The sequence below is a fragment of the Engystomops pustulosus genome, unplaced genomic scaffold (assembly GCF_040894005.1).
Source record: "Engystomops pustulosus unplaced genomic scaffold, aEngPut4.maternal MAT_SCAFFOLD_115, whole genome shotgun sequence".
Lineage (NCBI taxonomy): Eukaryota > Metazoa > Chordata > Amphibia > Anura > Leptodactylidae > Engystomops > Engystomops pustulosus.
This window is the reverse complement of record NW_027284996.1, coordinates 66289-138377: the sequence shown is the minus strand read 5'-3', so window position 1 is coordinate 138377 and position 72089 is coordinate 66289. Positions and strand designations below refer to the sequence as shown.

General features: G+C 51.8%; 1 protein-coding gene and 1 pseudogene across 1 annotated transcript; one reads left to right on the top strand and one right to left on the bottom strand.

The window, feature by feature from the left end:
• Positions 1-41211: 41211 nt before the first annotated feature.
• Positions 41212-71414, top strand: LOC140107098 (galectin-1-like). The gene is made up of 4 exons (XM_072131649.1): positions 41212-41356; positions 42757-42836; positions 70755-70926; positions 71006-71414. The coding sequence occupies exons 1-4, from the start codon at positions 41348-41350 to the stop codon at positions 71147-71149; spliced, it is 405 nt and encodes a 134-aa protein (XP_071987750.1). The 5' UTR covers positions 41212-41347; the 3' UTR covers positions 71150-71414.
• On the bottom strand, positions 44184-44901 carry LOC140107100 (uncharacterized; annotated as a pseudogene).
• Positions 71415-72089: the final 675 nt, after the last annotated feature.

The following is a 72089-nucleotide window of genomic DNA, read 5'->3' as shown; positions in this document are numbered from 1 at the left end:
TCCAGCAGCAGGAGGAGAGGTCCCGCCAGCAGCAGGAAGAGTCCCAGGCTAATCGGCAGCTGCAGCAAGCCATGCTCCAGCAGCAGGAGGAGAGGTCCCGCCAGCAGCATGCCATGCTCCAGCAGCAGGAGGAGAGGTCCCGCCAGCAGCAAGCCATGCTCCAGCAGCAGGAGGAGAGGTCCCGCCAGCAGCATGCCATGCTCCAGCAGCAGGAGGAGAGGTCCCGCCAGCAGCAAGCCATGCTCCAGCAGCAGGAGGAGAGGTCCCGCCAGCAGCAAGCCATGCTCCAGCAGCAGGAGGAGAGGTCCCGCCAGCAGCAGGAAGAGTCCCAGGCTAATCGGCAGCTGCAGCAAGCCATGCTCCAGCAGCAGGAGGAGAGGTCCCGCCAGCAGCAAGCCATGCTCCAGCAGCAGGAGGAGAGGTCCCGCCAGCAGCAGGAAGAGTCCCAGGCTAATCGGCAGCTGCAGCAAGCCATGCTCCAGCAGCAGGAGGAGAGGTCCCGCCAGCAGCAAGCCATGCTCCAGCAGCAGGAGGAGAGGTTCCGCCAGCAGCAAGCCATGTTCCAGCAACAGGAGGAGAGGTCCCGCCAGCAGCAAGCCATGCTCCAGCAACAGGAGGAGAGGTCCCGCCAGCAGCAAGCCATGCTCCAGCAGCAGGAGGAGAGGTCCCGCCAGCTGCAAGCCATGCTCCAGCAACAGGAGGAGAGGTCCCGCCAGCAGCAAGCCATGCTCCAGCAACAGGAGGAGAGGTTCCGCCAGCAGCAAGCCATGCTCCAGCAGCAGGAGGAGAGGTCCCGCCAGCAGCATGCCATGCTCCAGCAGCAGGAGGAGAGGTCCCGCCAGCAGCAAGCCATGCTCCAGCAGCAGGAGGAGAGGTCCCGCCAGCAGCAAGCCATGCTCCAGCAGCAGGAGGAGAGGTCCCGCCAGCAGCAAGCCATGCTCCAGCAGCAGGAGGAGAGGTCCCGCCAGCAGCAGGAAGAGTCCCAGGCTAATCGGCAGCTGCAGCAAGCCATGCTCCAGCAGCAGGAGGAGAGGTCCCGCCAGCAGCAAGCCATGTTCCAGCAGCAGGAGGAGAGGTCCCGCCAGCAGCAGGAAGAGTCCCAGGCTAATCGGCAGCTGCAGCAAGCCATGCTCCAGCAGCAGGAGGAGAGGTTCCGCCAGCAGCAAGCCATGTTCCAGCAACAGGAGGAGAGGTCCCGCCAGCAGCAAGCCATGCTCCAGCAACAGGAGGAGAGGTCCCGCCAGCAGCAAGCCATGCTCCAGCAGCAGGAGGAGAGGTCCCGCCAGCAGCAAGCCATGCTCCAGCAGCAGGAGGAGAGGTTCCGCCAGCAGCAAGCCATGCTCCAGCAGCAGGAGGAGAGGTCCCGCCAGCAGCAAGCCATGCTCCAGCAGCAGGAGGAGAGGTTCCGCCAGCAGCAAGCCATGCTCCAGCAGCAGGAGGAGAGGTCCCGCCAGCAGCAAGCCATGCTCCAGCAGCAGGAGGAGAGGTCCCGCCAGCAGCATGCCATGCTCCAGCAGCAGGAGGAGAGGTCCCGCCAGCAGCATGCCATGCTCCAGCAGCAGGAGGAGAGGTCCCGCCAGCAGCATGCCATGCTCCAGCAGCAGGAGGAGAGGTCCCGCCAGCAGCAAGCCATGCTCCAGCAGCAGGAGGAGAGGTCCCGCCAGCAGCATGCCATGCTCCAGCAGCAGGAGGAGAGGTCCCGCCAGCAGCAAGCCATGCTCCAGCAGCAGGAGGAGAGGTCCCGCCAGCAGCAAGCCATGCTCCAGCAGCAGGAGGAGAGGTCCCGCCAGCAGCAAGCCATGCTCCAGCAGCAGGAGGAGAGGTCCCGCCAGCAGCATGCCATGCTCCAGCAGCAGGAGGAGAGGTCCCGCCAGCAGCATGCCATGCTCCAGCAGCAGGAGGAGAGGTCCCGCCAGCAGCAAGCCATGCTCCAGCAGCAGGAGGAGAGGTCCCGCCAGCAGCAAGCCATGCTCCAGCAGCAGGAGGAGAGGTTCCGCCAGCAGCAAGCCATGCTCCAGCAGCAGGAGGAGAGGTCCCGCCAGCAGCATGCCATGCTCCAGCAGCAGGAGGAGAGGTCCCGCCAGCAGCAAGCCATGCTCCAGCAGCAGGAGGAGAGGTCCCGCCAGCAGCAAGCCATGCTCCAGCAGCAGGAGGAGAGATCCCGCCAGCAGCAAGCCATGCTCCAGCAGCAGGAGGAGAGGTCCCGCCAGCAGCATGCCATGCTCCAGCAGCAGGAGGAGAGGTCCCGCCAGCAGCATGCCATGCTCCAGCAGCAGGAGGAGAGGTCCCGCCAGCAGCAAGCCATGCTCCAGCAGCAGGAGGAGAGGTCCCGCCAGCAGCAAGCCATGCTCCAGCAGCAGGAGGAGAGGTTCCGCCAGCAGCAAGCCATGCTCCAGCAGCAGGAGGAGAGGTCCCGCCAGCAGCAAGCCATGCTCCAGCAGCAGGAGGAGAGGTTCCGCCAGCAGCAAGCCATGCTCCAGCAGCAGGAGGAGAGGTCCCGCCAGCAGCAAGCCATGCTCCAGCAGCAGGAGGAGAGGTCCCGCCAGCAGCAAGCCATGCTCCAGCAGCAGGAGGAGAGGTCCCGCCAGCAGCAAGCCATGCTCCAGCAACAGGAGGAGAGGTCCCGCCAGCAGCATGCCATGCTCCAGCAGCAGGAGGAGAGGTCCCGCCAGTAGCAAGCCATGCTCCAGCAGCAGGAGGAGAGGTTCCGCCAGCAGCAAGCCATGCTCCAGCAGCAGGAGGAGAGGTTCCGCCAGCAGCAAGCCATGCTCCAGCAGCAGGAGGAGAGGTTCCGCCAGCAGCAAGCCATGCTCCAGCAGCAGGAGGAGAGGTCCCGCCAGCAGCATGCCATGCTCCAGCAGCAGGAGGAGAGGTCCCGCCAGCAGCATGCCATGCTCCAGCAGCAGGAGGAGAGGTCCTGCCAGCAGCAGGCCATGCTCCAGCAGCAGGAGGAGAGGTTCCGCCAGCAGCAAGCCATGCTCCAGCAGCAGGAGGAGAGGTCCCGCCAGCAGCATGCCATGCTCCAGCAGCAGGAGGAGAGGTCCCGCCAGCAGCAAGCCATGCTCCAGCAGCAGGAGGAGAGGTCCCGCCAGCAGCAAGCCATGCTCCAGCAGCAGGAGGAGAGGTCCCGCCAGCAGCAAGCCATGCTCCAGCAGCAGGAGGAGAGGTCCCGCCAGCAGCAAGCCATGCTCCAGCAGCAGGAGGAGAGGTCCCGCCAGCAGCAAGCCATGCTCCAGCAGCAGGAGGAGAGGTCCCGCCAGCAGCATGCCATGCTCCAGCAGCAGGAGGAGAGGTCCCGCCAGCAGCATGCCATGCTCCAGCAGCAGGAGGAGAGGTCCCGCCAGCAGCATGCCATGCTCCAGCAGCAGGAGGAGAAGTCCCGCCAGCAGCAAGCCATGCTCCAGCAGCAGGAGGAGAGGTCCCGCCAGCAGCATGCCATGCTCCAGCAGCAGGAGGAGAGGTTCCGCCAGCAGCAAGCCATGCTCCAGCAGCAGGAGGAGAGGTCCCGCCAGCAGCAAGCCATGCTCCAGCAGCAGGAGGAGAGGTCCCGCCAGCAGCAAGCCATGCTCCAGCAGCAGGAGGAGAGGTCCCGCCAGCAGCATGCCATGCTCCAGCAGCAGGAGGAGAGGTCCCGCCAGCAGCATGCCATGCTCCAGCAGCAGGAAGAGAGGTCCCGCCAGCAGCAAGCCATGCTCCAGCAGCAGGAGGAGAGGTCCCGCCAGCAGCAAGCCATGCTCCAGCAGCAGGAGGAGAGGTTCCGCCAGCAGCAAGCCATGCTCCAGCAGCAGGAGGAGAGGTCCCGCCAGCAGCAGGAAGACTCCCGAGCCATGTTCCAGCTAATGATGGAAAAGTTTTCTGGCGTTATGGCAGCACCGCAAGCGACGACTACTGAGGGGTCCCATACTGGTTTGCAAGGGTACCCGGTTGTCCAGCATTCCGCACGGGCTGCAGTGCAGAAGGCCTTACAAAAGATGACGGCGACCGACGACGTGGAGGCGTATCTCACTGTGTTCGAGCGAGTAGCTGAGCGAGAGGAGTTACCGGCTGAGCAGTGGGCAGATGTCCTGGCACCGTTCCTGACCGGCGAGTCGCAGAAGGCTTACTACGACCTGAGTGAAACAGAGGCCCGTGAGTACCCCCAGCTAAAGGCAGAGATTCTGGCTCGTCTTGGGGTCACCATACAAGTTCGTTCCAGCCGGGTCCACCAGTGGGCATACTCAGAAAACTACCCCCGCGCTCCCAAATGCATGACCTGATCCATCTCGTCCGGAAGTGGCTACAACCAGAGGACTGCACCCCAGCACAGATGGTAGAGAGAGTGGTTCTTGACAAGTTCACCCGTTCTCTGCCCTCTCGGCTCCAGCGGTGGGTTGGACAGGCCGGTCCCACAAAAGCTGAGGAACTCGTGTTCCTAGTAGAGAGATATTGGGCTACGGAGGATCTTCTACTTACCTCTCCCACACGAAGCAATGCCAGTGACAGGGTTGCCAAACCATCTGGTAATACTGCTACTGCGGAAAAGGGGAGACATGTCAGGTTGGGAGGGGGTTCATTGGGGGGCGTGGATACCCAGAAACCCATTGAGGCTCGTGACAGAGGTCATAGCCGTATCCAGTGCTGGCGATGCCATGAAATGGGCCATATTGCTGCCAACTGTCCACTGTCAGTGGAGCCAATGGACTGCAACCAGACCCGGTGAGTGTCACTGTTTGCCCGGCCGGTTCTGGCAGCCGAGTCGGTCACGGATGCAGAACCCCAAGTGTGCATGGTCACAATCGGTGGTCACACGGTGGAAGCCTTGCTAGACTCAGGGAGTCTGGTCACCCTGGTGCGGGGAACTTTGGTTGAACCTGGACTATACAGTGGGCGGAGAGTGGGAGTGTTGTGTATACATGGGGACACTCGCGAATTTCCCACTGCTGTCATCAACCTACATGCCCCTTGTGGTACTATTACCCATGAAGTGGGGGTGGTGGGGACCCTGTTTCATGAGGCTATTATCGGCAGAGACTTACCGGTGTTTTGGGACCTCTGGAGAAGAAGACCCACCTCAGGTGCTATTACAGATAATGGACATCAGATAGGTCCGGCCTTGGCCCCTGAACCCTTTGAGGCCAACGTACCCACACCAGCAGTAGGGGTGACCCCAGGTGATGAATTCTCTCCCCTAGAGGTCCTAGCTGGTGAGGTCGAGGGTCACGAGGAGGTGCCCGACATGCCGGACCAGGAGATTTCCTGTGTAAATTTTGGGGCTGCACAGCTACAGGACCCTACCTTATTTAAAGCACGGGAGAATGTTAAAGTCATAAATGTACTCCAAATACCAGGGGCTGACAAAATATACCCCCGAATGGTGATTGTTGGGGAACTGTTGTACAGGGTCGACCAGATACGGGGTGAGGAGGTTGAGCAACTTGTAGTACCCCAATCTCACCGTAGGCTGGTGCTAGATTTGGCACATAAACATGTGCTGGGAGGGCACTTAGGTGCTAAGAAGACCCGAGAGAGGATCCTGCAGACATTTTTCTGGCCCGGGGTGTGGGAGGAGGTAAACCGGTATTGTAGCTCCTGCCCTGAGTGCCAACTTACTGCCCTGGTGTCCCACTTCAGGAGTCCTCTGGTCCCGTTACCAATCATAGAGGTGCCGTTCGAACGGATTGCAATGGATTTGGTTGGCCCCATAGTCAAGTCCACAAGGGGGCACCAGTACATCCTGGTTATCCTGGACTACGCTACGCGGTATCCAGAGGCAATCCCGTTAAGGAACACCTCCTCCAAAAACATTGCTAGGGAGCTGTTCCAGGTATTCTCCCGAACAGGCCTCCCCAAGGAAATCTTGACTGACCAGGGTACCCCATTCATGTCTAGATTAATGAAGGAGATGTGTAAATTACTGCAGGTTAAACAGCTCCGCACCTCTGTGTATCATCCTCAGACAGATGGCCTGGTCGAGAGGTTTAACAAGACCTTGAAGGGGATGCTAAAGAGGGTGGTCAGTAAGGATTGGAAGGACTGGGATTGTTTGTTGCCCTATTTGATGTTTGCCATACGTGAAGTTCCCCAGTCCTCCACAGGTTTCTCACCCTTTGAGCTATTATATGGCCGTTCCCCACGTGGGCTTTTGGATGTAGCTAAGGAGACCTCGGAACAGGAAAGGACCCCCCCCCCCCACTGTAGTGTGATTGAACACGTCTCCCTTATGCAGGACCGCATAGCGGCAGTAATGCCCCTTGGACAGGAGCACATGACAAGGGCACAAGAGGCCCAGTCTAGGGTCTACAATAGGTCAGCCAGACTCAGGACCTTTAACCCAGGTGACAGAATGTTGGTTCTGGTGCCCACCGTTGAGAGTAAGTTCTTGGCGAAATGGCAAGGTCCATATGAGGTCATGGAGAAAGTGGGGGAGGTTAACTACAAGGTATATCAGCCGGGGAGGAGGAAACCCGAACAGATATACCACGTGAACCTCCTAAAGCCATGGAGGGAAAGAGAGTCCCTGATAGCCGTGGGAGTAGAAAAAGCATCTGTCCCCAAGAAGGTGACACCGGAGGTAGGTGTACCCGATGCCAAGGTGCCTGAATACAGATCTCGGAGTCCCGCTCCAGGGCCCAGATTCAGGAAGCGAAGGAGTTTGTGCTCCGAAACGTTGATGTGTTCTCTAAGTTACCGGGACGTACTTCAGTCATCAAGCATGACATCATAACCGAACCCCACATCCGGGTACACCAAAAACCCTACCAGGTCACTGAAGCGCGCCGGAAGGCCATATCCGAAGAAGTCAGGCAGATGTTAGACCTGGGGGTTATCGAGGAGTCTAGAAGTGACTGGTCGAGTCCTATTGTGTTGATTCCCAAGCCTGATGGTTCCCTACGATTCTGCAATGACTTTAGGAAGTTGAACAAGGTGTCTAAATTTGATTCTTACCCTATGCCCAGAGTTGACGAGTTGATAGAACGACTTGGACAGGCTAGGTTCTTCTCCACCCTTGACCTGACGAAAGGGTATTGGCAGGTACCCCTTACTGACAGGGCTAAAGAGAAGACCGCTTTTGTTACTCCTGATGGGCTATTTCAGTATGTGGTACTCCCCTTTGGGCTACATGGGGCTCCCGCCACATTCCAGAGGTTAATGGATCTCGTGCTAAAACCTCACCGGAGATATGCCCCGGCCTACCTGGATGACATCATAGTCTATAGTAACGATTGGGAGAGTCATCTAGCCAAGGTACAAGCAGTGGTAGACTCCCTGAGGGCAGCAGGGTTGACAGCGAACCCCCAAAAATGTGCACTGGGTCTGGAAGAGGCCCGTTACCTGGGGTACCGTATTGGGCGAGGGGTCATCAAACCCCAAGTAAATAAAGTGGAGGCGATCCAGCAGTGGCCACGACCTGTGAGCAAGAAGCAAGTGAGGGCTTTCCTAGGCATAGTGGGCTATTATCGCCGATTTATTCCTGATTTTGCGACAATAGCGGCACCCCTGACTGACCTGACCAAGGGTAGCAGGTCCGTAATAAGTGGAGTGAAGAGGCTGAGGGGGCGTTTCAGCGACTTAAGACGGTTTTGTGCGAGGGACCGGTACTGATCACCCCTAACTTCACCAAGACCTTTATTGTACAGACTGACGCTTCTGACGTGGGCTTAGGGGCTGTCCTGTCCCAAGTAGTGGAGGGTGAGGAACATCCCGTGACATTCCTGAGCCGCAAGCTCACACCCCCTGAGAAGAACTATAGTATAGTTGAGAGGGAGTGCTTGGCGATAAAATGGGCTCTGGAATCCCTGAGGTATTACTTGATAGGGCGACAGTTTACACTAGTGACCGATCACTCTCCCCTCACCTGGATGAGTCAGGCCAAAGAGAGGAACGCCAGGGTCACAAGGTGGTTCCTAATGTTACAAAATTTCAAGTTCACGGTAGAACATCGAGCAGGAAAGCTGCATGGGAATGCCGATGCCCTGTCTCGTACCCACTGTCTGATGGCCAAAAGTGTTCGCCCCCACAGGGTCAAACAGAGGGGGAGGGTATGTGAGACACTGAAGGGGTTAACTGTGGATGGGCGGTATGTTTCCCCTGGCTTTTCCTACTATGCAAGGCCTTAGTGCTGAAGTTGTGTTGTCCAGCACCTTGAGCTGAGCAGAGCTGAGAGTGTTGTCTCTCTGAGTGGAGGCTGGAGAGCACACAGCCCCGACCCCTGACCCCTGACCTCTGTGCCTGTAGCAGCAAAGTCTTTTGTGTTAGTGGTGAGTTAGAGAAACTAACTGTATAGTTAGCGCCCAGACGGGTAGGATATTGTTTGTTTTGACACCTGAATGTAAAGGCTGTTTTATTTTGTTCCTGCTGCTGCAATAAACGCAGGCAAGACCTGTTTTGGACTGTACCTTGGTGTCACTGTCTTGAACTGCATCACAAAAAACCCACTACCACGGTCTCTACTGGGCCAAATCTCCCACAGTGTATAATGCACTGTGCGGGGAGTCACTGAGATCCTGCGCCCGATATCCTGCATGTGTCGCTTCCCCGCTCAGGTCCCTGGAGTTCACCTTCTTCTTCCTGGTGCATGTAAGGGCATTGTCCCTGTATAATGCGCTGTGCGGGGAGTCACTAAGATCCTGCACCTGATATCCTGCATGTATCACTTCCCCGCTCAGGTCCCCGGAGTTCACCTTCTTCTTCCTGGTGCATGTAAGTGCATTGTCCGTGTATAATGCGCTGTGCAGGGAGTCACTAAGATCCTGCGCCCGATATCCTGCATGTGTCGCTTCACCGCTCAGGTCCCTGGAGTTCACCTTCTTCTTCCTGGTGCATGTAAGTGCATTGTCCGTGTATAATGCACTGTGCGGGGAGTCACTAAGATCCTGCGCCCGATATCCTGCATGTGCCGCTTCCCCGCTCAGGTCCCCGGAGTTCACCTTCTTCTCCCTGATGTATGTAAGTGCATTTGTTGAAACAGTTTGAATATCAAATCCTGTACTCAGTCCGAATCTGTCGGATCGTCCGACAGCCCGGCCCCGGTTTCTGTCGTGTGAAAGCAGCTCAATTGCGCCACTATCCTATCACATGCGACACAGTTCCTAGTTAAATACCTGTCACAGCGGCGCAAATCCTGAAAATTTTCTAAAATCTGACAAAAGTGCGATCCGCGGAACCTTAAGAAATAAGCCCCATAGTGTTGTAATGGCGTCTATCCTTGTGCCAAATTTTATACTGTCAGCTGTTTGGCATGACGCACGCGGTCTCCTAATAGCGAAATAGGTGGAATCCGATATACGAGACTCCTGCGGTAACCCCAGCCTACCGCCCTGAGTAGCCCCATCGTACCACCCTGAGAAGCCCCATCGTACCGCCCTGAGTAGCCCACCGCCCTGAGTAGCCCCATCGTACCACCCTGAGAAGCCCCATCGTACCGCCCTGAGAAGCCCCATCGTACCGCCCTGAGAAGCCCCATCGTACTGCCCTGAGAAGCCCCATCGTACCGCCCTGAGAAGCCCCATCGTACCACCCTGAGAAGCCCCATCGTACTGCCCTGAGTAGCCCCATCGTACCGCCCTGAGAAGCCCCATCGTACCGCCCTGAGTAGCCCCATCGTACCGCCCTGAGTAGCCCCATCGTACCGCCCTGAGTAACCCCATCGTACCGCCCTGAGTAACCCCATCGTACCGCCCTGAGTAACCCCAACCTACCGCCCTGAGTAACCCCAACCTACCGCCCTGAGTAACCCCAACCTACCGCCCTGAGTAACCCCAGCCTACCGCCCTGAGTAACCCCAGCCTACCGCCCTGAGTAACCCCAAGCTACCGCCCTGAGTAACCCCAGCCTACCGCCCTCAATAACCCCAGCCTACCGCCCTCAATAACCCCAACCTAACACCCCAGCCTACCGCCCTCAGTAACCCCGGCCTACCGCCCTCAGTAACTTCAACCTACCACCCTCAGTAACCCCAACCTACCACCCTCAGAGACCCCAACCTACCACCCTCAGTAATCCCAGCCTACCGCCCTCAGTAATCCCAGCCTACCGCCCTCAGTAATCCCAGCCTACCGCCCTCAGTAATCCCAGCAAACCACCCTCAATAGCCCCAGCCTACCACCCACTGTTTTTCCTACCTACCACCCTCAGCAACCCCAACCTGCCACCCTCAGTAACCCCAATTTACCACCCTCAGTGACCCCACCCTACCACCCTCAGTAACCCCAACCTGCCACCCTCAGAAAACCCAGCCTACCAAACCAGTCTACTACCAGCAATATCTCCAGCCTACCACCCTCAGTGACCCCATCCTACCACCCTCAGTAACCCCAACCTACCACCCTCAATAACCCCAACCTACCACTCTCAGTAACCCCAGCCTACCGCCATCAGTAACCCCAGCCTACCGCCCTCAGTAACTCCAGCCTACCGCCCTCAGTAACTCCAGCCTACCGCCCTCAGTAATCCCACCCTACCGCCCTCAGTAATCCCGGCAAACCACCCTCAATAACCCCAGCCTACCACCCACTGCTTTTCCTACCTGCCACCCTCAGCAACCCCAACCTGCCACCCTCAGTAACCCCAATTTACCACCCTCAGTAACCCCACCCTACCACCCTCAGTAACCCCAACCTGCCACCCTCAGAAAACCCAGCCTACCAAACCAGTCTACTACCAGCAATATCTCCAGCCTACCACCCTCAGTAACCCCATCCTACCACCCTCAGTAACCCCAACCTACCACCCTCAATAACCCCAACCTACCACTCACAGTAACCCTAGCCTACCGCCCTCAGTAACCCCAGCCTACCGCCCTCAGTAACTCCAGCCTACCGCCCTCAGTAACCCACACCTACCACCCTCAGTAAACCCACCCTCAGTAACCCCAACCTACCACCCTCAGTAACCCCAGCCTAACACTCTTAATAACCCCAAGCTACCACCTTCGGTAACCCTAGCCTACAACCCCAGCATACCACCCTCATTAACCCCAACCTACCACCCTCATTAACCCCAACCTACCACCCTCATTAAACCCAATCTACCACCCTCAGTAACCTCAGACTACCGCCCTTAGTAAGCCCAACCTACCGCGCTCAGTAACCCCAGCCTACCGTGCTCAGTAACCCCAGCCTACCGCCCTCAGTAACCCCAGCCTACCGCCCTCAGTAACCCCAGCCTACCGCCCTCAGTAACCCCAACCTACCACCCTCAGTAACCCCAACCTACCACCCTCAGTAACCCCAGCCTACCATCCCTACAACCCTAGCCTACAACCCCAGCATACCACCCTTAGTAACCCCAGCCTACCACCCTCAAAAACCCCAGCCTACTGCCCTCAGAAACCCCAGCCTACTGCCCTCAGAAACCCCAGCCTACTGCCCTCAGAAACCCCAGCCTACCACCCACTGTAATTCCTATCTGCCACCCTCAGTAACCCCAACCTACCACCCTCAGTAACCCCAGCCTACCACCGCAGCATAACACCCTCAATAACCCCAGCCTAACACTCTTAATAACCCCAAGCTACAACCTTCGGTAACCCTAGTCTACAACCCAGCATACCACCCTCAGTAATAACAGCCTACCACCCTCGATAACCCCAGCCTACCACCCTTAGTAACCCCAGCCTACAACACTCAGTAACCCCAGCCTACAACACCCTCAGAAACCCCAGCCTACAACACCCTCAGTAACCCCAACCTACCGCCCTCAGTAACCCCAGCCTACCGCCCTCGGTAACCCCAGCCTATCGCCCTCGGTAACCCCAGCCTACCGCCCTCGGTAACCCCAGCCTACCGCCCTGAGTAACCCCAGCCTACCGCCCTCAATAACCCCAACCTAACACCCCAGCCTACCGCCCTCAGTAACCCCGGCCTACCGCCCTCAGTAACTTCAACCTACCACCCTCAGTAACCCCAACCTACCACCCTCAGAAACCCCAATCTACCACCCTCAGTAATCCCAGCCTACCGCCATCAGTAATCCCAGCCTACCGCCCTCAGTAATCCCAGCCTACCGCCCTCAGTAATCCCAGCAAACCACCCTCAATAACCCCAGCCTACCACCCGCTGTTTTTCCTACCTGCCACCCTCAGCAACCCCAACCTGCCACCCTCAGTAACCCCAATTTACCACCCTCAGTAACCCCACCCAACCACCCTCAGTAACCCAAACCTGCCACCCTCAGAAAACCCAGCCTACCAAACCAGTCTACTACCAGCAATATCTACAGCCTACCACCCTCAGTGACCCCATCCTACCACCCTCAGTAAACCCAACCTACCACCCTCAATAACCCCAACCTACCACTCTCAGTAACCCCAGCCTACCGCCCTCAGTAACCCCAGCCTACCGCCCTCAGTAACTCCAGCCTACCGCCCTCAGTAACCCACACCTACCACCCTCAGTAACCCCACCCTCAGTAACCCCAACCTACCACCCTCAGTAACCCCAGCCTAACACTCTAAATAACCCCAAGCTACCACCTTCGGTAACCCTAGCCTACAACCCCAGCATACCACCCTCATTAACCCCAACCTACCACCCTCATTAACCCTAACCTACCACCCTCATTAAACCCAACCTACCACCCTCAGTAACCTCAGACTACCGCCCTTAGTAAGCCCAACCTACCGCGCTCAGTAACCCCAGCCTACCGCCCTCAGTAACCCCAGCCTACCGCCCTCAGTAACCCCAGCCTACCGCCCTCAGTAACCCCAACCTACCACCCTCAGTAACCCCAACCTACCACCCTCAGTAACCCCAGCCTACCATCTCTACAACCCTAGCCTACAACCCCAGCATACCACCCTTAGTAACCCCAGCCTACCACCCTCAGAAACCCCAGCCTACTGCCCTCAGAAACCCCAGCCTACTGCCCTCAGAAACCCCAGCCTACCACCCACTGTAATTCCTACCTGCCACCCTCAGTAACCCCAACCTACCACCCTCAGTAACCCCAGCCTACCACCGCAGCATAACACCCTCAATAACCCCAGCCTAACACTCTTAATAACCCCAAGCTACAACCTTCGGTAACCCTAGTCTACAACCCCAGCATACCACCCTCAGTAATAACAGCCTACCACCCTCGATAACCCCAGTCTACCACCCTTAGTAACCCCAGCCTACAACACTCAGTAACCCCAGCCTACAACACCCTCAGAAACCCCAGCCTACAACACCCTCAGTAACCCCAACCTACCGCCCTCAGTAACCCCAGCCTACCGCCCTTGGTAACCCCAGCCTACCGCCCTCGGTAACCCCAGCCTACCGCCCTCGGTAACCCCAGCCTACCGCCCTCAGTAACCCCAACCTACCACCCTCATTAACCCCAACCTACCACCCTCAGTAACCCCAACCTACCGCCCTCAGTAACCCCAGCCTACTACTCTCAGTAACCCCAGCCTACTACCCTCAATAAACCTAGCCTACTACCCTCAGTAAACCCAGCCTACCGCCCTCAGTAACCCCAGCCTACCGCCCTCAGTAACCCCAGCCTACCGCCCTCAGTAACCCCAACCTACCACCCTCAGTAACCCCAACCTACCACCCTCAGTAACCCCAGCCTACCATCCCTACAACCCTAGCCTACAACCCCAGCATACCACCCTTAGTAACCCCAGCCTACCACCCTCAGAAACCCCAGCCTACTGCCCTCAGAAACCCCAGCCTACTGCCCTCAGAAACCCCAGCCTACCACCCACTGTAATTCCTACCTGCCACCCTCAGTAACCCCAACCTACCACCCTCAGTAACCCCAGCCTACCACCGCAGCATAACACCCTCAATAACCCCAGCCTAACACTCTTAATAACCCCAAGCTACAACCTTCGGTAACCCTAGTCTACAACCCCAGCATACCACCCTCAGTAATAACAGCCTACCACCCTCGATAACCCCAGCCTACCACCCTTAGTAACCCCAGCCTACAACACTCAGTAACCCCAGCCTACAACACCCTCAGATCCCCAGCCTACAACACCCTCAGTAACCCCAACCTACCGCCCTCAGTAACCCCAGCCTACCGCCCTTGGTAACCCCAGCCTACCGCCCTCGGTAACCCCAGCCTACCACCCTCAGTAACCCCAGCATACCACCCTCAGTAACCCCAGCCTACTACCCTCAGTAACCCCAGCCTACTACCCTCAGTAACCCCAGCCTACTACCCTCAGTAACCCCAGCCTACTACCCTCAGTAAACCCAGCCTACTACCCTCAGTAAACCCAGCCTACTACCCTCAGTAAACCCAGCCTACTACCCTCAGTAACCCCAGCCTACTACCCTCAGTAACCCTAGCCTACCACCCCAGCATAACACCCTCAATAACCCCAGCCTAACACCCTCAATAACCCCAACCTTCCACCTTCAGTAACCCTAGCCTACAACCCCAGCATACCAACCTTAGCAATAGCATCCTACCACTCTTCGATAACCCTAACCCATACCACCCTCAATAACCTAAGCCTACCACCCTCAGTAACCCTAGCCTACAACCCTCAGTAATCCAATCCTACAATCCTCAGTAACCCCAACCTATCACCCTCAGTAACCCCAACCTACCACCCTAACCTTAACCCTCAGTAACCCCCCAGCCTACCGCCCTCAGTAACCCCAACCTATCACCCTCAGTAACCCCAACCTACCACCCTCATTAACCCCAACCTACCACCCTCAGTAACCCCAACCTACCGCCCTCAGTAACCCCAGCCTACCACCCCAGCATAACACCCTCAATAAGCTCAGCCTACCTCCCTCAAGAAGCCCAGCCTACCACCCTCAGTAACCCCAGCCTACTACCCTCAGTAACCCCAGCCTACTACCCTCAGTAACCCCAGCCTACTACCCTCAGTAACCCCAGCCTACTACCCTCAGTAACCCCAGCCTACTACCCTCACTAAACCCAGCCTACTACCCTCAGTAAACCCAGCCTACTACCCTCAGTAAACCCAGCCTACTACCCTCAGTAACCCCAGCCTACTACCCTCAGTAACCCCAGCCTACAACCCCAGCATAACACCCTCAATAACCCCAGCCTAACACCCTCAATAACCCCAACCTTCCACCTTCAGTAACCCTAGCCTACAACCCCAGCATACCAACCTTAGCAATAGCATCCTACCACCCTTCGATAACCCTAACCCATACCACCCTCAATAACCTAAGCCTACCACCCTCAGTAACCCTAGCCTACAACCCTCAGTAATCCAATCCTCCTATCCTCAGTAACCCCAACCTATCACCCTCAGTAACCCCAACCTACCACCCTAACCTTAACCCTCAGTAACCCCCCAGCCTACCGCCCTCAGTAACCCCAACCTATCACCCTCAGTAACCCCAACCTACCACCCTCAGTAACCCCAACCTTACCAAAACAGTCTACTATAAGCAATATCTCCAGCCTACCACCCTCAGTAACCCCAGCCTACCACCCTCAGTAATCCAATCCTACCATCCTCAGTAACCCCAACCTATCACCCTCAGTAACCCCAACCTACCACCCTAACCTTAACCCTCAGTAACCCCCCAGCCTACCGCCCTCAGTAACCCCAGCCTACCGCCCTCAGTAACCCCAACCTACCATCCTCAGAATCCCCAACCTACCACCCCCAGTAACCTCAGCCTACCACCCTCAGTATCCCCAACCTACCACGCTCAGTAACCCCAGCCTAGCACCCTCAGTAACCCCAGCCTACCACCCCCAGTAACCCCAACCTACCACCCTTAGTAACCCCAGCCTACCGCCCTCAGTAACCCCAACCTACCGCCCTCAGTAACCCCAATGTACCGCCGTCAGAAACCCCAACGTACCGCCCTCGGTAACCCCAGCCTACCGCCCTCAGTAACCCCAGCCTACCACCCTCAGTAACCCCTGCCTACCGCCCTCAGTAACCCCAGCCTACCACCGCAGCATAACACCCTCAATAAGCTCAGCCTACCACCCTCAATAAGCCCAGCCTACCACCCTCAGTAACCCCAGCCTACCACCCTCAGTAACCCCAGCCTACTACCCTCAGTAACCCCAGCCTACTACCCTCAGTAACCCCAGCCTACTACCCTCAATAAACCCAGCCTACTACCCTCAGTAAACCCAGCCTACTACCCTCAGTAAACCCAGCCTACTACCCTCAGTAACCCCAGCCTACTACCCTCAGTAACCCCAGCCTACCACCCCAGCATAACACCCTCAATAACCCCAGCCTAACACCCTCAATAACCCCAACCTTCCACCTTCAGTAACCCTAGCCTACAACCCCAGCATACCAACCTTAGCAATAGCATCCTACCACCCTTCGATAACCCTACCCATACCACCCTCAATAACCTAAGCCTACCACCCTCAGTAACCCTAGCCTACAACCCTCAGTAATCCAATCCTACCATCCTCAGTAAACCCAACCTATCACCCTCAGTAACCCCAACCTACCATCCTAACCTTAACCCTCAGTAACCCCCCAGCCTACCGCCCTCAGTAACCCCAACCTATCACCCTCAGTAACCCCAACCTACCACCCTCAGTAACCCCAACCTTACCAAAACAGTCTACTATAAGCAGTATCTCCAGCCTACCACCCTCAGTAACCCCAGCCTACCACCCTCAGTAATCCAATCCTACCATCCTCAGTAACCCCAACCTATCACCCTCAGTAACCCCAACCTACCACCCTAACCTTAACCCTCAGTAACCCCCCAGCCTACCGCCCTCAGTAACCCCAGCCTACCGCCCTCAGTAACCCCAACCTACCATCCTCAGAATCCCCAACCTACCACCCCCAGTAACCCCAGCCTACCACCCTCAGTATCCCCAACTTACCACGCTCAGTAACCCCAGCCTAGCACCCTCAGTAACCCCAGCCTGCCACCCCCAGTAACCCCAACCTACCACCCTTAGTAACCCCAGCCTACCGCCCTCAGTAACCCCAACCTACCGCCCTCAGTAACCCCAACGTACCGCCGTCAGTAACCCCAATGTACCGCCGTCAGTAACCCCAACGTACCGCCCTCAGCAACCCCAGCCTACCGCCCTCAGTAACCCCAGCCTACCGCCCTCAAAAACCCCAGCCTACCGCCCTCATTAACCCCAGCCTACCGCCCTCATTAACCTCAACCTACCACCCTCATTAACCCCAACCTACCACCCTCAGTAACCTCAGACTACCGCCCTTAGTAAGCCCAACCTACCACCCTCAGTAATCCCAACCTACCACCCTCAGTAACCCCAGCCTACCGCCCTCAGTAACCCCAACCTACCGCCCTCAGTAACCCCAGCCTAGCGCCCTCAGTAACCCCAGCCTACCACCCCAGCATAACACCCTCAATAAGCTCAGCCTACCACCCTCAGTAACCCCAGCCTACCACCCTCAGTAACCCCAGGTTACCACCCTAAGTAACCCCAGCCGACTACCCTCAGTAACCCCAACCTACTACCCTCAGTAACCCCAACCTACCACCCTCAGTAACCCCAGCCTACTACCCTCAGTAACCCCAGCCTACCAACTCAGCATAACACCCTCAGTAACCCCAGCCTAAAACCCTCAATAACCCCAACCCTCCACCTTCAGTAACCCTAGCCTACAACCCGAGCATACCAACTTTAGCAATAGCATCCGATAACCCTAACCCATACCACCCTCAATAACCTCAGCCTACCACCCACTGTAATTCCTACCTACCACCATCAGTAACCCCAACCTGCCACCCTCAGTAACCCTAGCCTACAACCCTCATAAAACCCAGCCTACCAAAACAGTCTACTATAAGCAATATCTCCAGCCTACCACCCTCAGTAACCCCAGCCTACAACCCACAGTAATCCAATCCTACCATCCTCAGTAACCCCAACCTATCACCCTCAGTAACCCCAACCTACAAACCTAACCTAACCCTAACCCTCAGTAACCCTAACCCTCAGTAACCCCCCAGCCTAAAACCCTCAGTAACCCCAGCCTACCGCCCTCAGTAACCCCAACCTACCATCCTTAGAATCCCCAGCCTATCACCCTCAGTATCCCCAACCTACCACGCTCAGTAACCCCAGCCTAGCACCCTCAGTAACCCCAGCCTACCACCCCCAGTAACAGCAACCTACCAGCCTTAGTAACCCCAGCCTACCGCCCTCAGTAACCCCAGCCTACCGCCCTCAGTAACCCCAACGTACCGCCCTCAGTAACCCCAACGTACCGCCCTCAGTAACCCCAACGTACCACCCTCAGTAACCCCAACGTACCACCCTCAGTAACCCCAACGTACCACCCTCAGTAACCCCAACCTACCACCCTCAGTAACCCCAACGTTCCACCCTCTGTAACCCCAACGTACCACCCTCTGAAACCCCAGCCTACCACCCTCTGAAACCCCAACCTACCGTCCTCAGTAACCCCAACCTACCACCCTCAGTAACCCCAGCCTACCACCCTCAGTAACCCCAGCCTACCACCCTCAGTAACCCCAACCTACCACCCTCAGTAACCCCAACCTACCCTCCTCAGTAACCCCAACCTACCACCCTCAGTAACCCCAGCCTACCACCCTCAGTAACCCTAGCCTACAACCCCAGCATACCAACCTTAGTAATAACATCCTACCACCCTTTGATAACCCTAACCCATACCACCCTCAGTAACCCCAACCTACCACCCTCAGTAACCCCAACGTTCCACCCTCTGTAACCCCAACGTACCACCCTCTGAAACCCCAGCCTACCACCCTCTGAAACCCCAACCTACCGTCCTCAGTAACCCCAGCCTACCACCCTCAGTAACCCCAACCTACCACCCTCAGTAACCCCAACCTACCCTCCTCAGTAACCCTAACCCTACTACCCTCAGTAACCCCAGCCTACCACCCTCAGTAACCCCAGCCTACCGCCTCAGTAACCCCAGCCTACCGCCCCCAGTAACACCAGCCTACCACCCTCAGGAACCCTAGCCTACAACCCCAGCATACCAACCTTAGTAATAACATCCTACCACCCTTTGATAACCCTAACCCATACCACCCTCAATAACCTCAGCCTACCACCCACTGTAATTCCTACCTACCACCATCAGTAACCCCAACCTGCCACCCTCAGTAACCCTAGCCTACAACCCTCAGAAAACCCAGCCTACCAAAACAGTCTACTATAAGCAATATCTCCAGCCTACCACCCTCAGTAACCCCAGCATACCACCCTCAGTAACCCCAGCCTACCACCCTCAGTAATCCAATCCTATCATCCTCAGTAACCCCAACCTATCACCCTCAGTAACCCCAACCTACCACCCTAACGCTAACTCTAACCCTTAGTAACCCTAACCCTCAGTAACCCCCCAGCCTACCACCCTCAGTAACCCCAGCCTACCATCCCTACAACCCTAGCCTACAACCCCAGCATACCACCCTTAGTAACCCCAGCCTACCACCCTCAGAAACCCCAGCCTACTGCCCTCAGAAACCCCAGCCTACTGCCCTCAGAAACCCCAGCCTACCACCCACTGTAATTCCTACCTGCCACCCTCAGTAACCCCAACCTACCACCCTCAGTAACCCCAGCCTACCACCGCAGCATAACACCCTCAATAACCCCAGCCTAACACTCTTAATAACCCCAAGCTACAATTTTCGGTAACCCTAGTCTACAACCCCAGCATACCACCCTCAGTAATAACAGCCTACCACCCTCGATAACCCCAGTCTACCACCCTTAGTAACCCCAGCCTACAACACTCAGTAACCCCAGCCTACAACACCCTCAGAAACCCCAGCCTACAACACCCTCAGTAACCCCAACCTACCGCCCTCAGTAACCCCAGCCTACCGCCCTTGGTAACCCCAGCCTACCGCCCTCGGTAACCCCAGCCTACCGCCCTCGGTAACCCCAGCCTACCGCCCTCAGTAACCCCAACCTACCACCCTCATTAACCCCAACCTACCACCCTCAGTAACCCCAACCTACCGCCCTCAGTAACCCCAGCCTACTACTCTCAGTAACCCCAGCCTACTACCCTCAATAAACCTAGCCTACTACCCTCAGTAAACCCAGCCTACCGCCCTCAGTAACCCCAGCCTACCGCCCTCAGTAACCCCAGCCTACCGCCCTCAGTAACCCCAACCTACCACCCTCAGTAACCCCAACCTACCACCCTCAGTAACCCCAGCCTACCATCCCTACAACCCTAGCCTACAACCCCAGCATACCACCCTTAGTAACCCCAGCCTACCACCCTCAGAAACCCCAGCCTACTGCCCTCAGAAACCCCAGCCTACTGCCCTCAGAAACCCCAGCCTACCACCCACTGTAATTCCTACCTGCCACCCTCAGTAACCCCAACCTACCACCCTCAGTAACCCCAGCCTACCACCGCAGCATAACACCCTCAATAACCCCAGCCTAACACTCTTAATAACCCCAAGCTACAACCTTCGGTAACCCTAGTCTACAACCCCAGCATACCACCCTCAGTAATAACAGCCTACCACCCTCGATAACCCCAGCCTACCACCCTTAGTAACCCCAGCCTACAACACTCAGTAACCCCAGCCTACAACACCCTCAGATCCCCAGCCTACAACACCCTCAGTAACCCCAACCTACCGCCCTCAGTAACCCCAGCCTACCGCCCTTGGTAACCCCAGCCTACCGCCCTCGGTAACCCCAGCCTACCACCCTCAGTAACCCCAGCATACCACCCTCAGTAACCCCAGCCTACTACCCTCAGTAACCCCAGCCTACTACCCTCAGTAACCCCAGCCTACTACCCTCAGTAAACCCAGCCTACTACCCTCAGTAAACCCAGCCTACTACCCTCAGTAAACCCAGCCTACTACCCTCAGTAACCCCAGCCTACTACCCTCAGTAACCCTAGCCTACCACCCCAGCATAACACCCTCAATAACCCCAGCCTAACACCCTCAATAACCCCAACCTTCCACCTTCAGTAACCCTAGCCTACAACCCCAGCATACCAACCTTAGCAATAGCATCCTACCACTCTTCGATAACCCTAACCCATACCACCCTCAATAACCTAAGCCTACCACCCTCAGTAACCCTAGCCTACAACCCTCAGTAATCCAATCCTACAATCCTCAGTAACCCCAACCTATCACCCTCAGTAACCCCAACCTACCACCCTAACCTTAACCCTCAGTAACCCCCCAGCCTACCGCCCTCAGTAACCCCAACCTATCACCCTCAGTAACCCCAACCTACCACCCTCATTAACCCCAACCTACCACCCTCAGTAACCCCAACCTACCGCCCTCAGTAACCCCAGCCTACCACCCCAGCATAACACCCTCAATAAGCTCAGCCTACCTCCCTCAAGAAGCCCAGCCTACCACCCTCAGTAACCCCAGCCTACTACCCTCAGTAACCCCAGCCTACTACCCTCAGTAACCCCAGCCTACTACCCTCAGTAACCCCAGCCTACTACCCTCAGTAACCCCAGCCTACTACCCTCACTAAACCCAGCCTACTACCCTCAGTAAACCCAGCCTACTACCCTCAGTAAACCCAGCCTACTACCCTCAGTAACCCCAGCCTACTACCCTCAGTAACCCCAGCCTACAACCCCAGCATAACACCCTCAATAACCCCAGCCTAACACCCTCAATAACCCCAACCTTCCACCTTCAGTAACCCTAGCCTACAACCCCAGCATACCAACCTTAGCAATAGCATCCTACCACCCTTCGATAACCCTAACCCATACCACCCTCAATAACCTAAGCCTACCACCCTCAGTAACCCTAGCCTACAACCCTCAGTAATCCAATCCTCCTATCCTCAGTAACCCCAACCTATCACCCTCAGTAACCCCAACCTACCACCCTAACCTTAACCCTCAGTAACCCCCCAGCCTACCGCCCTCAGTAACCCCAACCTATCACCCTCAGTAACCCCAACCTACCACCCTCAGTAACCCCAACCTTACCAAAACAGTCTACTATAAGCAATATCTCCAGCCTACCACCCTCAGTAACCCCAGCCTACCACCCTCAGTAATCCAATCCTACCATCCTCAGTAACCCCAACCTATCACCCTCAGTAACCCCAACCTACCACCCTAACCTTAACCCTCAGTAACCCCCCAGCCTACCGCCCTCAGTAACCCCAGCCTACCGCCCTCAGTAACCCCAACCTACCATCCTCAGAATCACCAACCTACCACCCCCAGTAACCTCAGCCTACCACCCTCAGTATCCCCAACCTACCACGCTCAGTAACCCCAGCCTAGCACCCTCAGTAACCCCAGCCTACCACCCCCAGTAACCCCAACCTACCACCCTTAGTAACCCCAGCCTACCGCCCTCAGTAACCCCAACCTACCGCCCTCAGTAACCCCAATGTACCGCCGTCAGAAACCCCAACGTACCGCCCTCGGTAACCCCAGCCTACCGCCCTCAGTAACCCCAGCCTACCACCCTCAGTAACCCCTGCCTACCGCCCTCAGTAACCCCAGCCTACCACCGCAGCATAACACCCTCAATAAGCTCAGCCTACCACCCTCAATAAGCCCAGCCTACCACCCTCAGTAACCCCAGCCTACCACCCTCAGTAACCCCAGCCTACTACCCTCAGTAACCCCAGCCTACTACCCTCAGTAACCCCAGCCTACTACCCTCAGTAACCCCAGCCTACTACCCTCAATAAACCCAGCCTACTACCCTCAGTAAACCCAGCCTACTACCCTCAGTAAACCCAGCCTACTACCCTCAGTAACCCCAGCCTACTACCCTCAGTAACCCCAGCCTACCACCCCAGCATAACACCCTCAATAACCCCAGCCTAACACCCTCAATAACCCCAACCTTCCACCTTCAGTAACCCTAGCCTACAACCCCAGCATACCAACCTTAGCAATAGCATCCTACCACCCTTCGATAACCCTACCCATACCACCCTCAATAACCTAAGCCTACCACCCTCAGTAACCCTAGCCTACAACCCTCAGTAATCCAATCCTACCATCCTCAGTAAACCCAACTATCACCCTCAGTAACCCCAACCTACCATCCTAACCTTAACCCTCAGTAACCCCCCAGCCTACCGCCCTCAGTAACCCCAACCTATCACCCTCAGTAACCCCAACCTACCACCCTCAGTAACCCCAACCTTACCAAAACAGTCTACTATAAGCAGTATCTCCAGCCTACCACCCTCAGTAACCCCAGCCTACCACCCTCAGTAATCCAATCCTACCATCCTCAGTAACCCCAACCTATCACCCTCAGTAACCCCAACCTACCACCCTAACCTTAACCCTCAGTAACCCCCCAGCCTACCGCCCTCAGTAACCCCAGCCTACCGCCCTCAGTAACCCCAACCTACCATCCTCAGAATCCCCAACCTACCACCCCCAGTAACCCCAGCCTACCACCCTCAGTATCCCCAACTTACCACGCTCAGTAACCCCAGCCTAGCACCCTCAGTAACCCCAGCCTGCCACCCCCAGTAACCCCAACCTACCACCCTTAGTAACCCCAGCCTACCGCCCTCAGTAACCCCAACCTACCGCCCTCAGTAACCCCAACGTACCGCCGTCAGTAACCCCAATGTACCGCCGTCAGTAACCCCAACGTACCGCCCTCAGTAACCCCAGCCTACCGCCCTCAGTAACCCCAGCCTACCGCCCTCAAAAACCCCAGCCTACCGCCCTCATTAACCCCAGCCTACCGCCCTCATTAACCTCAACCTACCACCCTCATTAACCCCAACCTACCACCCTCAGTAACCTCAGACTACCGCCCTTAGTAAGCCCAACCTACCACCCTCAGTAATCCCAACCTACCACCCTCAGTAACCCCAGCCTACCGCCCTCAGTAACCCCAACCTACCGCCCTCAGTAACCCCAGCCTAGCACCCTCAGTAACCCCAGCCTACCACCCCAGCATAACACCCTCAATAAGCCCAGCCTACCACCCTCAGTAACCCCAGCCTACCACCCTCAGTAACCCCAGGTTACCACCCTCAGTAACCCCAGCCTACTACCCTCAGTAACCCCAACCTACTACCCTCAGTAACCCCAACCTACCACCCTCAGTAACCCCAGCCTACTACCCTCAGTAACCCCAGCCTACCAACTCAGCATAACACCCTCAGTAACCCCAGCCTAACACCCTCAATAACCCCAACCCTCCACCTTCAGTAACCCTAGCCTACAACCCGAGCATACCAACTTTAGCAATAGCATCCGATAACCCTAACCCATACCACCCTCAATAACCTCAGCCTACCACCCACTGTAATTCCTACCTACCACCATCAGTAACCCCAACCTGCCACCCTCAGTAACCCTAGCCTACAACCCTCATAAAACCCAGCCTACCAAAACAGTGTACTATAAGCAATATCTCCAGCCTACCACCCTCAGTAACCCCAGCCTACCACCCACAGTAATCCAATCCTACCATCCTCAGTAACCCCAACCTATCACCCTCAGTAACCCCAACCTACAACCCTAACCTAACCCTAACCCTCAGTAACCCTAACCCTCAGTAACCCCCCAGCCTAAAACCCTCAGTAACCCCAGCCTACCGCCCTCAGTAACCCCAACCTACCATCCTTAGAATCCCCAGCCTATCACCCTCAGTATCCCCAACCTACCACGCTCAGTAACCCCAGCCTAGCACCCTCAGTAACCCCAGCCTACCACCCCCAGTAACAGCAACCTACCAGCCTTAGTAACCCCAGCCTACCGCCCTCAGTAACCCCAGCCTACCGCCCTCAGTAACCCCAACGTACCGCCCTCAGTAACCCCAACGTACCGCCCTCAGTAACCCCAACGTACCACCCTCAGTAACCCCAACGTACCACCCTCAGTAACCCCAACGTACCACCCTCAGTAACCCCAACCTACCACCCTCAGTAACCCCAAAGTTCCACCCTCTGTAACCCCAACGTACCACCCTCTGAAACCCCAGCCTACCACCCTCTGAAACCCCAACCTACCGTCCTCAGTAACCCCAACCTACCACCCTCAGTAACCCCAGCCTACCACCCTCAGTAACCCCAGCCTACCACCCTCAGTAACCCCAACCTACCACCCTCAGTAACCCCAACCTACCCTCCTCAGTAACCCCAACCTACCACCCTCAGTAACCCCAGCCTACCACCCTCAGTAACCCTAGCCTACAACCCCAGCATACCAACCTTAGTAATAACATCCTACCACCCTTTGATAACCCTAACCCATACCACCCTCAGTAACCCCAACCTACCACCCTCAGTAACCCCAACGTTCCACCCTCTGTAACCCCAACGTACCACCCTCTGAAACCCCAGCCTACCACCCTCTGAAACCCCAACCTACCGTCCTCAGTAACCCCAGCCTACCACCCTCAGTAACCCCAACCTACCACCCTCAGTAACCCCAACCTACCCTCCTCAGTAACCCTAACCCTACTACCCTCAGTAACCCCAGCCTACCACCCTCAGTAACCCCAGCCTACCGCCTCAGTAACCCCAGCCTACCGCCCCCAGTAACCCCAGCCTACCACCCTCAGGAACCCTAGCCTACAACCCCAGCATACCAACCTTAGTAATAACATCCTACCACCCTTTGATAACCCTAACCCATACCACCCTCAATAACCTCAGCCTACCACCCACTGTAATTCCTACCTACCACCATCAGTAACCCCAACCTGCCACCCTCAGTAACCCTAGCCTACAACCCTCAGAAAACCCAGCCTACCAAAACAGTCTACTATAAGCAATATCTCCAGCCTACCACCCTCAGTAACCCCAGCATACCACCCTCAGTAACCCCAGCCTACCACCCTCAGTAATCCAATCCTATCATCCTCAGTAACCCCAACCTATCACCCTCAGTAACCCCAACCTACCACCCTAACGCTAACTCTAACCCTTAGTAACCCTAACCCTCAGTAACCCCCCAGCCTACCACCCTCAGTAACCCCAGCCTACCGCCCTCAGTATCCCCAACCTACCACGCTCAGTAACCCCAGCCTAGCACCCTCAGTAACCCCAACCTACCATCCTCAGAAACCCCAGCCTACCATCCTCAGTAACCCCAGCCTACCGTCCTCAGTAACCCCAGCCTACCGTCCTCTGTAACCCCAGCCTACCGTCCTCAGTAACCCCATCCTACCACCAACAGTAACCCCATCCTACCACCCTCAGTAACCCCATCCTACCACCCTCAGAAACCCCAGCCTACCACCCTCAGTAACCCCAGCCTACCACCCTCAGTAACCCTAGCCTACCACCCTCAGTAACCCCAGCCTACCACCCTCAGTAATTCCAGCCTACCACCCTCAGTAATTCCAGCCTACCACCCTCAGTAACCCCAACCTACCACCCTAGGTAACCCCAACCTACCACCCTAGGTAACCCCAACCTACCACCCTCAGTAACCCCATCCTACCACCCTCAGTAACCCCATCCTACCACGCTCAGTAACCCCCTCCTACCACGCTCAGTAACCCCAGCCTACCACCCTCAGTAACCCCAGCCTACCACCCTCAGTAACCCCAGCATACCACCCTGAGTAACTCCAACCTACTACCCTCAGTTACCCCAACCTACCACCCTGAGTAACTGCAGCTTACCACCTCTGTAACCCCAACCTACCACCCTCAGAAACCCTAACCTACTACCCTCAGTAACCCCAGACTACCACCCTCAATAACCCCAACCTACCACCCTCAGTAACCCCAGCCTACCACCCTCAGTAACCCCAGCCTACCACCCTCAGTAACCCCAGCCCACCTCTCTCAGTAACCCACACATACCACCCTCAGGTACCCCAACCTACCACCCTCAGTAACCCCAGCCTACCACACTCAGTAACCCCAGCCCACCGCCTTCACTAACCCCAACCTACCTCCCTCAGTAACTCCAGCCTTCTAACCTCAGTAACCCCACCTTACCACCCTCAGGCTGGGGTTACTGAGGGTGGTAGGTTGGCGTTACTGAGGGTGGGGTTACTGAGGGTGGTAGGGTGGGGTTACTGAGGGTGGTAGCTTGGGGTTACTGAGGGTGGCAGGTTGGGGTTATTGAAGCCTAACACACTCAGTAACCCGAGCCTACCGCCCTCACTAACCCCAACCTACCTCCCTCAGTAACTCCAGCCTACGGCCCTCTTTAATCCCAGACTACCACCCCAGCATACCACCCTCAGTAACCTCAGCCTACCGCCCTCAGTAACCTCAGCCTACCACCCTCAGTAACTCCAGCCTACCACCCTCAGTAACCCCAGCCTACTACCCTCAGTAACCCCAGCCTACCACTCTCAGTAACCACAACCTACCACCCTCAGTAACCCCAGCCTACTACCCTCAGTAACCCCAGCCTACTACCCTCAGTAACCCCAACCTACCACACTCAATAACTCCAGCCTACCACCCTCAGTAACCCTAGCATACCTCCCTCAGTAACCCACACCTACCACCCTCAGTATCCCCAGCCTACTACCCTCTGTAACCCCAGACTACCATCCTCAATAACCCCAACCTACCACCCTCAGTAACCCCAGCCTAACACACTTATTAACCCCATCCTCCCACCCTCAGTAACCCCAGCTTACCGCCCTCAGTAACCCCAACCTACCTCCCTCAGTAGACTGGGGTTACTGAGGGTGGGTTACTGAGGGTGGTAGGGTGGGGTTACTGAGGGTGGTAGGTTGGGGTTACTGAGGGTGGCAGGTTGGGTTTATTGAAGCCTAACACACTCATTAACCCCAGCCTTCCACACTCAGTAACCCCAGCCTACCGCCCTCACTAACCCCAACCTACCTCCCTCTTTAACTCCAGCCTACGACCCTCTTTAATCCCAGACTACCACCCCAGCATACCACCCTCAGTAACTCCAGCCTACCACCCTAGCCCCAGACTCCCTAACCCCAGCCTACCGCCCTCAGTAACCTCGGCCTACCACCCTAGCCTACCACCCTCAGTAACTCCAGCCTACCACCCTCAGTAACCCCAGCCTACCACCCTCAGTAACCCCAGCCTACTACCCTCAGTAACCACAACCTAGCACCCTCAGTAACCACAACCTACCACCCTCAGTAACTCCAGCCTACCACCCTCAGTAACCCCAGCCTACCACCCTCAGTAACCCCAGCCTACCACTCTCAGTAACCCCAGCCTACCACTCTCAGTAACCCCAGCCAACCACTCTCAGTAACCCCAACCTACCACTCTCAGTAACCCCAGCCAATCACCCCAGTATACCACGTTCAGTCAATCCTGTTTACCACCCTAAATAACCCCAGCCTACCACCCTCCGTCTCCCCAGCCTAGTACCTTAACCCTAGCCTACCACCCCAACCTAACTCTTTCAGTAACCCCAGCCTACCACCCTCATTAACCCCAGCTTACCACCCTCAATAAACCCAGCCTATCACCCTCAGTAATCCCAGCCTACCACCCCAGCCTACCACCCTCAGTAACCCCAGCCTACTACCCTCAATAATCCCAGCCTACCACTCTCAGTAACCCCATCCTACAACCTTCAGTTAACCCAGACTACCACCCCAGTCTACTACCCTCAATAACCCCCTCTTACCACCTTTAGTCACCGCAGCCTACTACTCTATCCATAGCCTACCACCCCAGCCTCACACTTTCAGGAACCTCAGTCTACCACTCTCTGTAAACCCAGCCTACCATCCTCAGTATCCCAAGCCTACCCCCCTCAGTAGCCCCAGCCTACCACCCTCAGCAACAGTAGCCTACCACCCTTAGTAACCCCAGCCTAACACACTTATTAACCCTGGCCTACCACCCTCAGTACCTCCAGCCTACTACCCTCAGTAACCCCAGCCTAACACTTTCAGTAACCCCAGTCTACCACCCTCAGTAACCCCAACCTACAACCCCAGCCTAATACCCTCAGTTACCCTCGCCTACCACCCTCAGTAACCCCAGACTACCACCCCAGCCTTCCACCCACAGTAACCCTCGCCTGCCACCCCCAGTTACCCCAGTCTACTACCCTCAATAACCCAGCCTACCACCCTCAGTCACCTCAGCCTACTACCCTAACCCTAGCCTACCACCCCAGCCTTTCAGTAAGCCCAGCCTACCACCCTCAGAAACTCCAGCCTACCACCCCAGCCTACCACTTTCAGTAACCCTAGCCTACCACTTTCAGTAACCCCAGCCTACCATCCTCAGTAACCCCAGCCTACCATCCTCAGTAACCCCAGCCTACCATCCTCAGTAACCCCAGCCTGCTATCTTCAATAATCCCAGCCTACCACCCTCAGTAACCCCAGCCTACCACTCTTAGTAACTCCAACCTACCACCCTCAGTAATCCCAGCCTACCACCTTCAATATATTCAGCCTCCCACCCTCAGTAACCCCAGCCTACCACCCTCAGTAACCCCAGCCTGCTATCTTCAATAATCCCAGCCTACCACCCTCAGTAACCCCAGCCTACCACTCTTTGTAACTCCAACCTACCACCCTCAGTAACCCCAGCCTACCACCCTCAGTATACTCAGCCTACCACCTTCAGTAACCCCATCATACCATCTTCAGTAATCCCAGCCTACCACACTCAATAATCCCAAACTAACATACTCAGTAACCCCAGCCTACCACCCCCAGTAACTCCAAACTACCATCCCAGCCTACAACCCTCAGTAACCCTAGCCTACCACCCTCAGTAACCCTAGCCTACCACCCTCTGTAACCCTAGCCTACCATCCTCAGTAACCCCAGCCTACAACCCTCAGTAACCCAAACCTGCCACCCTCAGTAACCCCAGCCTACTACCGTCAATAACCCCAACCTACCACACTCAGTAACCCCAGCCTACCACTCTTTGTAACTCCAACCTACCACCCTCAGTAATCCCAGTCTACCACCTTCAATATATTCAGCCTCCCACCCTCAGTAACCCCAGCCTACCACCCTCAGTATACTCAGCCTACCACCTTCAGTAACCCCATCATACCATCTTCAGTAATCCCAGCCTACCACACTCAATAATCCCAAACTAACATACTCAGTAACCCCAGCCTACCACCCCCAGTAACTCCAAACTACCATCCCAGCCTACAACCCTCAGTAACCCTAGCCTACCACCCTCAGTAACCCTAGCCTACCACCCTCAGTAACCCTAGCCTACCATCCTCAGTAACCCCAGCCTACAACCCTCAGTAACCCAAACCTGCCACCCTCAGTAACCCCAGCCTACTACCGTCAATAACCCCAACCTACCACACTCAGTAACCCCAGCCTACCACCCTCATTAACCCTAGCCTACCACCCTCATTAACCCTAGCCTACCACCCTCAGTAAACCTAGCCTACCACCCTCAGTAACCCAAACCTACCACCCTCAGTAACCTAAACCTACCACCCTCAGTAACCCAAACCTACCACCTCAGTAACCCAAACCTACCACCCTCAGTAACCCAAACCTACCACCCTCTGTAACCCCAGCCTACTACCCTCAATAACCCAACCTACCACTCTCAGTAACTCCAACCTACCACTCTCAGTAACTCCAACCTACCACCCTCAGTAACCCTAGCCTACCACCCTCAGTAACCCCAGCCTACCATCCTTAGTAACCCTAGCCTACCACCCTCAGTAACCCCAGCCTACCACCCTCAGTAACCCCAGCCTACCACCGTCAGTAACCCCAGCCTACCACTTTCAGTAACCCCATCATACCATCTTCAGTAATCCCAGCCTACCACACTCAATAATCCCAAACTACCATCCTCAGTAACCCCAGCCTACCACCCTCAGTAACTCCAAACTACCATCCCAGCCTACAACCCTCAGTAACCCCAGCCTACCACCCTCAGTAACCCAAACCTACCACCCTCTGTAACCCCAGCCTACTACCCTCAATAACCCCAACCTACCTCACTCAGTAACCCCAGCATACCCCACTCAGTAACCCTAGTCAACCCCCCTTAGTAACCCGAGCCTACCCCCCTCAGTAACCCGAGCCTACCACCCTCAGTAACCCAAACCTACCACCCTCAGTAACTCCAGCCTACAACCCTCAATAACCCCAGCCTACCACTCTGTTACTCCAACCTACCACCCTCAGTAATCCCAGCCTACCACCCTCATTAACCCTAGCCTATCACCCTTATTAACCCTAGCCTATCACCCTCAGTAACCTTAGCCCACCACCCTTAGTAACCCCAGCCTACCACCCTCAGTAACCCCAGCCTGCCACCCTCAGTAACCCCAGCCTACCACCCTCAGTAACCCCAGCCTACCACCCTCAGTAACCCCAGCCTACCACCCTCAGTAACCCCAGCCTACTACCCTCAGTAACCCCAGCCTACTACCCTCAATAACCCCAGCCTACCACTCCCAGTAACTCCAACCTACCACCCTCAGTCATCCCAGCCTACCACCCTCAATATACTCAGCCTACCACCCTCAGTAATCCCAGCCTACCACCCTCAGTAATCCCAGCCTACCACCCTCAGTAATCCCAAACTACCATCCGCAGAAATCCCAACATACCACCCTCAGAAACCCCAGCCTACCACCCTCAGTAACACCAGCCTACCAACCCAGCCTGTGTTCCTAATCGCTTCTATCATTTGCTGCAGTATTGCGTTACATGATCTGTATGCTTCCATTGTGTTCTGTCACTGTGTTTCTGCTACTCCCCTGAAGGAGAAAGTCCCAGTCCTTAGTGTCTGCAGTTGGGAACTGGAGGAGAAGAAGACACTGACAGTCACCTGAGCAACCAGAAGAAGAAGCTGAGACTTTGCCATAGACCCTGGGCACCAGCTTTCTGAGAAGGAGAGGGACAGCTAGCCAGGGCATGTCCTCAGCATTAACCCTTCTTCTGCCAGGGAGGGTTTGTAGGAGTCAGAACTGTGATTTACTTCTATTATTTTGTACCTGAATTTCTACAGTAAAGAAGGAAACTATTCCCTGCAGCCCCTGAGTCTCTGGACTTTTTTACCATTGGGGTGCACCGCGCCTTACCATCCCTTACGGAGAGCAAAACCACGAGGTGACACTTCAACAGTGCCTGGTGTACCCAACCTACCATAGGGGCCACCCCTAACTCACTGCACTCTTCCCCTATTCCCAAATCCTGCTTCCTCTCCTCTGTTCAGTCTCCTCCCACATGCACCCTGCTTCTTCTCTTCTCCTAGGTTGAGTCTCCTCCCACATTCACCCTGCTTCTTCTACTCTCCTCTGTTCAGTCTCCTCCCACATGCACCCTGATTCTTCTCCTCTGTTCAGTCTCCTCCCACATGTGCCCTGCTTCTTCTCTTCTCCTAGGTTCAGTCTCCTACCACATGCATCCTGCTTCTTCTCTTCTTCTCTGTTCAGTCTCCTCCCACATGCACCCTCAATTCTTCTCTTCTCCTCTGTTCAGTCTCCTCCCACATGCACCATGCTTCTTCTCCTCTGTTCAGTCTCCTCCCACATGTGCCCTGCTTCTTCTGTTCTCCTCTGTTCAGTCTCCTCCCACATTCACCCTGCTTCTTCTCTTCTCCTCTGTTCAGTCTCCTCCCACATGCACCCTGATTCTTCTCTTCTCCTCTGTTCAGTCTCCTCCCACATGCACCATGCTTCTTCTCCTCTGTTCAGTCTCCTCTCACATGTGCCCTGCTTCTTCTGTTCTCCTCTGTTCAGTCTCCTCCCACATTTCACCCTGCTTCTTTTCTTCTCCTCTGTTCAGTCTCCTCCCACATGCACCCTGCTTCTTCTCTTCTCCTCTGTTCAGTCTCCCCCCACATGTGCCCTGCTTCTTCTCTTCTCCTCTGTTCAGTCTCCTCCCACGTGCACCCTGCTTCTTCTCCTCTGTTCAGTCTCATCCTACATGCGCCTTGCTTCTTCTGTTCTCCTCTGTTCAGTCTCCTACCACATGTGCCCTTGTTCTACTCTTCTCCTCTGTTCAGTCTCCCCCCACATGTGCCCTGCTTCTTCTCTTCTCCTCTGTTCAGTCTCCTCCCACGTGCACCCTGCTTCTTCTCCTCTGTTCAGTCTCATCCTACATGCGCCTTGCTTCTTCTGTTCTCCTCTGTTCAGTCTCCTACCACATGTGCCCTTGTTCTACTCTTCTCCTCTGTTCAGTCTCCCCCCACATGTGCCCTGCTTCTTCTCTTCTCCTCTGTTCAGTCTCCTCCCACATTCACCCTGCTTCTTCTCTTATCCTCTGTTCAGGCTCCCCCCACAAGCACCCTGATTCTTCACTTCTCCTCTGTTCAGTCTCCTCCCACATTCACCCTGCTTCTTCTCTTCTCCTCTGTTCAGTCTCCTCCCACATGCACCCTGATTCTTCTCTTCTCCTCTGTTCAGTCTCCTCCCACATGCACCCTGATTCTTCTCTTCTCCTCTCTTCAGTCTCCTCCCACATGCACCCTGATTCTTCTCTTCTCCTCTGTTCAGCCTCCTCCCACATGCACGCTGCTTGTTCTCTTCTCCTCTTTTCACTCTCCTCCCACATTTACCCTGCTTCTTCTAATCTCCTCTTTTTAGTCTCCTCCCACATGTACTCTGCTACTTCTCTTCTCATCGGTTAAGTCTCCTCCCTTATGCACCCTGATTCTTCTCTTCTTCTCTGTTCAGCGTCCTCCCACATGCACCCTGCTTCTTCTCTTCTCCTCTGTTCAGTCTCCTCCCACATGCACCATGCTTCTTCTCTTCTCCTCTGTTCAGTCTCCTCCCACATGCACCATGCTTCTTCTCTTCTCCTCTGTTCAGTCTCCACCCACATGCACCATGCTTCTTCTCTTCTCCTCTGTTCAGTCTCCTCCCACATGCACCCTGATTCTTCTCTTCTCCTCTGTTCTGTCTCCTTCCACATACACGCTGCTTCTTCTAATCTCCTCTGTTCAGTCTCCTCCCACATGCACCCTGCTACTTCTCTTCTCCTCTGTTCAGTCTCCTCCCACATACACCCTGCTTCTTCTCTTCTTCTCTGTTCAGCTTCCTCCCACATGCACCCTGCTTCTTCTCTTCTCCTCTGTTCAGTCTCTTCCCGCATGCACCCTGCTTCTTCTCTGTTCAGTCTCCTCCCGCATGCACCCTGCTTCCTCTCTTCTCTGTTCAGTCTCCTCCCACATTCACCCTGCTTCTTCTATTCTCCTCTGTTCAGTCTCCTCCCGCATGCACCCTGATTCTTCTCTTTTCCTCTGTTCAATCTCCTCCCACATGCAACCTGCTTCTTCTCTTCTGTTCAGTCTCCTCCCGCATGCACCCTGATTCTTCTCTTCTTCTCTGTTCAGTCTCCTCCCGCATTCACCCTGCTTCTTTTATTCTCCTCTGTTCAGTCTCCTCCCACATGCACCCTGCTTCTTCTCTTCTGTTCAGTCTCCTCCCACTTGCACCCTGCTTCTTCTCTTCTGTTCAGTCTCCACCCACATGCACCATGCTTCTTCTCTTCTCCTCTGTTCAGTCTCCTCCCACATGCACCCTGATTCTTCTCTTCTCCTCTGTTCTGTCTCCTTCCACATACACGCTGCTTCTTCTAATCTCCTCTGTTCAGTCTCCTCCCACATGCACCCTGCTACTTCTCTTCTCCTCTGTTCAGTCTCCTCCCACATACACCCTGCTTCTTCTCTTCTTCTCTGTTCAGCTTCCTCCCACATGCACCCTGCTTCTTCTCTTCTCCTCTGTTCAGTCTCTTCCCGCATGCACCCTGCTTCTTCTCTGTTCAGTCTCCTCCCGCATGCACCCTGCTTCCTCTCTTCTCTGTTCAGTCTCCTCCCACATTCACCCTGCTTCTTCTATTCTCCTCTGTTCAGTCTCCTCCCGCATGCACCCTGATTCTTCTCTTTTCCTCTGTTCAATCTCCTCCCACATGCAACCTGCTTCTTCTCTTCTGTTCAGTCTCCTCCCGCATGCACCCTGATTCTTCTCTTCTTCTCTGTTCAGTCTCCTCCCGCATTCACCCTGCTTCTTTTATTCTCCTCTGTTCAGTCTCCTCCCACATGCACCCTGCTTCTTCTCTTCTGTTCAGTCTCCTCCCACTTGCACCCTGCTTCTTCTCTTCTGTTCAGTCTCCTCCCACATGCACCCTGCTTCTTCTCTTCTGTTCAGTCTCCTCCCACATGCACCCTGCTTCTTCTCCTCTGTTCAGTCTCCTCCCACATGCACCCTGCTTCTTCTCTTCTGTTCAGTCTCCTCACGCATGCACCCTGATTCTTCTCTTTTCCTCTGTTCAGTCTCCTCCTACATGCACCCTGCTTCTTCTCTTCTCCTCTATTCAGTCTCCTCCCACATGCACCCTGCTTCTTCTCTTCTCTGTTCAGTCTCCTCCCACATGCACCCCGCTTCTTCTCTTCTCTGTTCAGTCTCCTCCCACATGCATCCTGATTCTTCTCTTCTACTCTCTTCAGTCTCCTCCTGCATGCACCCTGATTCTTCCCGTCTTCTCTGTTCAGTGTCCTCCCACATGCACCCTGATTCTTATCTTCTCCTCTGTTCAGTCTCCTCCCGCTTGCACCCTGCTTCTTCTCATCTCCTCTGTTCAGTCTCCTCCCACATGCACCCTGCTTCTTATCTTCTGTTCAGTCTCCTCCCGCATGCACTTTGCTTCTTCTCTTCTCCTTTATTCAGTCTCCTCCCACATGCACCCTGCTTCTTCTCTTCTCTGTTCAGCCTCCTCTCACATGCATCCTTCTTCTTCTCTTCTCCTCTGTTCAGTCTCCTCCTGCATGCACCCTGATTCTTCCCGTCTTCTCTGTTCAGTCTCCTCCCACATGCACCCTGCTTCTTCTCTTCTCCTCTGTTCAGTTTTCTCCTGCATGCACCCTGATTCTTCTCTTCTTCTCTGTTCAGTGTCCTCCCACATGCACCCTGCTTCTTCTTTTCTCTGTTCAGTCTCCTCCCACATGCACCCTGCTTCTTCCCGTCTTCTCTGTTCAGTGTCCTCCCACATGCACCCTGATTCTTCTCTTCTCTGTTCAGTCTTCTCCCACATGCACCCTGCTTCTTCCCGTCTTCTCTGTTCAGTCTCCTCCCACATGCACCCTGCTTCTTCCCGTCTTCTCTGTTCAGTGTCCTCCCACATGCACCCTGATTCTTCTATTCTCCTCTGTTCAGTGTCCTCCCACATGCACCCTGTTTCTTCTCTTCTCTTCTCCTAGGTTCAGTCTCCTCCCACATGCACCCTGCTTCCTCCCCTCTGTTCAGTCTCCTCCCACATGCACCCTGCTTCTTCTCTTCTCCTCTGTTCAGTCTCCTCCCACATGCACCCTGCTACTTCTCTTCTCTTCTGTTCAGTCTCCTCCCACTTGCACCCTGCTTCTTCTCTTCTTCTCTGTTCAGCATTCTCCGACATGCACCCTGCTTCTTCTCTTCTCCTCTGTTCAGTCTCTTCCCACATGCACCCTGCTTCTTCTTTGTTCAGTCTCTTCCCGCATGCACCCTGCTTCTTCTCTGTTCAGTCTCCAACCACATGCACCCAGCTTCTTCTCTCTGTTCAGTCTCCTCCCGCATGCACCCTACTACTTCTCTTCTCCTCTGTTCAGTCTCCTCCCACATGCACCCTGCTTCTTCTCTTCTCCTCTGTTCAGTCTCCTCCCACATGCACCCTGCTTCTTCTCTTCTCCTCTGTTTAGTGTACTCCCTCATGCATCCTGCTTGTTCTCTTCGCCTCTTTTCAGTCTCCTCCCACATTCACCCTGCTACTTCTCTTCTCCTCTTTTCAGTCTCCTCCAACATGCACCCTGCTTCTTCTCTTTTCTGTTCAGTCTCCTCCCACATGCACCCTGATTCTTCCCGTCTTCTCTGTTCAGTGTCCTCCCACATGCACCCTGATTCTTCTCTTCTCTGTTCAGTCTTCTCCCACATGCACCCTGCTACTTCCCGTCTTCTCTTTTCAGTCTCCTCCCACATTCACCCTGCTACTTCTCTTCTCCTCTTTTCAGTCTCCTCCCACATGCACCCTGCTTCTTCTCTTCTCCTCTGTTTAGTGTACTCCCTCATGCACCCTGCTTGTTCTCTTCTCCTCTTTTCAGTCTCCTCCCACATTCACCCTGCTACTTCTCTTCTCCTCTTTTCAGTCTCCTCCAACATGCACCCTGCTTCTTCTCTTTTCTGTTCAGTCTCCTCCCACATGCACCCTTATTCTTCCCGTCTTCTCTGTTCAGTGTCCTCCCACATGCACCCTGATTCTTCTCTTCTCTGTTCAGTCTTCTCCCACATGCAACCTGCTTCTTCCCGTCTTCTCTTTTCAGTCTCCTCCCACATGCACCCTGCTTCTTCTCTTCTCCTCTTTTCAGTCTCCTCCAACATGCACCCTGCTTCTTCTCTTTTCTGTTCAGTCTCCTCCCACATGCACCCTGCTTCTTCTCTTTTCTGTTCATTCTCCTCCCACATGCACCCTGCTTCTTCTCTTCTCTGTTCAGTCTCCTCCCACATGGACCCTGCTTCCTCCCCTCTGTTCAGTCTCCTCTCCCATACACCCTGCTTCTTCTCTTCTCCTCTGTTCAGTCTCCTCCCACATTCACCCTGCTTCTTCTCTTCTCTGTTCAGTCTCCTCTCCCATGCACCCTGATTCTTCTCTTCTTCTCTGTTCAGTCTCCTCTCCCATGCACCCTGCTTCTTCTCTTCTTCTCTGTTCAGTCTCTTCCCACAAGCACCCTGCTTCTTCTCTTCTCCTCTGTTCAGTGTCCTCCCACATGCACCCTGTTTCTTCTCTTCTCCTCTGTTCAGTCTCCTCCCACATTCACCCTGCTTCTTCTCTTCTCCTCTGTTCAGTCTCCTCCCACATGCACCCTGCTTATTCTCTTCTGTTCAGTCTCTTCCCACATGCACCCTGCTTTTTCTCTTCTCTGTTCAGTCTCCTCCCACATGCACCCTGCTTCTTCTCTTCTGTGTTCAGTCTCCTCCCACATGCACCCTGCTTTCTCTCTTCTGTGTTCAGTCTCCTCCCACATGCACCCTGCTACTTCTCTTCTCTGTTCAGTCTTCTCCCGCATGCACACTGCTTCTTCTCTTCTCTGTTCAGTCTCCTCCCACATGCACCCTGCTTCTTCTCTTCTCCTCTGTTCAGTCTCCTCCCACATTCACCCTGCTTCTTCTCTTCTGTTCAGTCTCCTCCCACATGCACCCTGCTTCTTCTCTTCTCCTCTGTTCAGTCTCCTCCCACATGCACCCTGCTTCTTCTCTTTTCTTCTGTTCAGTCTCCTCCCACATGCACCCTGCTTCTTCTCTTCTCCTCTGTTCAGTCTCCTCCCACATTCACCCTGCTTCTTCTCTTCTGTTCAGTCTCCTCCCACATGTACCCTGCTTCTTCTCTTCTGTTCAGTCTCCTTGCGCATGCACCCTGATTCTTCTCCTCTTTTCAGTCTCCTCCCACATGCACCCTGCTACTTCTCTTCTTCTTTTTTCAGTCTCCTCCAACATGCACCCTGCTTCTTCTCTTTTCTGTTCAGTCTCCTCCCACATGCACCCTGATTCTTCCCGTCTTCTCTGTTCAGTGTTCTCCCACATGCACCCTGATTCTTCTCTTCTCTGTTCAGTCTCCTCCCACATGCACCCTGCTTCTTCCCGTCTTCTCTTTTCAGTCTCCTCCCACATTCACCCTGCTACTTCTCTTCTCCTCTTTTCAGTCTCCTCCAACATGCACCCTGCTTCTTCTCTTTTCTGTTCAGTCTCCTCCCACATGCACCCTGCTTCTTCTCTTCTCTGTTCAGTCTCCTCCCACATGCACCCTGCTTCCTCCCCTCTGTTCAGTCTCCTCTCCCATGCACCCTGCCTCTTCTCTTCTCCTCTGTTCAGTCTCCTCCCACATTCACCCTGCTTCTTCTCTTCTTCTCTGTTCAGTCTCTTCCCACAAGCACCCTGCTTTGTCTCTTCTCCTCTGTTCAGTGTCCTCCCACATGCACCCTGTTTCTTCTCTTCTCCTCTGTTCAGTCTCCTCCCACACTCACCCTGCTTCTTCTCTTCTCCTCTGTTCAGTCTCCTCCCACATGCACCCTGCTCATTCTCTTCTGTTCAATCTCTTCCCACATGCACCCTGCTTCTTCTCTTTTCTTCTGTTCAGTCTCCTCCCACATGCACCCTGCTTCTTCTCTTCTCCTCTGTTCAGTCTCCTCCCACATTCACCCTGCTTCTTCTCTTCTGTTCAGTCTCCTCCCACATGTACCCTGCTTCTTCTCTTCTGTTCAGTCTCCTCGCGCATGCACCCTGATTCTTCTCCTCTTTTCAGTCTCCTCCCACATTCACCCTGCTACTTCTCTTCTCCTTTTTTCAGTCTCCTCCAACATGCACCCTGCTTCTTCTCTTTTCTGTTCAGTCTCCTCCAACATGCACCCTGATTCTTCCCGTCTTCTCTGTTCAGTGTTCTCCCACATGCACCCTGATTCTTCTCTTCTCTGTTCAGTCTCCTCCCACATGCACCCTGCTTCTTCCCGTCTTCTCTTTTCAGTCTCCTCCCACATTCACCCTGCTACTTCTCTTCTCCTCTTTTCAGTCTCCTCCAACATGCACCCTGCTTCTTCTCTTTTCTGTTCAGTCTCCTCCCACATGCACCCTGCTTCTTCTCTTCTCTGTTCAGTCTCCTCCCACATGCACCCTGCTTCCTCCCCTCTGTTCAGTCTCCTCTCCCATGCACCCTGCCTCTTCTCTTCTCCTCTGTTCAGTCTCCTCCCACATTCACCCTGCTTCTTCTCTTCTTCTCTGTTCAGTCTCTTCCCACAAGCACCCTGCTTCGTCTCTTCTCCTCTGTTCAGTGTCCTCCCACATGCACCCTGTTTCTTCTCTTCTCCTCTGTTCAGTCTCCTCCCACACTCACCCTGCTTCTTCTCTTCTCCTCTGTTCAGTCTCCTCCCACATGCACCCTGCTTATTCTCTTCTGTTCAATCTCTTCCCACATGCACCCTGCTTTTTCTCTTCTGTGTTCAGTCTCCTCCCACATGCACCCTGCTTTTTCTCTTCTGTGTTCAGTCTCCTCCCACATGCACCCTGCTTTTTCTCTTCTGTGTTCAGTCTCCTCCCACATGCACCCTGCTTTTTCTCTTCTATGTTCAGTCTCCTCCCACATTCACCCTGCTTCTTCTCTTCTCCTCTGTTCAGTCTCCTCCCACATGCACCCTGCTTCTTCTCTTCTCTGTTCAGTCTCCTCCCACATTCACCCTGCTTCTTCTCTTCTTCTCTGTTCAGTCTCTTCCCACAAGCACCCTGCTTCGTCTCTTCTCCTCTGTTCAGTGTCCTCCCACATGCACCCTGTTTCTTCTCTTCTCCTCTGTTCAGTCTCCTCCCACACTCACCCTGCTTCTTCTCTTCTCCTCTGTTCAGTCTCCTCCCACATGCACCCTGCTTATTCTCTTCTGTTCAATCTCTTCCCACATGCACCCTGCTTTTTCTCTTCTGTGTTCAGTCTCCTCCCACATGCACCCTGCTTTTTCTCTTCTGTGTTCAGTCTCCTCCCACATGCACCCTGCTTTTTCTCTTCTGTGTTCAGTCTCCTCCCACTTGCACCCTGCTTTTTCTCTTCTATGTTCAGTCTCCTCCCACATTCACCCTGCTTCTTCTCTTCTCCTCTGTTCAGTCTCCTCCCACATGCACCCTGCTTCTTCTCTTCTCTGTTCAGTCTCCTCCCACATGCACCCTGCTTCTTCTCTTCTCCTCTGTTCAGTCTCCTCCCACATGCACCCTGCTTCTTCTCTTCTTCTCTGTTCAGCGTCCTCCCACATGCACCCTGCTTCTTCTCGTCTGTTCAGTCTCCTCCCACATGCACCCTGCTTCTTCTCTTCTCCTCTGTTCAGTCTCCTCCCACATTCACCCTGCTTCTTCTCTTCTGTTCAGTCTCCTCCCACATGCACCCTGCTTCCTCTTTTTCTCTGATAAATGCAGTGCTAGCGAATAGGAGAGGACCTTGACCTGACACATATGTGTTTCCAGGGAATCACATGCAATGGGTTACCAGAAACCGGGGGAGGGGGCATTTATTAAACTCTTTTAGTTTTCTATTTCTTTCTTATTTTGCACCTTTTTTTGTGATTTTTCTTGCCATTTCACAAAGTTTGTCATCTTGTTTTTTTCTGTGGAGCGCCTCATGATGACGCTTAAAAATGATGAAAATGATTTTTAAAAATTGCGCAATCAAGGTGAAAAGTCGCAATTTTGGGCACTACCAAAAAAGTTGCATAAAAGGGAAAACCAAAAAATGTTGATAAATGAGTTGCGACGTGTGAACCTCTGCTTTAGGGTCACACGTTCAGTGTTTCAGTGTTTTTGAGGCCAAAAACAGGGGTGGAACAAAATGAGAGGCAGCATATCATTAAGAGGAGCTTCTCCTCCTTATTTCTCTCACTCCACTCCTGGTTTGAACATTGTAAACTGCATCTGAAAAACTGAACATGTGAACGCACCCACAAGCTCTGCACAAGGCAGGCCACACCCCCTCTGTGATGGGCGGGGCTTCACTATATAAAGGCAGAGCAGTTGCTGGGACTTATGACTCTGGAGCAGGACGATGGCAGACGTGAGTGAGGGTCCCTATGGTGGGGGCAGATATGAGTGAGGGTCCTGTGGTGGGGGCAGATGTGAGTGAGGGTCCTGTGGTGGGGGCAGATGTGAGTGAGGGTCCTGTGGTGGGGGCAGATATGAGTGAGGGTCCTGTGGTGATGGTCCTGTGGTGGGGCAGATGTGAGTGAAGGTCCCGGGGTGGGGGCAGACGTGAGTGAGGGTCCTGTGGTGATGGTCCTGTGGTGGGGGCAGACGTGAGTAAGGGTCCTGTGGTGATGGTCCTGTGGTGGGGGCAGACGTGAGTGAGGGTCCTGTGGTGGGGGCAGACGTGAGTGAGGGTCCCGGGATGGGGGCAGACGTGAGTGAAGGTCCTGTGGTGGGGGCAAACGTGAGTGAAGGTCCCGGGGTGGGGGCAGACGTGAGTGAAGGTCCTGTGGTGATGGTCCTGTGGTGGGGGCAGACGTGAGTGAAGGTCCTGTGGTGATGGTCCTGTGGTGGGGGCAGACGTGAGTGAGGGTCCTGTGGTGATGGTCCTGTGGTGGGGGCAGACGTGAGTGAGGGTCCTGTGGTGGGGGCAGACGTGAGTGAGGGTCCTGTGGTGATGGTCCTGTGATGAGGGCAGACGTGAGTGAGGGTCCTGTGGTGATGGTCCTGTGGTGGGGGCAGACGTGAGTGAGGGTCCTGTGGTGGGGGCAGACGTGAGTGAGGGTCCCGGGATGGGGGCAGACGTGAGTGAAGGTCCTGTGGTGGGGGCAGACATGAGTGAAGGTCCCGGGGTGGGGGCAGACGTGAGTGAAGGTCCTGTGGTGATGGTCCTGTGGTGGGGGCAGACGTGAGTGAAGGTCCCGGGGTGGGGGCAGACGTGAGTGAAGGTCCTGTGGTGATGGTCCTGTGGTGGGGGCAGACGTGAGTGAAGGTCCCGGGGTGGGGGCAGACGTGAGTGAAGGTCCTGTGGTGATGGTCCTGTGGTGGGGGCAGATGTGAGTGAAGGTCCTGTGGTGATGGTCCTGTGGTGAGGGCAGACGTGAGTGAAGGTCCCGGGGTGGGGGCTGCTGGTGTCTCTTCTAGAAAGTTCTTCCCTTTGTATAAGGGGCGCAGAGCCAGGGACTCATCGGCAGCTGTTGTCGCGGTTTTCTTCCCCCATATTTGGGCGTCTGCTGCGGTCGTGATGTTAACTCTTTCATCCCTTCTTATTTGAAACGTTCTGTCTGCAGCATTTAACTCTTTGCTTTCCGTTCCCCATATAAGAAGAAGAAACTTTTACAAAACTTTCAGCAGTTTCTTTGTCTGAGACTTGTCGCCCTGATGTTACCAGGTCTTGGGGTGGGGGTTTCTGGGGTCTGTTACATATGAGTCACATGTGGATTCTGATCTATATTTAGACTCCTCACTTGGTTCTGCTTCTCTCCATCGCAGGGCGTGGTTCTGAACAATCTGGGCCTGACTCCCGGCCACTGTGTGGAAATCAAGGGCTTCATCCCACCGGACTGTAAAGGGTAATATAGATAATTCCATCTGGAAGTGATTGTGCGGTTCTGGAGAAGAAAGGGATCCCCCTAGAATAACCCCAACTGTGCTGAGACCACATACTCAGGAGGTGCAACAGAACATGCGAGGGGAAACATTATGGTCTGGGTTATTAGCAGGGTCGGTTTCAGATTTCAGTAGGCCCCTGGGCGACAGAGCCTCAGTGGGCCCCTTTGCAGTGAAGTAAGTCTCCTGTTGCCTAGTTTATCACACCAAACAGCCCCCTCATGGTTATTTTACATAAGCCCCCCTAACACCCCATGGATTCCTTATGTACAGCCTTATGTAGGCCCCCCTAGCAGCTCTGGGCCCCGGCCCTTGCCCCTGGCTCTGGCCCTGGTTATTAGGGTTCCTGACTATTGTTGGTTTTCGGTGTCCATGTTCCATCTGTGCCATTTCCCTTTCGAGCTCTGACCTGGGAACGTGTTGATGAACAGTGGGGCAGATTTACTTACCCGGTCCATTCGCGATCCACCGGCGCGTTCTCGACACTGATTCGGGTTCTGCCGGGAGGTCGTGCGCCCGATGTCGGCAGAATTCACCTCCTCCGTCTTGCTGTATGTGAGTGCTACTTTTGCGCCACAAATTTTTTTTTAAATTTAGCGGTTTTTCCGAATCCGTCGGGTTTCTGACGGCCACTCCCCCCCATTTCCGAATTTGTAAAAATTCGGGAAAACCGGCGGAAAAAGTTCTGGAATGGCGGCAGCTTGAATCGTTCTATCTCTGGACTATGAGAGGTTCTCACTCTCTTAATATCTGAACCGTCTTCTTCCTGGGGACATCTCTCCTAAAACCTGCTCCACCTTTCCACACGAAACCCATGAGATTCGGTGGTGGAGAAGTTTCATGCTGTCTGCACCAAAGCACTGTCTGAAATGTCCCAATTATTAGGGATTTTACATTTTACATTTTTAGTCAATTTTCTGAGCAGTAAGAAAAAGTGGAATAAGGGGGCGTGGCTTATCAGTAAATAAAAAAAAGTCTAGATGCTGCAAACAGGGGCGTAACCAGAAGAGACAGGGCCCTATAGCAAACTTCTGAATGGGGCTCCTCTGCCCACTATGCATATTACACTGATATACACACACACATTTATATAGCTATATACATAGACATACATACAGTTCTTCAGTCACACACACACGTACAGGCACATATAGAGCATATACACACACATAGACAGGATATATACATATTATTCAGTGTGCAGTATATCATGGTGCACATCCTCCATTATTTAGTGTCAGGTTGGTAGACGGGGCCCCCTGACACTGCAGGCCCCATAGCTGTAGTTCCGCCCCTTGGACAGTCTTAAACTACTTGTATCTGGTCGTACTCTGCGCTGGTCTAATGTGACTCCTTGATAAACCTTTACCAGTGTCCCCCTCCTCCAGCACCAGAACCTGGACCCAGCAGGAGGATTCTGCCATTTCCCTATTATTCCTCCAGAACTGAGAATAGACAGGGATGAGGGGTCTCACCGGGTCCTTCATCGTTTCCCCACACATGAGATCCAAACCCCAACACCCCGTCTCCCCTATCTCTCCGTCTCCCCCGTCTCCCCATCTCCCACCGTCTCCCCAATCTCTCCGTCTCCCCCGTCTCCCCCTTCTCCCCGTCTCCCCCTTCTCCCCCTTCTCCCCCTTCTCCCCCTTCTCCCCCTTCTCCCCCGTCTCCCCCATCTCCCCCATCTCCCCCTTCTCCCCCTTCTCCCCCGTCTCCCCCGTCTCCCCCGTCTCCCCCGTCTCCCCCTTCTCCCCCGTCTCCCCCATCTCCCCCTTCTCCCCCGTCTCCCCCTTCTCCCCCATCTTCCCCTTCTCCCCCATCTCCCCCTTCTCCCCAATCTCTCCGTCTCCCCCATCTCCCCCGTCTCCCCCGTCTCCCCTTCTCCCCCGTCTCCCCAATCTCTCCGTCTCCCCCGTCTCCCCCTTCTCCCCCGTCTCCCCCGTCTCCCCCGTCTCCCCCGTCTCCCCTGTCTCCCCTGTCTCCCCTTCTCCCCATCTCCCCTGTCTCCCCCTTCTCCCCCGTCTCCATCTTCTCCCCCGTCTCCCCCGTCTCCCCTGTCTCCCTGTCTCCCCCGTCTCCCCCTTCTCCCTGTCTCCGCCGTCTCCCCCTTCTCCCCTGTCTCCCCCGTCTCCCCCTTCTCCCCCGTCTCCCCCCTCTCCCCTTCTCCCCCTTCTCCCCCGTCTCCCCCTTCTCCCCCGTCTCCCCCTTCTCCCCTTCTCCCCTTCTCCCCTTCTCCCCTTCTCCCCTTCTCCCCCGTCTCCCCTTCTCCCCCGTCTCCCCTTCTCCCCTATCTCCCCTGTCTCCCCCTTCTCCCCCGTCTCCCCCGTCTCCATCTTCTCCCCCGTCTCCCCCGTATCCCCCTTCTCCCTGTCTCCCCCGTCTCCCCCTTCTCCCTGTCTCCGCCGTCTCCCCCTTCTCCCCTGTCTCCCCCGTCTCCCCCTTCTCCCCCGTCTCCCCCGTCTCCCCCGTCTCCCCCCTTCTCCCTGTCTCCCCCCTTCTCCCTGTCTCCCCCTTCTCCCCCGTCTCCCCCTTCTCCCCCGTCTCCCCCCTCTCCTCTTCTCCCCTTTCTCCTCCCTCTCCCCTTCTCCCTGTCTCCCCCGTCTCCCCCCTCTCCTCTTCTCCCCCTTCTCCTCCCTCTCCCCTTCTCCCTGTCTCCCCCGTCTCCCCTTCTCCCCGTCTTCCAGGGTCTGATTCTGTTGTTTTTGCGCCTTTTCATTCAGGCGCACTGTTTTTGCGCCATTTTTGCGATTAAACGTCAAATTAGCCGCGCACCAAAAATAAGCAGCTTTCCCTCATCTATCTTACCAATCCAGATTTTTTGCTGCGCCTAATGATATTCATCACTTGCAACGTTTTCATTTAGGCGCAAAAACACTCCAGCCCGAAGCTGGCGTAAAGTGAGAAGAAAGCACTGAGCCCCTTTGCAGAACAGCTCATTTCTAGCAGCAAAGCTCAGCCAGACACTGGAACATATAATACAGACATTACATACACTGCAGACACTAGTACAGATAATACAGACATTACATACACTGCAGACACTAGTACAGATAATACAGACATTACATACACTGCAGACACTAGTACAGATAATACCGACATTACATACACTGCATACACTAGTACAGATAATACAGACATTACATACACTGCAGACACTAGTACAGATAATACAGACATTACATACACTGCAGACACTAGTACAGATAATACAGACATTACATACACTGAAGACACTAGTACAGATAATACAGACATTACATACACTGCAGACACTAGTACAGATAATACAGACATTACATACACTGCAGACACTAGTACAGGTAATACAGACATTACATACACTGCAGACACTAGTACAGATAATACAGACATTACATACACTGCAGACACTAGTACAGATAATACAGACATTACATACACTGCAGACACTAGTACAGATAATACAGACACTACATACACTGCAGACACTAGTACAGATAATACAGACATTACATACACTGCAGACACTAGTACAGATAATACAGACATTACATACACTGCAGACACTAGTACAGATAATACAGACATTACATACACTGCAGACACTAGTACAGATAATACAGACATTACATACACTGCAGACACTAGTACAGATAATACAGACACTACATACACTGCAGACACTGGTACAGATAATAGAGACATTACATACACTGCAGACACTAGTACAGATAATACAGACACTACATACACTACAGACACTAGTACAGATAATACAGACATTACATACATTGCAGACACTAGTACAGATAATACAGACATTACATACACTGCAGACACTAGTACAGATAATACAGACACTACATACACTGCATACACTAGTACAGATAATACAGACATTACATACACTGCAGACACTAGTACAGATCATACAGACATTACATACACTGCAGACACTAGTACAGATAATACAGACATTACATACACTGCAGACACTAGTACAGATAATACACACATTACATACACTGCAGACACTAGTACAGATAATACAGACATGAGATACACTGCAGACAATAGTACAGATAATACAGACATTACATACACTGCAGACACTAGTACAGATCATACAGACATTACATACACTGCAGACACTAGTACAGATAATACAGACATTACATACACTGCAGACACTAGTACAGATAATACACACATTACATACACTGCAGACACTAGTACAGATAATACAGACATTACATACACTGCAGACACTAGTACAGGTAACACAGACATTACATACACTGCAGACACTAGTACAGATAATACACACATTACATACACTGCAGACACTAGTACAGATAATACAGACATGAGATACACTGCAGACACTAGTACAGATAATACAGACATTACATACACTGCAGACACTAGTACAGATCATACAGACATTACATACACTGCAGACACTAGTACAGATAATACAGACATTACATACACTGCAGACACCAGTACAGATAATACACACATTACATACACTGCAGACACTAGTACAGATAATACAGACATTACATACACTACAGACACTAGTACAGATAATACAGACACTACATACACTACAGACACTAGTACAGATAATACAGACATTACATACACTGCATACACTAGTACAGATAATACAGACATTACATACACTGCAGACAGTAGTACAGATAATACAGACATTACATACACTGCAGACACTAGTACAGATAATACAGACATTACATACACTGCAGACACTAGTACAGATAATACAGACATTACATACACTGCATACACTAGTACAGATAATACAGACATTACATACACTGCAGACACTAGTACAGATAATACAGACATTACATACACTGCAGACAGTAGTACAGATAATACAGACATTACATACACTGCAGACACTAGTACAGATAATACAGACATTACATACACTGCAGACACTAGTACAGATAATACAGACATTACATACACTGCAGACACTAGTACAGATAATACAGACATTACATACACTACAGACACTAGTACAGATAATACAGACACTACATACACTACAGACACTAGTACAGATAATACAGACATTACATACACTGCATACACTAGTACAGATAATACAGACATTACATACACTGCAGACAGTAGTACAGATAATACAGACATTACATACACTGCAGACACTAGTACAGATAATACAGACATTACATAGACTGCAGACACTAGTACAGATAATACAGACATTACATACACTGCAGACACTAGTACAGATAATACAGACATTACATACACTGCATACACTAGTACAGATAATACAGACATTACATACACTGCAGACAGTAGTACAGATAATACAGACATTACATACACTGCAGACACTAGTACAGATAATACAGACATTACATACACTGCAGACACTAGTACAGATAATACAGACATTACATACACTGCAGACACTAGTACAGATAATACAGACATTACATACACTGCAGACACTAGTACAGATAATACAGACATTACATACACTGCAGACACTAGAACAGATAATACAGACATTACATACACTGCAGACACTAGTACAGATAATACAGACATTACATACACTGCAGACACTAGTACAGATAATACAGACATTACATACACTGCAGACACTAGTACAGATAATACAGACATTACATACACTGCAGACACTAGTACAGATAATACACACATTACATACACTGCAGACACTAGTACAGATAATACAGACATTACATACACTGCAGACACCAGTACAGATAATACAGACATTACATACACTGCAGACACTAGTACAGATAATACAGACACTACATACACTACAGACACTAGTACAGATAATACAGACATTACATACACTGCAGACACTAGTACAGATAATACAGACATTACATACACTACAGACACTAGTACAGATAATAGATACATTACATACACTGCAGACACTAGTACAGATAATACAGACATTACATACACTGCAGACACTAGTACAGATAATACAGACATTACATACACTGCAGACACTAGTACAGATAATACAGACACTACATACACTGCAGACACTAGTACAGATAATACAGACATTACATACACTGCAGACACTAGTACAGATAATATAGACACTACATACACTGCAGACACTAGTACAGATAATACAGACATTACATACACTGCAGACACTAGTACAGATAATACAGACATTACATACACTGCAGACACTAGAACAGATAATACAGACATTACATACACTGCAGACACTAGTACAGATAATACAGACATTACATACACTGCAGACACTAGTACAGATAATACAGACATTACATACACTGCAGACACTAGTACAGATAATACAGACATTACATACACTGCAGACACTAGTACAGATAATACAGACATTACATACACTGCAGACACTAGTACAGATAATACAGACACTATATACACTGCAGACACTAGTACAGATAATACAGACATTACATACACTTCAGACACTAGTACAGATAATACAGACATTACATACACTGCAGACACTAGTACAGATAATACAGACATTACATACACTGCAGACACTAGTACAGATAATACAGACATTACATACACTGCAGACACTAGTACAGATAATACAGACATTACATACACTGCAGACATTAGTACAAATAATACAGACACTACATACACTGCAGACACTAGTACAGATAATACAAACACTACATACACTGCAGACACTAGTACAGATAATACAGACATTACATACACTGCAGACACTAGTACAGATAATACAGACACTACATACACTGCAGACACTAGTACAGATAATACAGACATTACATACACTGCAGACACTAGTACAGATAATACAGACACTATATACACTGCAGACACTAGTACAGATAATACAGACATTACATACACTTCAGACACTAGTACAGATAATACAGACATTACATACACTGCAGACACTAGTACAGATAATACAGACATTACATACACTGCAGACACTAGTACAGATAATACAGACATTACATACACTGCAGACACTAGTACAGATAATACAGACATTACATACACTGCAGACATTAGTACAAATAATACAGACACTACATACACTGCAGACACTAGTACAGATAATACAAACACTACATACACTGCAGACACTAGTACAGATAATACAGACATTACATACACTGCAGACACTAGTACAGATAATACAGACACTACATACACTGCAGACACTAGTACAGATAATACAGACATTACATACACTGCAGACACTAGTACAGATAATACAGACACTATATACACTGCAGACACTAGTACAGATAATACAGACATTACATACACTTCAGACACTAGTACAGATAATACAGACATTACATACACTGCAGACACTAGTACAGATAATACAGACATTACATACACTGCAGACACTAGTACAGATAATACAGACATTACATACACTACAGACACTAGTACATATAATACAGACACTACATACACTGCAGACACTAGTACAGATAATACAGACACTAGTACATATAATACAGACATTACATACACTGCAGACACTAGTACAGATAATACAGACATTACATACACTGCAGACACTAGTACAGATAATACAGACATTACATACACTGCAGACACTAGTACAGATAATACAGACATTACATACACTGCATACACTAGTACAGATAATACAGACATTACATACACTGCAGACACTAGTACAGATAATACAGACATTACATACACTGCAGACACTAGTACAGATAATACAGACATTACATACACTGCAGACACTAGTACAGATAATACAGACATTACATACACTGCAGACACTAGTACAGATAATACAGACATTACATACACTGCAGACACTAGTACAGATAATACACACATTACATACACTGCAGACACTAGTACAGATAATACAGACATTACATACACTGCAGACACTAGTACAGATAATACAGACATTACATACACTGCATACACTAGTACAGATAATACAGACATTACATACACTGCAGACACTAGTACAGATAATACACACATTACATACACTGCAGACACTAGTACAGATAATACACACATTACATACACTGCAGACACTAGTACAGATAATACAGACAATACAGACATTATATACACTGCATACACTAGTACAGATAATACAGACATTACATACACTGCAGACACTAGTACAGATAATACACACATTACATACACTGCAGACACTAGTACAGATAATACAGACATTACATACACTGCAGACACTAGTACAGATAATACAGACATTACATACACTACAGACACTAGTACAGATAATACACACATTACATACACTGCAGACACTAGTACAGATAATACACACATTACATACACTGCAGACACTAGTACAGATAATACACACATTACATACACTGCAGACACTAGTACAGATAATACAGACATTACATACACTGCAGACACTAGTACAGATAATACACACATTACATACACTGCAGACACTAGTACAGATAATACAGACATTACATACACTGCAGACACTAGTACAGATAATACAGACATTACATACACTGCATACACTAGTACAGATAATACAGACATTACATACACTGCAGACACTAGTACAGATAATACAGACATTACATACACTGCAGACACTAGTACAGATAATACACACATTACATACACTGCAGACACTAGTACAGATAATACAGACATTACATACACTGCAGACACTAGTACAGATAATACAGACATTACATACACTGCAGACACTAGTACAGATAATACAGACATTACATACACTACAGACACTAGTACAGATAATACAGACATTACATACACTGCAGACACTAGTACAGATAATACACACATTACATACACTGCAGACACTAGTACAGATAAGGGCTTATTCACATGGCCTTCTGCGGGGACGTACATGCGGCCGCAAATTTGCGGCCGCATGTACGTCCCCATAGACAGCAATAGCGGCGCGCAGATCCGGCCCGCACACCGCAAAAAGATAGAGCATGCTCTATCTTTTGGCGTGTGCGACCGTGCGCCGCTATTCTCTATGGAGGGAGGAGGGGTCACCTCCTCCTCCTCTCCAGCACACGGCGGGCATACCGCTGTGTGAATGTACCCTAATACACACATTAGATACATTACAGACAGGAGCTGCAGACTCTATTTACAGTTCATCACCTTCTATTTACAAAACATTCTGCAGAATCCTGAGCTCAGAGCAAGAGCAAAAGAAGTTTGCAGAATGTTGCAGATACTACAGACAAGTGTCCCCCATGTAATTCTGCACAGTATCTGAGGGGGATACTGTGCAGAATTACAGGGGTGCAGCAGGAGACCCGCACTGGGGGATCCCCTCCAGGAGAAGCCCCTGCTGAGGAGGTCACTGGGTGCTGGGTGTCACACACCTGGGTGCTGCTGAGGAGGTCACTGGGTGCTGGGTGTCACACACCTGGGTGCTGCTGAGGAGGTCACTGGGTGCCCTTAGACTCCAGACACCTCATATCCACTAAGGCAGTTATTTTCAACCTTTTTTGAGCCGCGGCACACTATACTTAGAAAATCCTGGGGCACACCACCAACCAAAATAGCACAAAATGACACTAAAACAGTCATAAAAGGCCTCCCTTTACTAATAAAAAACCCCTAGCGGCCTCCCTTTACTAATAAAAAACCCATAGCGGCCTCCCTTTACTAATAAAAACCTCTAGCGGCCTCCCTTTACTAATTAAGAGCCCCTAGCGGCCTCCCTTTACTAATTAAGAGCCCCTAGCGGCCTCCCGTTACTAATTAAGAGCCCCTAGCGGCCTCCCTTTACTAATTAAGAGCCCCTAGCGGCCTCCCTTTACTAATTAAGAGCCCCTAGCGGCCTCCCTTTACTAATTAAGAGCCCCTAACGGCCTTCCTTTACTAATTAAAAGACCCTAGAGGCCCCCCTTTACTAATTAAAAGGCCCTAGAGGCCCCCCTTTACTAATTAAAAGGCCCTAGCGGCCTCCCTTTACTAATTAAGAGCCCCTAGCGGCCCCCCTTTACTAATTAAAAGGCCCTAGAGGCCCCCCTTAACTAATAAAAAGCCCCAGCCTCCATTTACTAATAAAAAAAAAGACCCTAGCTTCCTTCCCTATACAAATAATAACCTTATATACTTACCCTTGATGTCTTCTTCCGCGTAACTTCACTCCTAATGGCGATCTGCCCACCTTCTGTAGCTCCTGCACCACGCGCCTCTGGTCACGTGACTTACGCGACCTGACGTCAGGTCGCGTCAGTCACGTGACATGGGCCGCGCGGTGCAGGAGCTACAGAAAATGGGCGGATCGCCGACGCGGGGCTTGTAGGTAAGTATGGGGCAGAAACACGGGGGCGCGGCGGCAGCACTACGCCGGGGCACCATAGTTCGGGGAACTTTCCCCGCAGCACACTCAACCATGTGTCGCGGCACACTAGTGTGCCGCGGCACACAGGTTGAAGATCACTGCACTAAGGGTCAAAACCCAAGATATCCTCAACTCGAACGGCCTGATAGACTCCAGACACCTCATATCCACTATCAGGCCGTTCGAGTTGAGGATATCTTGGGTTTTGACCCTTAGTGGATATGAGGTGTCTGGAGTCTATCAGGCCGTTCGGGTTGAGAATATCTTGGGTTTTGACCCTTAGTGGATATGAGGTGTCTGGAGTCTATCAGGCCGTTCGGGTTGAGGATATCTTGGGAGACCCTTAGTGGATATGAGGTGTCTGGAGTCTATCAGGCCGTTCGGGTTGAGGATATCTTGGGAGACCATTAGTGGATATGAGGTGTCTGGAGTCTATCAGGCCGTTCGGGTTGAGGATATCTTGGGTTTTGACCCTTAGTGGATATGAGGTGTCTGGAGTCTATCAGGCCGTTCGGGTTAAGGATATCTTGGGAGACCCTTAGTGGATATAAGTTGTCTGGAGTCTCAGGCCGTTCGGGTTGAGGATATCTTGGGTTTTGACCCTTAGTGGATATGAGGTGTCTGGAGTCTATCAGGCCGTTCGGGTTGAGGATATCTTGGGAGACCCTTAGTGGATATGAGGTGTCTGGAGTCTCAGGCCGTTCGGGTTGAGGATATCTTGGGTTTTGACCCTTAGTGGATATGAGGTGTCTGGAGTCTATCAGGCCGTTCGGGTTGAGGATATCTTGGGTTTTGACCCTTAGTGGATATGAGGTGTCTGGAGTCTATCAGGCCGTTCGGGTTGAGGATATCTTGGGTTTTGACCCTTAGTGGATATGAGGTGTCTGGAGTCTATCAGGCCATTCGGGTTGAGGATATCTTGGGAGACCCTTAGTGGATATGAGGTGTCTGGAGTCTATCAGGCCGTTCGGGTTGAGGATATCTTGGGAGACCCTTAGTGGATATGAGGTGTCTGGAGTCTATCAGGCCGTTCGGGTTGAGGATATCTTGGGTTTTGACCCTTAGTGGATATGAGGTGTCTGGAGTCTATCAGGCCGTTCGGGTTGAGGATATCTTGGGAGACCCTTTGTGGACCCTTAGTGGATATGAGGTGTCTGGAGTCTATCAGGCCGTTCGGGTTGAGGATATCTTGGGAGACCCTTAGTGGATATAAGTTGTCTGGAGTCTCAGGCCGTTCGGGTTGAGGATATCTTGGGTTTTGACCCTTAGTGGATATGAGGTGTCTGGAGTCTATCAGGCCGTTCGGGTTGAGGATATCTTGGGAGACCCTTAGTGGATATGAGGTGTCTGGAGTCTCAGGCCGTTCGGGTTGAGGATATCTTGGGTTTTGACCCTTAGTGGATATGAGGTGTCTGGAGTCTATCAGGCCATTCGGGTTGAGGATATCTTGGGTTTTGACCCTTAGTGGATATGAGGTGTCTGGAGTCTATCAGGCCGTTCGGGTTGAGGATATCTTGGGAGACCCTTAGTGGATATGAGGTGTCTGGAGTCTATCAGGCCGTTCGGGTTGAGGATATCTTGGGAGACCCTTAGTGGATATGAGGTGTCTGGAGTCTCAGGCCGTTCGGGTTGAGGATATCTTGGGTTTTGACCTTTAGTGAATATGAGGTGTCTGGAGTCTATCAGGCAGTTCGGGTTGAGGATATCTTGGGTTTTGACCCTTAGTGGATATGAGGTGTCTGGAGTCTATCAGGCCGTTCGGGTTGAGGATATCTTGGGAGACCCTTAGTGGATATGAGGTGTCTGGAGTCTATCAGGCCGTTCGGGTTGAGGATATCTTGGGTTTTGACCCTTAGTGGATATGAGGTGTCTGGAGTCTCAGGCCGTTCGGGTTGAGGATATCTTGGGTTTTGACCCTTAGTGGATATGAGGTGTCTGGAGTCTATCAGGCCGTTCGGGTTGAGGATATCTTGGGTTTTGACCCTTAGTGGATATGAGGTGTTTGGAGTCTATCAGGCCGTTCGGGTTAAGGATATCTTGGGAGACCCTTAGTGGATATAAGTTGTCTGGAGTCTCAGGCCGTTCGGGTTGAGGATATCTTGGGTTTTGACCCTTAGTGGATATGAGGTGTCTGGAGTCTATCAGGCCGTTCGGGTTGAGGATATCTTGGGAGACCCTAAGTGGATATGAGGTGTCTGGAGTCTCAGGCCGTTCGGGTTGAGGATATCTTGGGTTTTGACCCTTAGTGGATATGAGGTGTCTGGAGTCTATCAGGCCGTTCGGGTTGAGGATATCTTGGGTTTTGACCCTTAGTGGATATGAGGTGTCTGGAGTCTATCAGGCCGTTCGGGTTGAGGATATCTTGGGAGACCCTTAGTGGATATGAGGTGTCTGGAGTCTATCAGGCCGTTAGGGTTGAGGATATCTTGGGAGACCCTTAGTGGATATGAGGTGTCTGGAGTCTATCAGGCCGTTCGGGTTGAGGATATCTTGGGAGACCCTTAGTGGATATGAGGTGTCTGGAGTCTATCAGGCCGTTCGGGTTGAGGATATCTTGGGTTTTGACCCTTAGTGGATATGAGGTGTCTGGAGTCTCAGGCCGTTCGGGTTGAGGATATCTTGGGTTTTGACCCTTAGTGGATATGAGGTGTCTGGAGTCTATCAGGCTGATCGGGTTGAGGATATCTTGGGTTTTGACCCTTAGTGGATATGAGGTGTCTGGAGTCTATCAGGCCGTTCGGGTTGAGGATATCTTGGGTTTTGACCCTTAGTGGATATGAGGTGTCTGGAGTCTCAGGCCGTTCGGGTTGAGGATATCTTGGGTTTTGACCCTTAGTGGATATGAGGTGTCTGGAGTCTATCAGGCTGTTCGCGTTGAGGATATCTTGGGTTTTGACCCTTAGTGGATATGAGGTGTCTGGAGTCTATCAGGCCGTTCGGGTTGAGGATATCTTGGGAGACCCTTAGTGGATATGAGGTGTCTGGAGTCTCAGGCCGTTCGGGTTGAGGATATCTTGGGTTTTGACCCTTAGTGGATATGAGGTGTCTGGAGTCTATCAGGCCGTTCGGGTTGAGGATATCTTGGGTTTTGACCCTTAGTGGATATGAGGTGTCTGGAGTCTATCAGGCCGTTCGGGTTGAGGATATCTTGGGAGACCCTTAGTGGATATGAGGTGTCTGGAGTCTATCAGGCCGTTCGGGTTGAGGATATCTTGGGAGACCCTTAGTGGATATGAGGTGTCTGGAGTCTATCAGGCCGTTCGGGTTGAGGATATCTTGGGTTTTGACCCTTAGTGGATATGAGGTGTCTGGAGTCTATCAGGCCGTTCGGGTTGAGGATATCTTGGGTTTTGACCCTTAGTGGATATGAGGTGTCTGGAGTCTCAGGCCGTTCGGGTTGAGGATATCTTGGGTTTTGACCCTTAGTGGATATGAGGTGTCTGGAGTCTATCAGGCTGTTCGGGTTGAGGATATCTTGGGTTTTGACCCTTAGTGGATATGAGGTGTCTGGAGTCTATCAGGCCGTTCGGGTTGAGGATATCTTGGGAGACCCTTAGTGGATATGAGGTGTCTGGAGTCTCAGGCCGTTCGGGTTGAGGATATCTTGGGTTTTGACCCTTAGTGGATATGAGGTGTCTGGAGTCTATCAGGCCGTTCGGGTTGAGGATATCTTGGGTTTTGACCCTTAGTGGATATGAGGTGTCTGGAGTCTATCAGGCCGTTCGGGTTGAGGATATCTTGGGAGACCCTTAGTGGATATGAGGTGTCTGGAGTCTATCAGGCCGTTCGGGTTGAGGATATCTTGGGAGACCCTTAGTGGATATGAGGTGTCTGGAGTCTATCAGGCCGTTCGGGTTGAGGATATCTTGGGTTTTGACCCTTAGTGGATATGAGGTGTCTGGAGTCTCAGGCCGTTCGGGTTGAGGATATCTTGGGTTTTGACCCTTAGTGGATATGAGGTGTCTGGAGTCTATCAGGCTGTTCGGGTTGAGGATATCTTGGGAGACCATTAGTGGATATGAGGTGTCTGGAGTCTATCAGGCCGTTCGGGTTGAGGATATCTTGGGAGACCCTTAGTGGATATGAGGTGTCTGGAGTCTATCAGGCCGTTCGGGTTGAGGATATCTTGGGTTTTGACCCTTAGTGGATATGAGGTGTCTGGAGTCTATCAGGCTGTTCGGGTTGAGGATATCTTGGGAGACCATTAGTGGATATGAGGTGTCTGGAGTCTATCAGGCCGTTCGGGTTGAGGATATCTTGGGAGACCCTTAGTGGATATGAGGTGTCTGGAGTCTATCAGGCCGTTCGGGTTGAGGATATCTTGGGTTTTGACCCTTAGTGGATATGAGGTGTCTGGAGTCTATCAGGCTGTTCGGGTTGAGGATATCTTGGGAGACCATTAGTGGATATGAGGTGTCTGGAGTCTATCAGGCCGTTCGGGTTGAGAATGTCTTTGAAGGTTTCCAGTCCTTTTTGTCTCCATGTTTCCAGCTTTGTGTTCTGGTTCTCTAGGAAGCTTGGTGGGATGCGGTGTAAGATACTTTCTTTGGAGTTGGTTTTGTTTTTGATCATATTTCCCCATGTTGTGTCTGATGTTCTCATTGTTTGTAGTTTTGGGTGAGGGGGGTCCGTGCTCCATATTCCAGCAATCATTCTGTTTATTAATGATGTGTTGTCATAATGTTTCTCAATTGTTACCCACACTTTATGGGTTGGATCCAGCCACCAGTGTTTGAGTTGGTCGAGTATTGTTGTCTTGTGGTAGTCCTTTATGTCTGGTAACCCCGGCCCTCCTGCTTTTTTATGTTTGGTCATGGTAGATAACGGTATTCTTGTTTTTTTTCTGTTGCCAAATTAAGTCCTGAAGATTCTTATAGTTTTTTTTAAAGAAAGTATTTGGTATGTTTATTGGAACCGTTCTGAACAGGTATAGAGATTTGGGGAGTATTATCATCTTGAATGAGGCTATTCGGCCAAACCATGTGAGTTGGTGTCTTGAATATTTTATATATAGCGCTTTGATATTGTTGTTAAGGGGAGCAGAGTTAGTTTTGTATAGTTTTTTAGAGGGGAATGTTAGTTGGATTCCTAGATACGTTATGTTTTGCTTCTGCCAGTCCAGGTTGTATTTCTGTCTAAGGATTTTTAATTCTGCGTCTGGTATTCTGACTTGTGATTTGTTGGTATTTTGTAGTGTGTTATTTTCCTGTATTCTTCTGTAATCTTGAAGAGTTGTGTTACTGATGTGTCCGTCTTGGTTAGGGTTATGTCGTCAGTGAGGAGTGCTACCTTGTGTTCTGAGTCTCCAATCTTCACTCCTGACATATTAGGGTGATTATTTCCGCTGGGGGACGGTGGGCATAACCCTACCTACCACCGACCTTCTTTTGACTCCCCCGTCTCCTTCACCAGACTACTTCCCATTAGAAATATATTGTTAAAGTGGCGGCCCTGGGCAGACCTCAGCAACCTGGGAACACAGGCCAACCCTTTTTTTTGGCAGTGCTTCGGGATGCCGGACATCTGTGGAGAATATTATCGCACATCTGCAGACTAACCCTAACCCTAGACATTTCTGCTCCGAACCTCACGAAACACAAAGATCTTCTAGCCGTCTCCTCAATCCAAGAAGATTCCTCCAGACTCTTTACTCCTTAGTAACTCCCAAAGCTCGGGGCCAAGAGAAATACATTCCCATCCATAGTAATCCTGCTCCCTCCCTGCTCGCCCCATTACCTGCATCAATGTTCCTCACGCCCCTGTCCACTGCGTCCAGGCCCTCTTACAGCCCTTCAGGGGTGTAACTAGGAGAGGCTGGGCCCCGTAGAATGGGGCCCCCCTTCCTTTTGCTTTGATCTCTGCTTTGCACACTTGGAGCAGATTTTTCGGCTCTCGCTGTGCGCCCCAGATGACTGGTCTCCTTTATTCCTCGGTTCCAGGGGATCACGGGGGACACTACATTTATACACCTTCTGGCGCTAAAAACTTTTTCATACTTCAGTGCCCGGGGCTGTGGGCGGGGTCATTTTTTGCGACTTCTTCATTTTAACCCCTTGGTGACCGATGGTCTTTGGTGCCTGAATGTCCAGGTCTATTTTTAAGGTTCTGTGATTCTTTAAATGACGATATCCCTGGAACAGTTTACTTCCCATAACAAGTTTTACTGTGTTTTTTCCATGACGTGTTAGACTCTAAATTATAGTTTTATTAATTACATTTTTTTCTTTATAATATTTGTCAATAATTTCCTACAAATGTGAAAAAAAAAGCTTTGTGTCATTTTTCCAGTAGTAACTTTTCCCAAAAGATGTAATAAATTGGTCCAGCATCAATCCATCCCCTCCCCTGGTCCAGCTACAGAGGCAGAGGGTGCATGTACTTCTGGATAGTCTCCGGCAGCTTCTTCTATTCAGAGAACCGGAGATATAGGGAATAGAAACCTGTACATAAAAATTTTACTACAACTTTAAGGGTGGAATACATCATACGCACATCATACGCACATCATACACACATCATACACACATCATACACACATCAACACACATCTACGCACATCATACGCACATCATACGCACATCATACACACATCATACACACATCATACACACATCATACACACATCAACACACATCTACGCACATCATACGCACATCATACGCACATCATACACACATCATACACACATCATACACACATCAACACACATCTACGCACATCATACGCACATCATACGCACATCATACACACATCATACACACATCATACACACATCATATACACATCATACACACATCATACACACATCATACACACATCATACACACATCATATACACATCATATACACATCATACACACATCATACACACATCATACACACATCATACACACATCATATACACATCATACACACATCATACACACATCATACACACATCATACACACATCATACACACATCATACACACATCATACACACATCATATACACATCATACACACATCATATACACATCATACACACATCGTACATCATACATCATCACACATCTACGCACATCATACACACATCATATACACATCAACACACATCATACACACATCATACGCACATCATACGCACATCATACACACATCAAACGCACATCAAACGCACATCATACGCACATCATACGCACATCATACGCACATCATACACACATCATACACACATCATACACACATCATATACACATCATACACACATCATACACACATCATATACACATCAACACACATCATACACACATCATATACACATCAACACACATCAACACACATCATACACACATCATACACACATCATACACACATCATACACACATCATACACACATCATACACACATCATACACACATCATACACACATCATACACACATCATACACACATCATGCGCACATCCATACGCACATCCATACGCACATCCATACGCACATCCATACACACATCATACACACATCATATACACATCATATACACATCATATACACATCATGCGCACATCATGCGCACATCCATACGCACATCCATACGCACATCCATACGCACATCCATACGCACATCCATACGCACATCCATACGCACATCCATACGCACATCCATACGCACATCCATACGCACATCATACGCACATCATACACACATCATATACACATCATATACACATCATGCGCACATCCATGCGCACATCCATACGCACATCCATACGCACATCCATACACACATCATACACACATCATATACACATCATATACACATCATACACACATCATACACACATCATACGCACATCATACGCACATCCATACACACATCCATACACACATCATATACACATCATATACACATCATATACACATCATATACACATCATGCGCACATCCATACGCACATCCATACGCACATCCATACGCACATCCATACACACATCATACACACATCATATACACATCATATACACATCATATACACATCATATACACATCATATACACATCATGCGCACATCCATACGCACATCCATACGCACATCCATACGCACATCCATACGCACATCCATACGCACATCCATACGCACATCCATACGCACATCCATACGCACATCCATACGCACATCCATACGCACATCCATACACACATCATACACACATCATATACACATCATGCGCACATCCATACGCACATCCATACGCACATCCATACGCACATCCATACGCACATCATTAAAAACGTAATTATATTTTTATACATCTGCCATTTTCGGCGATACCCAACATGTTTGATTTTACTGTTATTTATATTTATATCAGTTCTACGGAATGGGGGATATGAATTTTTAGGTGTTTTAAATTTTTTTTTTTTGTTACTTTTTTAAATTGTCTTAGTTGTCTGATCCTAGCATTTATTGGTGTATTACAGTATAGCCGTGTATGGGGATTCACCACTTCATTTACTACAATGTACAAATAAAGAATAATGAGTTCAAATCAGACACTAGCAGGTCTTTCATAGTATATAGTCAATCCATAGTATATAGTCAATCAACTCCAACCTTTAAGAATTAAATAAATGTTTTTCCCCATAACCCGTGATATTTTTTAACTGTAGAAAGGCATCCAGGCCTCTCGTGGACATGTACATAGAGTCCGCCATAACAACCTCCTGCGCCAGAGAGTTCTACAGTCTCACTGCTCTTACAGTAAAGAACATTTGTCTATGGTGATGGTAGAACCTCCTCCCCTCTAGGTGTAGAGGATGCCCCCTGTCGATGGTGATGGTAGAACCTCCTCTCCTTTAGGTGTAGAGGATGCCCCCTGTCTATGGTGATGGTAGAACCTCCTCTCCTCTAGGTGTAGAGGATTACCCCTGTCCATGGTGATGGTAGAACCTCCTCTCCTCTAGGTGTAGAGGATGCCCCCTGTCTATGGCTATGGTAGAACCTCCTCTGCTCTAGGTGTAGAGAATGCCCACTGTCTATGGTGATGGTAGAACCCCCTCTCCTCTAGGTGTAGAGGATGCCCCCTGTCTATAGTGATGGTAGAACCTCCTCTCCACTAGGTGTAGAGGATGCCCCTGTCTATGGTGATGGTAGAACCTCCTCTCCTCTAGGTGTAGAGGATTACCCCTGTCCATGGTAATGGTAGAACCTCCTCTCCTCTAGGTGTAGAGGATTCCCCCTTGTCCATGGTGATGGTAGAACCTCCTCTGCTCTAGGTGTAGAGGATGCCCCCTGTCTATGGTGATGGTAGAACCTCCTCTCCTCTAGGTGTAGAGGATGCCTCCTGTCTATGGTGATGGTAGAACCTCCTCTCCTCTAGGTGTAGAGGATGTCCCCTGTCTATGGTGATGGTAGAACCTCCTCTCCTCTAGGTGTAGAGGATGCCCCCTGTCGATGGTGATGGTAGACCCTCCTCTCCTCTAGGTGTAGAGGATGCCCCCTGTCTATGGTGATGGTAGAACCTCCTCTCCTCTAGGTGTAGAGGATGCCCCCTGTCTATGGTGATGGTAGAACCTCCTCTCCTCTAGGTGTAGAGGATTACCCCTGTCTATGATGATGGTAGTACCTCCTCTCCTCTAGGTGTAGAGGATGCCCCCTGTCTTTGGTGATGGTAGAACCTCCTCTCCTCTAGGTGTAGAGGATTCCCCCTGTCTATGCTGATGGTAGAACCTCCTCTCCTCTAGGTGTAGAGGATGCCCCCTGTCTATGGTGATGGTAGAACCTCCTCTGCTCTAGGTGTAGAGGGTGTCCCCTGTCTATGGTGATGGTAGAACCTCCTCTCCTCTAGGTGTAGAGGATGCCCCCTGTCTATGGTGATGGTAGAACCTCCTCTCCTCTAGGTGTAGAGGATGCCTCCTGTCTGTGGTGATGGTAGAACCCCCTCTCCTCTAGGTGTAGAGGATGTCACCTGTATATGGTGATGCTAGACCCTCCTCTCTTCTAGGTGTAGAGGATGCCCCCTGTCTATGGTGATGGTAGAACCTCCTCTCCTCTAGGTGTAGAGGATGCCCCCTGTCTATGGTGATGGTAGAACCTCCTCTCCTGTAGGTGTAGAGGATGCCCCCTTTCTATGGTGATGGTAGAACCTCAGCTCCTCTAGGTGTAGAGGATGCCCCCTGTCTATGGTGATGGTAGAACCTGCTCTGCTCTAGGTGTAGACGATGCCCCCTGTCTATGGTAATGGTAGAACCTGCTCTGCTCTAGGTGTAGAGGATGCCCCATGTCTATGGTGATGGTAAAACCTCCTCTCCTCTAGGTGTAGAGGATGCCTCCTGTCTTTGGTAATGGTAGAACCCCCTCTCCTCTAGGTGTAGAGGATGTCCCCTGTCTATGGTCATGGTAGACCCTCCTCTCTTCTAGGTGTAGAGGATGCCCTCTGTCTATGGTGATGGTAGAACCTCCTCTCCTCTAGGTGTAGAGGATGCCCTCTGTCTATGGTGATGGTAGAACCTCCTCTCCTCTAGGTGTAGAGGATGCCCCCTGTCTATGGTGATGGTAGAACCTCCTCTCCTCTAGGTGTAGAGGATGTCCACTGTATATGGAGATGGTAGACCCTCCTCTCTTCTAGGTGTAGAGGATGCCCCCTGTCTATGGTGATGGTAGAACATCCTCTAGGTGTAGAGGATGCCCCCTGTCTATGGTGATGGTAGAACCTCCTCTCCTCTAGGTGTAGAGGAAGCCCCTGTCTATGGTGATGGTAGAACCTCCTCTCCTCTAGGTGTGGAGAATGCCCCCTGTCTATGGTGATGGTAGAACCTCCTCTCCTCTAGGTGTAGAGGATGTCCCCTGTCTATGGTGACGGTAGAACCCCCTCTCCTCTAGGTGTAGAGAATGCCCCCTGTCTATGGTGATGGTAGAACCTCCTCTCCTCTAGGTGTAGAGGATGCCCCCTGTCTATGGTGATGGTAGAACCTCCTCTCCTCTAGGTGTAGAGGATGCCCCCTGTCTATGGTGATAGTAGAACCCCCTCTCCTCTAGGTGTAGAGAATGCCCCCTGTCTATGGTGATGGTAGAACCTCCTCTCCTCTAGGTGTAGAGGATGCCCCCTGTCTATGGTGATGGTAGAACCTCCTCTCCTCTAGGTGTAGAGGATTACCCCTGTCCATGGTGATGGTAGAACCTCCTCTCCTCTAGGTGTAGAGGATGCCCCCTGTCTATGGCTATGGTAGAACCTCCTCTGCTCTAGGTGTAGAGAATGCCCACTGTCTATGGTGATGGTAGAACCCCCTCTCCTCTAGGTGTAGAGGATGCCCCCTGTCTATAGTGATGGTAGAACCTCCTCTCCACTAGGTGTAGAGGATGCCCCTGTCTATGGTGATGGTAGAACCTCCTCTCCTCTAGGTGTAGAGGATTACCCCTGTCCATGGTAATGGTAGAACCTCCTCTCCTCTAGGTGTAGAGGATTCCCCCTTGTCCATGGTGATGGTAGAACCTCCTCTGCTCTAGGTGTAGAGGATGCCCCCTGTCTATGGTGATGGTAGAACCTCCTCTCCTCTAGGTGTAGAGGATGCCTCCTGTCTATGGTGATGGTAGAACCTCCTCTCCTCTAGGTGTAGAGGATGCCCCCTGTCTATGGTGATGGTAGAACCTCCTCTCCTCTAGGTGTAGAGGATGTCCCCTGTCTATGGTGATGGTAGAACCTCCTCTCCTCTAGGTGTAGAGGATGCCCCCTGTCGATGGTGATGGTAGACCCTCCTCTCCTCTAGGTGTAGAGGATGCCCCCTGTCTATGGTGATGGTAGAACCTCCTCTCCTCTAGGTGTAGAGGATGCCCCCTGTCTATGGTGATGGTAGAACCTCCTCTCCTCTAGGTGTAGAGGATTACCCCTGTCTATGATGATGGTAGTACCTCCTCTCCTCTAGGTGTAGAGGATGCCCCCTGTCTTTGGTGATGGTAGAACCTCCTCTCCTCTAGGTGTAGAGGATGCCCCCTGTCTATGCTGATGGTAGAACCTCCTCTCCTCTAGGTGTAGAGGATGCCCCCTGTCTATGGTGATGGTAGAACCTCCTCTGCTCTAGGTGTAGAGGGTGTCCCCTGTCTATGGTGATGGTAGAACCTCCTCTCCTCTAGGTGTAGAGGATGCCCCCTGTCTATGGTTATGGTAGAACCTCCTCTCCTCTAGGTGTAGAGGATGCCTCCTGTCTGTGGTGATGGTAGAACCCCCTCTCCTCTAGGTGTAGAGGATGTCACCTGTATATGGTGATGCTAGACCCTCCTCTCTTCTAGGTGTAGAGGATGCCCCCTGTCTATGGTGATGGTAGAACCTCCTCTCCTCTAGGTGTAGAGGATGCCCCATGTCTATGGTGATGGTAGAACCTCCTCTCCTGTAGGTGTAGAGGATGCCCCCTGTCTATGGTGATGATAGAACCTCCTCTCCTCTAGGTGTAGAGGATGCCCCCTGTCTATGGTGATGGTAGAACCCCCTCTCCTCTAGGTGTAGAGGATGTTCCCTGTCTATGGTGATGGTAGAACCCCCTCTCCTCTAGGTGTAGAGGATGCCCCCTGTCTATGGTGATGGGAGAACCTCCTCTCCTCTAAGTGTAGAGGATGCCCCCTGTCTATGGTGATGGTAGAATCTCCTCTCCTCTAGGTGTAGAGGATACCCCCTGTCTATGGTGATGGTAGAACCTTCTCTCCTCTAGGTGTAGAGGATGCCCCCTGTCTATGGTGATGATAGAACCTCCTCTCCTCTAGGTGTAGAGGATGCCCCCTGTCTATGGTGATGATAGAACCTCCTCTCCTCTAGGTGTAGAGGATGCCCCCTGTCTATGGTGATGGTAGAACCCCCTCTCCTCTAGGTGTAGAGGATGTTCCCTGTCTATGGTGATGGTAGAACCCCCTCTCCTCTAGGTGTAGAGGATGCCCCCTGTATATGGTGATGGTAGAATCTCCTCTCCTGTAGGTGTAGAGGATGTCCCCTGTCTATGGTGATGGTAGAACCTCCTCTCCTCTAGGTGTAGAGGATGCCCCCTGTCTATGGTGATTGTAGAACCTCCTCTCCCCTAGGTGTAGAGGATGTCCCCTGTCTATAGTGATGATAGAACCTCCTCTCCTCTAGGTGTAGAGGATGCCCCCTGTCTATGGTGATGGTAGAACCTCCTCTCCTCTAGGTGTAGAGGATGTTCCCTGTCTATGGTGATGGTAGAACCTCCTCTCCTCTAGGTGTAGAGGGTGCCCCCTTGTCTATGGTGATGGTAGAACCTCCTCTCCTCTAGGTGTAGAGGATGTCCCCTGTCTATGGTGATGGTAGAACCTCCTCTCCTCTAGGTGTAGTGGATGCCCCCTGTCTATGGTGATGGTAGAACCTCCTCTCCTCTAGCTGTAGAGGATGACCACTGTCTATGGTGATGATAGAACCTCCTCTCCTCTAGCTGTAGAGGATGTCCCGTCTATGGTGATGTTAGAACCCCCTCTCCTCTAGGTGTAGAGGATGTCCCCTGTCTATGGTGATGGTAGAACCTCCTCTCCTCTAGGTGTAGAGGATGCCCCCTGTCTATGGTGATAGTAGAACCTCCTCTCCTCTAGGTGTAGAGGATGCCCCATGTCTATGGTGAAGGTAGAACCTCCTCTCCTCTAGGTGTAGAGGATGCCCCCTGTCTATGGTGATGGTAGAGCCTCCTCTTCTCTAGGTGTAGAGGATGCCTCCTGTCTATGGTGATGGTAGACCCTCCTCTCCTCTAGGTGTAGAGGATGCCCCCTGTCTATGGTGATAGTAGAGCCTCCTCTTCTCTAGGTGTAGAGGATGCCTCCTGTCTATGGTGATGGTAGAACCTCCTCTCCTCTAGGTGTAGAGGATGCCCCATGTCTATGGTGAAGGTAGAACCTCCTCTCTTCTAGGTGTAGAGGATGTCCCCTGTCTATGGTGATGGTAGAACCTCCTCTCCTCTAGGTGTAGAGGATGCCCCCTGTCTATGGTGATGGTAGAACCTCCTCTCCTCTAGGTGTAGAAGATGCCCCTGTCTATGGTGATGGTAGAACCCCCTCTCCTCTGGGTGTAGAGGATGCCCCTTGTTTATGGTGATGGTAGAACCTCCTCTCCTCTGGGTGTAGAGGATGCACCTTGTTTATGGTGATGGTAGAACCTCCTCTCCTCTAGGTGTAGAGGATGTCCCCTGTCTATGGTGGTGGTAGAACCTCCTCTCCTCTAGGTGTAGAGGATGCCCCCTGTCTATGGTGATGGTAGAACCTCCTCTCCTCTAGGTGTAGAGGATGTCCCCTGTCTATGGTGGTGGTAGAACCTCCTCTCCTCTAGGTGTAGAGGATGTCCCCTGTCTATGGTGATGGTAGAACCTCCTCTCCTCTAGGTGTGGGGATGCCCCCTGTCTATGGTGATGGTAGAACCTCCTCTCCTCTAGGTGTAGAGGATGCCCCCTGTCTATGGTGATGATAGAACCTCCTCTCCTCTAGGTGTAGAGGATGCCCCTGTCTATGGTGATGGTAGAACCTCCTCTCCTCTAGGTGTGGGGATGCCCCCTGTCTATGGTGATGGTAGAACCTCCTCTCCTCTAGGTGTGGGGATGCCCCCTGTCTATGGTGATGGTAGAACCTCCTCCCCTCTAGGTGTAGAGGATGCCCCCTGTCTATGGTGATGGTAGAACCTCCTCTCCTCTAGGTGTGGGGATGCCCCCTGTCTATGGTGATGGTAGAACCTCCTCTCCTCTAGGTGTAGAGGATGTCCCCTGTATATGGTGATGGTAGAACCTCCTCTCCTCTAGGTGTAGAGGATGCCTCCTGTCTATGGTGATGATAGAACCTCCTCTCCTCTAGGTGTAGAGGATGCGTCCTGTTTATGGTGATGATAGAACCTCCTCTCCTCTAGGTGTAGAGGATGCCCCCTGTCTATGGTGATGGTAGAACCTCCTCTCCTCTAGGTGTAGAGGATGCCCACTGTCTATGGTGATGGTAGAACCTCCTCTCCTCTAGGTGTAGGGGATGCCCCCTGTCTATGGTGATGGTAGACCCTCCTCTCCTCTAGGTGTAGCGGATGCCCCCTGTCTATGGTGATGGTAGAAGCTCCTCTCCTCTAGGTACTCCAGAATGCTTAAAAGAGGGATCAGCTTAACAGCAATTAATTACAAAGTCAATATTTTCCTAGAAAATGAACCTTTTTTCCCAAAAACACATTTCACCTTCATTGCAGGCACCTTAGGCGGAGCAGCGGCCATGGTGTCAGTGATGTCTCCAGTAACACAGGTGCGGGGGCTGATGAGGACAGGGCTGGAGATCAATATGTCAGGAGTAAGTAACAATCACACCAGTGGACACTTTACAAGGAGGCTGGTGCTTGGCATAATTGTGTCTCTTCTGTTACCCATGGTTATCTCTAAAGAAACACGTGTAGTCATCATTGCACTGCACAAAACTGCCCGAACAGGGAAGAGTATCGCAGCTAGAAAGATGTCACCTCAGTCACCGATCTATCGCATCATCAAGGAATTCAAGGAGAGAGGGTCCATTATTACCAAAAAGGCTCCAGGAGCCCAAGAAGGACCAGCCAGCGCCAGGAGCGTCTCTTACAAGTGTCTCAGCTTGGGGATGGGGCTCCCAGCATCGCAGAGCTCAGGAATGGCAGCAGCTGGTGTGAGGCATCTGCACGCACTGTGACACTGCGGAGACTCCTGGAGCAAGGCCTGGTGTCCAGGAGGACAGCAAAGAAGCCTCTTCTCTCCAGAAACCATCAGCATACCTCCCAACATCTGTGAAAGGGAAAGAGGGACAAAATGGCGATCCCCCTAAGCCACACCCCCAATCACTCCCTGGCCACGCCCCAAATTTTAGCCATATTATAATAATAAAAATCATCTCAATTAAAAAAAAAAAAAAAATTATCCTCAATGGGATTTGAACCTAGGACCTGCAGTGTCCATGAACAATAGTAACACAGTGCCTCAACCAACTGAGCTATTACCTCTGTGATTGTAAATGATTAGAATTTTGGTAACTAAGAATTGTGACTACTACTGTTACACTGTGACACAGATTTAACCCCTTAACGCTCTGCGCCGTAGCTCTACGGCGCAGAGGTACAGGGAATGTATGAAGAGGGCTCATGGGCTGAGTCCTCTTCATACAAGGGTGGGGGTTGTTGCATATTGCAGCAAACCCCCACCGCTAATAACCGCGGTCGTTGCTTGCACCGATCGCGGCTATTAACCGGTCCTTTGCCACCGGCAAAGTCGCCGGCGGCATCTAAAAGACGGCGGCCTAATAACACCTCCATGAATAAAGAATGGGAGCAGAATGTCCTCCAGGAGCCACTTCTCCCAACCCTCCAGGAGCAGATGTTGATGAGCAGAGCCTCCTCCAGCATGATGGAGCACCGGCCATAAAGGGGAGAACTAAATGGTGCAGGGGACAGAACACAGAGATTCTGGGTCCATGGCCCGGGAACAGAACACAGAGATTCTGGGTCCATGGCCCGGGAACAGAACACAGAGATTCTGGGTCCATGGCTCCGGGAACAGAACACAGAGATTCTGGGTCCATGGCCCGGGAACAGAACACAGAGATTCTGGGTCCATGGCCCGGGAACAGAACACAGAGATTCTGGGTCCATGGCCCGGGAACAGAACACAGAGATTCTGGGTCCATGGCCTGGAAACTCCCCAGATCTTATCCCATTGAGAACTTGTGGTCAATCATCAAGAGACGGAGGACAAACAAAAAACAACACATTGGGGGTCATTTAATAAGGGCCCGATTCGCGTTTTCCCGACGTGTTACCCGAATATTTCTGATTAGCCCCGATTTCCCCTGAATTGCCCCGGGATTTTGGCGCACGCAATCGGATTGTGGTGCATCGGCGCGGGCATGCACGCGACAGAAATCGGGGGGCGTGTGCGAACGAAAACCTGACGGATTCGGAAAAACCGCCGCAATTAAAAAAAAAAAAGTGTCGCGGAGCTTGCACTTGCCTTCACTAGGAATAGGCCGGTGAACTTGAGTGCGTTCTGATGCTCTACAGCGCAACCACACCACCTGGTGGTCGGCGGAGGAACTGCCTTAGTGAATCCCGGCCGGACCCGAATCCACCACAGAGAAAGCGCCGCTGGATCGCGAATGGACCGGGTAAGTAAATCTGCCCCATTGTGACAGAATGCAGCAGTGATAGTGCAGGAATGGACGGCGATCAGTCAGGATCTGGTGCAGGAGGTGAGTGAGAGCTGCCAGGGAGAATTGCAGAGGTCCTGGAGAAGAAGGAGAGGTCCTGCAGATACTGACTCGCTGCAGTAACTCCTCCCACCTGACAATAAAAGCTTCTGCTCCCCATAATATGATTGCACTTGTATCTCTGTATGTGATAAACATCTGACAGACCAGAGGGACACATCATGTGACAAGAGGAGATTTGTGTCATGTGTCATTGAGTGGGGGCTCATTACAAGGATTAACAATGTAGTTTTTTTTTCAGCTTCGCAATAAATTTGGGGGAAAACGCCTCCAATTATCTCCTGCACTTCAATCCTCGTTTTGATCTTCATGGGGACGTCCAGAAAATAATCTGCAACTCCAAGGAGGCCAACGCCTGGGGATCAGAACAAAGAGAAGATTTCTTTCCCTTCCAGCAGGGGGCAGAGACCTCGGTGAGGGAGACTGTGGGTATATTGTTTCGGGGAGTGGGGTTATCTTGTGGGGGCTCATCCTCTCTTCATTTCTTCCCAGATTTGCTTCGAGTACCAGGCAGACAAGATTATTGTAAAATTGTCTTCAGGAGAGGAGATCTCATTTCCTGCCCGAATGGCGTTGACTTCAGTCTCATTCCTCTCCTTGGAAGGAATCCAATTCAAGTCCATTACAATTGAGTAGCTGCTTCACTCTCGCATGCAGAAGCCCCAGCATCCGGAACCGTTCTCCCTGTTATTAGGCCATTGCTTCCCCCATATTCCTGTGGAGGGGGGGTATTCCTGGGGACATGTACCTTCCTGATGTAACAAGGCCACTTTAGGCAGACCTCCCCATACACGCCCCGTTCCCATCAATCTAATACACAAAAAACTAGCAGATTGCCCTCCCCTGGCCCCAGGAACCTTTTTTATTGTACAGTGTCCCATCAATAAATACAATCATGAAATGGGTTCTCTCTGGACTTTTTGGCATCGGTCTGAAGTTCGTACAGCCACGTTTGTGTCACGCCGTCCCCTCCGGCCGGGATTACCGCTTACGCTGCAGATAGATTTATTAATGGCCCAAAGCCATCAGCGGATAATTAATGCCCCAGACCCCTGGTGCCTGTCCTGCCCTCTGTGTCCGGCCTCGCCGCTATCGGAGGGTAACCCGTGTTATTTCTGTGTCATGGAGAAGAGCCAGGTAAGTGCCCGCAGCGCAGGTAGATCAAGGCACAATCCGGCAAGGAACGCATTGAGCACACGGGGGGAGGAGGACACTTCTAGCAGCCATTGATGTCGTGGCTATCATTAAGGTCAAGGGGCACAGCTATGGGGGTCCCACATATGCTGGTGGGAGGGAGGATCACAGCCAGTGACATAGATGTTCATTCTGTGGAGATGAGGCAAGTTTTTTATCATTTGTAGATGAGATGGGTCTGAGGTTATAGGGAGCAGCACGAAGAACAAGAGGTCCAGATAATACAAACTGAGCTCCACCGAATGTAAATGTAAGGTAATTGTAGGGTAATTGTAGGGTAAATGTAAGGTAATTGTAAGGTAATTGTAAGGTAATTGTAAGGTAATTGTAGCGTAATTGTAAGGTAATTGTTGTAACGGGTCACACAGACAACGGAACTAAA

Coding starts and splice junctions, on each gene's coding strand:
- LOC140107098 (XM_072131649.1), top strand. Junction 42,837..70,754: donor ATCCCACCGGACTGTAAAGG/GTAATATAGATA, acceptor TTTTTTTTTCAG/CTTCGCAATAAATTTGGGGG. Junction 70,927..71,005: donor AGCAGGGGGCAGAGACCTCG/GTGAGGGAGACT, acceptor ATTTCTTCCCAG/ATTTGCTTCGAGTACCAGGC.